The 72,089-nt window shown below is 37.4% G+C and overlaps 2 protein-coding genes across 2 annotated transcripts; one reads left to right on the forward strand and one right to left on the reverse strand.

The window, feature by feature from the left end:
• Positions 1–42,088: 42,088 nt before the first annotated feature.
• LOC129727048 (uncharacterized) lies at positions 42,089–56,671 on the forward strand. The gene is made up of 4 exons (XM_055684439.1): positions 42,089–42,194; positions 42,297–42,792; positions 55,941–56,061; positions 56,324–56,671. Exons 2-4 carry the CDS (start codon positions 42,529–42,531, stop codon positions 56,602–56,604), a joined length of 666 nt encoding a protein of 221 aa, XP_055540414.1. The 5' UTR covers positions 42,089–42,194; positions 42,297–42,528; the 3' UTR covers positions 56,605–56,671.
• LOC129727049 (multiple coagulation factor deficiency protein 2 homolog) lies at positions 56,666–57,480 on the reverse strand. The gene is made up of 3 exons (XM_055684441.1): positions 57,188–57,480; positions 56,902–57,125; positions 56,666–56,840 (listed from the first exon to the last, which is right to left on the reverse strand). The coding sequence occupies exons 1-3, from the start codon at positions 57,337–57,339 to the stop codon at positions 56,698–56,700; spliced, it is 519 nt and encodes a 172-aa protein (XP_055540416.1). The 5' UTR covers positions 57,340–57,480; the 3' UTR covers positions 56,666–56,697.
• Positions 57,481–72,089: the final 14,609 nt, after the last annotated feature.

Genomic DNA, 72,089 nt, shown 5'->3' on the forward strand with positions numbered 1-72,089 from the left:
CTAAAACTTGAGATATTATTCACAAAACTACGTGAAACATGCAAATTTATGACTTTTTATGCTGAACTTGCCTCTAAATCAAAATTTAAAGCGATGAAATGTGATTCTTTTTTAATTAAAATGTTGGTGAACGTTCAGGAGAGACATGTGAGGAAAAATTAAAAGTATATGATTACTAAAACTTGAGATATTATTCACAACACTACGTGAAACGTGCAAATTTATGACTTTTTATGCTGAATTTGCCTCTAAATCAAAATTTAAAGCGATGTGATTCGTTATCGATATTGTTTTTAGCACATTTTGCATGTTGTAGGATGAGTACAACGGTACACCGTGCCCCAGAGCTGAGTCGAAAAAAATTCCAGTTCGAAAAGATTCTCGACCTGATCGGGGATCGAACCCGATATCACAACCGTGTGGGAGACAATCGACATCGCTAACCACAGAGCCACGAGGACCATATACAGCATACAGAATACAGAAAAACACCTGAAAATACTTTTTTTTTTAAATTTATACGTATTATACGTATACATGCGAAATCTTGACTTTTTATGCGCAATCAAAATTCAATTAGGGTAGGTGAGCCAGTTATGGCAAGTGCTCCAGCTATAGCTATATCGCATAAGCGCAATGGTACCAGTTATGGCAACACCCCATTTAAACTCCATAGGCCATAACTGGTTCATGCCATAACTGGTACATTTTTTAGGTATTGCCATAACTCCTCCCCTATTTGTGTTTTTTTTTTCAATACAATGTTCGTTGTTCTTTCACCATTTACATTTTTTTTGCAGAATAATCCATGTCTCAAGCATAAACATTTTACATTTTTGATGTTTTCGTAGTTTTGTGAATAGTTACATATTACGGAATTCGATTTACTTTTGTACTTTTGAATTTGAATTTGATTTTTATTAGAGAGCTTTTAACCAGAAGGTCATTCAGCTCTTAACCTTAGGCTTCGTACACAAATTACGTAACGCTAATGATCTAGATTTCAGACTCCCTTCCCCCCTATGTAACGATAGGTAACGTTCGACATGACTCCCCCCTAAAATTACGCAACGCTGACCAAATTTTCAATTTCGAGCAACATCACAGTTACGTAACTGTCTCTACTACCCCCCGTCCCCCCTACGTAACAATAAGTAATGCAGACTCAACCCCCCTCCTCCCCTTCATGCGTTACGTAATTTGTGTAAGACGCCTTACTGTTTTACTTTTTCTACGTTAATCCAAACTAGAACTCTTGGGACATTTAGCTGGAGGAAAGGTTAAGATTCTTTGGTTTGAATATCGATAAAGAGGCAGCTTAAGCATTAAAAATCTTTTATTTTCTTATTTCCTACGAAGTTTTGTGGATTAAAAAAAGGCGACTTCCGGTTTCAGGAAAATAACCTAAAGTGATTTTTGGCCAACAATTCCAATACTTCCGAAAGTGGAACTCCATACGTCGTTTTATAGCGATGACACGTGTTTTTTTTTCATTATAATGTTTGTTAACGTTCAGAAAAGAGATTTGAAGAAAAATAACAAGTATCTGATTACTAAATTTGAGATATTATTCACAAAACTACGTGAAACATGCAAATTTATGACTTCTAAAATGATATTTGGCCAACAATTTCAATACTTTCGATAGTTGAACTCCATACGTCATTTTTAAATCCAAAATGGTGACTTCCAGTTTCTGTAAATCAGCCCAAAATCACAAAAAAAACAATCCAATACGGGTATTTCCGTTCTGTGCGTTCTCAGAATATTGAAGTACTTAAAGTTATGATGGAAGTATAAGATGTAAATTATATTTTTGAAGTGAGTTGAGCTAATGCAGCAATGAAATATAAAAAAAAACTATCTTTGACACCTTTGATCCCGGGCATCGCCGGGAACGTTCAACTAGTCCCAAATAATTAACAATTAGATAATATCATAGGCACACAATCGTATGCACACCTGCATAAGCATGATTGAACGCATTGCATTAGATTTGACACATCCACGCTTCCCCGGTGCCAACACAAGAAATCCAAAGCAACCGTATTTAAATCCACTTTGGATTTCCGAACAATTTACATTTAAAAGCACTTACTTACACGCTTGCTCTCCTCGCTGAAAGGCGGACGACGCGGTGCCGCGCACAAACACATTCGAGCAGCAAAACGTCGCCCTCCGCTGCCCGCCAATCCACCACCAGCTTCCAATGCAGCAGTGTCACCATCAATAAACGCCTGAAATACGAGAAACATGCTGAGAACGTTAAGAGAGTGCAGTAATTGCTATTGAAAAAAGTCTAATTTAGATTATGAACGACATGTTACACACTTGGCTTTTCTGCCCCCTTCCTGAATATACTCCGGCAAAGTGAAAACTGAGCAATTTCACATCTATACGCACCTCGTTGTTCCTTCTCCCTTGTTTCCCAAAGCACGGGTGGGGTAGGAAAAAGTGTGGGTGGTTTTTCGATACTTGGATGGATGGATGGATGGATAGGCACAGCTTACTAGTTGGATTCGTTGAATTTTCGAAAAGATGACTATCATCATCAAGAAAGCAATAGTAGACACAAGAGCATCCATCACTCGAACCCCATAATTATCGCGCCTGTTGACGAGAGAGAAACTCTAGTCGATCATGAGGGTATTCATATTTAAAAGAACCGCACTCGGAATAACAAAGTATTGTTCGGTCATTCGGCAGTATATATGCCAACATAAGGTGGCCAAGAATTGCTGCTGAGCAAAACCAGAGAACAAGTGCGCTCCCTATCTGTTCTGTGCCGGAATAAAGTCCCGATAAATTCTGTGGCTCTAAATAGTGCAGAGGGTAACTCCGGTATGACTCCGCCCCCTGATGAGTACCCTCGGGGTACGCATATGTCGAATTGAAATGAGATTCAATTTCTATTTCCATTGTGCTGATGCTTCGGTTGAGGTTCGGAATTCTCCCATGTGCCGGGTTGTAGGTTAGACTTTGGCAATAGCAGCTCAGCACTTTCTGCGATGCACAGATTCTGCAGATCCAGCGATGGTATCCTATTAAAATTAATAACAATCGAAACAACAAACGGTAATTATGTTCGAATTATACGCTTCAGCAGTGGAGACTCGTTTGAAGTTGCTTTGGGTTTGTAGAATCGGAACTGAGCAGCGATGAAATGCTGGTTGCAAATAGGATGCATTCTGCGCTGCATTAGAATTTAAAAATCGAGCTGCGTTTGACTGAAGTTTGAATGAGAAGTTAATTGATTAATTTCGATTAATTCAGAAAATTAGAGTAATCACTCTAAACAATAAAGTTTTTCTAAGTAACAAACAATAATAATATCAAAATAATTTCAAACTTTGCACGAAAAAATGTGTTTGGGTTTGTAAATAAAAAAATCACAAGAAGGTTGTATGCAAAGCCACGACCGCAAGGTTGAAGTAGAATACTTTTACAAGAAAGATAACCTGGCTGCTTGCGTGTCAGTCATTTTTTTTCTAGTAAATAAACGTTGACCGTTCATTGGCAGTATTGTAATTTCTTTTTGTCTGATATTTTGAGTGAAGTTCATTGGATTTTTTAAAATTTTATGCAAATGAGAAGTTGAAGTGCTGCCGAATTGTAATATGCACATTTAATACGACATCATTAAACGGGAACGGAACAAAGGCTAGGGTTATGCAGAACGCGAATGCCGGCGCGATGCGGTTCGCCTTACCGTGGTGAAATGTACAGCTCTTTTTAAGGCGAAGTAGAGCTATACATTTCAACAGATTTCGTCTTGCCGAATCGCATCGCGCCGTTATTTGCGTTCTGCATGACCGTAGCCAAACACTAAGCGACGCAAACACGTAATAATAGTCAGAGTATGCATGTAGATGAAGATAATTAACTTTTGATTATAGCGCAAAACGAGAAAATATTAACTCTTCAAATAATCATTTGTGTTCTTCAAATTTCAGTTGTTCAAATGTTTATTATCTGATGAAGCTCTTATATAGGCCAAATGATGCATTTCCAATTTACTAGGTCCATAACTCTGCCGACCGTGCTTGGGAAAGCGCGGTATAACGACCAATCAGAGGTCGAATTTTGTGTTTTGACAAGGCTTAAGAGTTTACAACAGTACAATATTTGGAATGATAAAGTTGCAATTTCATGCATTTAGTAGGAATCTTAGAAGATTTTCTAATCGATTGCTGCAAAAACGAAGGAAATCCATCGAAAACTAACCGATTTATTAGCATTTGAAATTTTTCTCACTTTTTTCAGTTTTAGATTTTCATTTTACATCCCTATGTAGCCGAACTTCCTGAGAGAAGTATTCTAATTCAAAATTAAATCTTCATTAGTTCATTTGTTGTCCTTATAAGGACAATTGTTCAATTTATCATTGATAGTGAGGACTAAGACGCACGGTCAACACAATGAGAAAGGTGTTTTCACATTGAAAACTAGACACGGCTTTACTGGAGTAAGTGTTGGCAAATGCATCTACCGCTAATACCACCGCTATCATACGAAAGCGCGTCGTTCCATGTGGGGAATATCAACAACGAAAAATGACGCGCGTCTAAGCATAACCCAAACTGTTTCGCCGTGCTGCTCCCATTTACCTTTACATCGGCCTCAGGGAAGTACCGGCTGCATCTGCATCTACCGCTGAGGCTGTCACTATACTGCTATTGGTACCAAAAGCTATTAACTCTTCAAATAAGTGTGTTATTTGTTCTCAAAAGAACAATTGTTCAATTCAAAATCGGATTTACGCAATCGCATCTCTGTAATATTACCGACAATAATATTCTTCTGAACAAACTGATACAACTTTCCCATTAGGCCTCTGCCATAATAGACGCGAAAAGCGACGCGAACCGATTCACTCAGCTGTAGGTTAATGTACAGCCATCAGTAGAGCTGTACATCAACCTACGGCCGAGCGAATCGGTTCGCGCCGCTTTTCGCGTCTACTATGGCAGAGGCCTTAGAGAAAGTTGCTGGCTGATGTATTCACTTCATGCAAGCCTGCTGCTGATGCTTCCCGCTACCACACTGAAACAGCATTTTAGTGAAGGGAGTGTCATTTCATCAGCTGACCCTGCTACTATCGATGCTGATATACCCGCTGCAACAGCTACGCTATGCATAGCCATGCCACAGTTGTGGCCGCTATACGCTGGCCCAACTGCTGAGCAACTGCAACGCTATCCGTAGCCATGCCACAGTTGTGGCCGCCATTGGTATCCGCTGTACCTGCATCTGCTGGCCCTGCTGCTATCGATGGTGAGATCCGCTGAAACTGCTACGCTTATTCGCAGCCATGCCACAGTTGTGGCCGCTATCCGCTATCGATGGTACCCACTGCTCGCTCCCGCAGCTGCTAAGGGAGGACTGCTGTCGTCGCTGTTCAGAACTACTATGAGCGGCTTCGACTAAAACAGGCTCTTATATAGGGATGAAAATAGGAATGAATTATTTTTCGTACGTGGTGGAATGATATAACTTGAAAATATGTGTGACTTCATTCTGGTTCAGAGCGATCATTTGATAAGCTCCACCTCTTTTTTCAGTATCTAAAGTTTTTCCTCAGTTTCGTAGCACGGATGCACAAAAATGATTTCTTGTGAACATTCTGTCGAGCCGGACCGATAGCACTCTCATTGAAGCAACAAAATAACATGTTTTGTGTCGTGCTGTGCAGCTTGGTTGAAGAAAATGATCCCGTCCCCATGTCGCATGTAAGCAGATTATTGCGTTCAGTAGACAGAAGATAGTGTATCCAGCGAATAAACACCGATGGTGCTCTCACACACGCAACGGTTTTAACCCGTATTTTATTGCGGTTTGTAACATCAAGAGATTTCGTTTGCTCGCTGTTGCGTGTTGCATCATGTTGCAACTTGGCAGCTGTGAGACGACGAAATTCTGTTTATGCTGATTGATAGAATCGTCTTCATATAAGCTCTGCATAGTCGAACTGGATGCTTTTGTGAATGCGTTCTAACAGGGCAGTTTATTATTCAATGTCGGTTATGCTGATCGCAGCGTTTGCGCTGCCCCTACAGTGGGGAGTTTACTAAATAAAGTAAAAATTAGACAACTACAACAGAATTTGATTGCATCCCGCACAGAATGTCTGCTTGTGTTGATGCCAGAAAATTATTAACCTTTGCCTTGAAAAAGGCATTTTGCGGTTCAAAATCGGTTGCTGATCACAACCTTTGAGCTGCCCTAACAGTGGGGGAATTAAGATACACAGACAACATGCACTGTGGAATCTATTTCACATTCAGTAAATTAGACGGGTGCGACAAATTTAAATTGTTAGGATGCAACACAGAATGCTTGCTTGCGTTGACAAAAATTTTTTACTTTCAATGACTTGTTTATTTGCCTTCAAGAAGGCATTTTGATTTCCAAAATTGGATTTCCTGATGGCAATCTTCATGCTGCCCCAACACGGGGGGAATAATGGCTGTCTGGCGACACACGCTGAGAAAAACCGCCCTGCTCCTGAGACGTGGTGACCAATCACAGGGCTAGTGCTGCTGCTAAGGAAGGACGACTGCTGTTGTCGCTGTCTAGAACTATTATGAGCGGCTCCGGCTGAAACAGGCTCTTCTATAGGCCAAATAGCATGTTTTCAATTGCAAGGTATATGATCCTGTCGACCGTGCTTGGGAAGCAAGCATATAACGACCAATTAGAGGTCGAATTTTTCGTTTTGACTAGGCTTGACTATTTTCAATAGTACAATAGTGTAAATAATAAAATTACAATTATGTTATTTTGGGAAGAATCTTAGAAGATTTTCCAATCTATCGCTGCAAGAACGAAGGAAATCCATCGAATACTAACCGATTTATTAGCATTTGAAATTGGACATGTTTTTCCCTTTTTTCGGTTTTAGATTTTCATTTCACATCCCTATGTAGCCGAACTTCCTGAGAGAAGTATTCTACTTCAAAATCATGAATCAACGTCGTTTTACTTCTACCGAGTATTCGTGAATCATGACTCAAGCATCACTCCTATTTTTGCAATTTGAGTATCTTTTCATTTAACTATTTTTTTTTATTCTCACTTATTTTCCGTCGGTCTATTTCCGCCACTGTTGTGGCCAATCACCGACGCCCAGGGAGGCGACTCCACACCCAGGACCCTAACTCACGACCCGTTTTTTATTAACGGACCGGCGCCAACGGCTTTACTTCCTCATGCGATGGAAGGCGTGATCCCAGAGATTTTTCGCCTCAGAAAATCTCCCGGTGTCGGCTGGGATTGAATCTAGACCAGTTGGGTTGGTTGTGAGTGGATCACGCCACCTCACAACCATCGACACCTATGTCGGCGGTGGGATTCGAACCCAGGCGTCGAGCGTGGTTGGCGGAGACGTTACCAACCACACTAGGCCCCCGCTTTAACTATTTATATGTCCATGTTTTGTTCAAACTAAATCATTGATTTTCCTTTTTGTGTCAGGGTTTTCCGTATCCCGCACTTCTATTATTAGCAATACCGCTTATTACTATTTTACCCGTGCTTATAATTTTATTCTACCCTTACATTTGCACGCTTACTGCTCTACTACCGTGCTGGATCGAAACCCGTACAGTATCGAAATCCGTACACCTTGATGTTTTTCTTCAATTTTTGGCATTATAAAAATGAAAATTCATAAGATAGTTACATGTACATGTCCGTTGAACTGTTGGCCTTCTGTTAAATTAAACTATGCGCCAGTAGGCCATGAAATAAAAATATTAAAAATAAAAAATCTATCGTGTATCGGTTTCAGTTGTCATTTCGTGGCATTGTTAGAGAATTTACTAAGGAAACATTCTTCAGATAAAAACCTTTTTTCAAGTGGGATATAACTGTTTTACTCCATAAATCTTTTTGAATTCGATTGAAAAGGTAAGTTTTTGTCAATTTCCAGTTGCATATTGTCTGGTGTATAGTGTAAATTGTATTTATTCATCAAAAACTGTGCCGTACGGATTTTGATTCTTGTTAATCGCTTGAATCAAAATCCGTACAGTGTGTGTATCATAATATTGTTGAACTTTTACTCTTGTTTTCAGCATATTATGGAAGAAAACCATCATAAATATACAACAAACAATTTCGAAGAGCTGTGACTAAGGTGCGGGAAGTCGTATCGGGAAGCTTCGAGAGGTTCCGGCGTTCTGGTGACTACGATAAGGGATGCCGTAACGAATCGCTACGAATCTCAATCAAAGACAGCTCCACCAACCTTCACTCCTGGAGAGGAAGATAGGATCATAAAGTGGGTACTACGCATGGGCATAGCAATCGGGGGCCCGGGATATTTAACCCCCCCCCCCCTTAAATCTTGGCCTGGAAGAAGGCGCCATGTTGCTGGTTGTTGAGAAAAATTGTATGTTTTCTTTGGTCGAATCATTCACTTGGGATCTAAAGCTATACCAGTTTTTATATATCATTTTAAAAAGCCGCATTTTCTGAGCAAAACGTGGTTTTCAAAAAAGTTTATCGTTTTTCTTCGATTCTTAAACGAAGAATAAAAAACTGATCGAAATGTCTTAGATGGCAGTTCGCCCATGTAAATCATATTTTGCATAGAAAATTTCACTATTTCAGCTGATATGAAAAATTATAAAACCGTGTGAAACTTTCGGAAACTTTTAGTCTATATAGCGTGCGTGCGGATTTCGATTCAAAAGCGTACGGATTTCGATTCAGACGAAAAACTGCGTACGGATTTCGATTCGAAACAAGTTCTATTCAAACATGATTTTTTCGAGTTTCTGAGTGATTTGAATCATTTTGTTTGAAAATAGTGATAAAATATAAGTAGACCTATAAGTAAACATGTAAGTTTAAAGCAATATGTGATTTCTTGATTTTATATTGACCGTCGAAGAATATCATGTGCTTAGGTGTACGGATTTCGATCCAACACGGTATACCGAGCATCGTTCTTCCTGCCAAATATCGTCAATTATGATTCTCTGGAGAAGTTTTGTTGGGCGTCTTTCTGGTCAGTTTTATCATAAGAGTAATTTATTTTTGTTAGGAGAAAGGCACAAAAGGGTATTTTGGAATTCAGCGTAAAGGAAGGGTGAGTGGTAGGGGTCTGAAAATAAACCCATGCTTAAAGTTCTTTTTGACATCAAATGACCTGATTCTACAAAGATTCAAACTCATGACCATCCGCTGACAAAGCGGACTCTCTAACCTTGCGGCTACGCAGCTCACAAAGGGGCCATCGAGATAGCGAGATATCGAGCAAAAATGTCACCCAGTGTACTAGATTAGATCGTGCAGAAGATCTAATGTAGGTCGCAACGCATGATGCTTACTAGTGTAACAGTAAAATAATATTATCATATAGGTGATCAAGGAGTGAGTGGGCCACTTCATGTGCAAGTCATGCTGTGTGCATCATTCATATCATGTCTCATATCTTCAAAGCATCTGATTACACAGTACAACAAGGTTTTTGCCTTTGCTTCTGTGTATGATTTTTTGATGAATATTGATGTAAAATAAATTTCCTCGAGCTTGAACATATTTCAACTTAAGGAATAATATCTACACCCAACGCAAACGGGGAACATTTTATTATTTTAGGGCAATTTTTTATTACTTATTGTGTCTTATGACTGCGCATTATACACAAATAGTAATAACCGAAAAGTAACAAAAATTATGACGGGCACAGGCTTGTATGTGTTTCTGCAGGAGAACATACAGCCAAGCACCGTAGTGCATGTGTTAGCAAGACTTCACTCGCTGCATTTGTATTGATGCAACGATCAGATTCATTTTAGCTCCCTTCATCCACACATAATGAGAATCTCACCCGTCAACCTCAAATGTCTAATTAGAAACACTTTCGTTTCGTCCCCCAGTGTTTACTTGAAATGAAAATATGTTATACTGTTTGAACAGAGTTGCCGAAGTTGCGAATATTGTTCTGGATGGGCACGAGTTTTGTATTTTCAAACAGGTGCAAATGAGTTTCCATGAACCACTTAGTATGTGTTTTGGATAGCTTGCAAGAAAGCGAATGTTTTTGTTTTTCTCTAACGCAGTTTACAGATCGTGATGTCATTTCAAGACGCATTTCAAGTCTTTGAAATCATCAACGTTTGCATACTCTATGACGGAGAAAATGCTGCTTGGCAGCTCTTGTCTTATTCTTCCTCTCCGTATGCATACAACGAGCGAACTAATACACGCTCACCGGATGAATTGGAGATTGAAGAAACTTGTTACATGTGCAACATATGCGACGGTGTGTGATTCTTTTGAAGTAGAATACTTCTCTCAGGAAGTTCGGCTACATAGGGATGGAAATGAAAATCTAAAACCGAAAAAAGTGAGAAATATGTCCAATTTCAAAAGCTAATAAATCGATAAATTTTCGATGGATTTCCTTCGTGTTTGCAGCAATCGATTGAAAAATCTTCTAAGATTCCTACCAAATGCAGGAAATTGCAATTTTATTATTCGAACTATTATACTATTGAAAATTGTCAAGCCTTGTCAAAACGCAAAATTCGACCTTTGATTGGTCATTATACGATTGCTTTCCCAAACATTTCATCAGATATTAAATTGAACAACTGAAATTTGAAGAACACATATGAATATTTGAAGAGTTAACATTTTCTCGTTTTGCGCTATAATCCAAAATTAATTATCTTCATCTACATGCTGATACTCTGACTATTTTTACGTGTTTGCGCCGCTTAGTGATTGGTTGCAGTTATGCAGAACGAAAATGACGGCGCGATACGGTTCGGCAAGATAAAATGTGTTGAAATGTATAGCCCTACTTCGCCGTAAAAAGAGCTGTACATTTCACCACGGTAAGGCGAATCGCATCGCGCCGTCATTTGCGTTCTGCATAACTGTAGCCTTCGTTCCGTTCCTGTTTAATGACGTCGTATTAATATAAATTACAATACTGCCAATGAACGGTCAACGTTTATTTACTAGAAAAAATGACTGCCACGCAAGCAGCCGGGTTATCTTTCTTGTAAAAGTATTCTACTTCAACCTTGCGGTCGTGGCTTTGCATACAACCCTCCTGTGATTTTTTTACTTGAGATGGAAAGGGAGCAGTTTTTGACAGAAAAAAATTTGCATGTGGTTGAAACGACCATTATTAGATAGTCGTACTCCCATAATACGTGCTAAATATATGACAGTATGTGTGTTACTTGACTGGGGAAGAATTTTATTGCCTTTTTAGTAATAGGTTTGTTACCGAAAAGGCAATTTTGCGCTATTGCTTCTAAGGTAATAAGGAAAAGTTTTGCGTGTACCAAATGCTCAAAAAACAAGGTTTTTTTGAGATGTAAAGTATATAAATAATATATCATTGGGTTAAGCAACTCTTGCAGAGTAGAAAAATTTTTTTTTGCTATTCTTGTTACAAAATGCGGCTGTGCAGCGATTGCCGTGAACCGCTTTTATTTTAAAGTTGTTCCGCGGCGAGCAGTAGAAGACGTGCCCAACTCTACCTATCACCAAAACAGTTTTTTTTTCATTATCTACATAAGTGTCGCTAGTGAATTGTTGTTAATCAATCGCCAAAATCGTGTGCACTTTACTAGATAATCTAATGAAGAAGCTACAGTTAACATTTCAAGTCAATCGGATGTAAACTTTTTCAGTTCTACTGCTCGCCGATTTTGAAAACATGGTTTTGAGAAAAACGCGTTTGAAGTTTCAAACTTTTTTTGTCGGATGTAAGGCTGCGCCTAGACTCTTTTACGATATCGGCCATGCAATGCTCAGTGACTTTGACGCGGTTGGCGTCTGATTCCACGTAAAACTCGTACATGTTCGGTCCAACAGTTGACCCAAGAGCATTATTATGTATTGGAAGGACAGTTAAAAATATCGGCATCACCGCAGTTCGAACACACAAGACACACGCAGTTCGAAGACACAAGAATCTCGAAGCCTAGTCCACGCTTGCCCGTCTGTGAAAGCCGCACATCTCTATTACATTTTTTACACACTCTCAGTTCAGAAAGGGCAGTAAATACAACGAAAAATGTATGAAACAGTAGCCGAAATCCCTATCAACATCGCGATCGCGGTTTGAATAGGAAGTTTTTAATTTTTTCGCCGAGGTACCAACGTACTCCGAATCGCGGTTAGGCGGGTGTCGGTTACTAATTTCACTCCGGGCTGTTCTGGTACTTCTTCTTTTACTGCCTTTGTGGCCTCTGTACACCTTGTCACTCATATTAAAGCACTTTTGAATATGAATATGACTAGTTAAAAAGTATAGGGGGAGCGCACCAGTTATGGCACCAGTTTGCGCGATGTTACAGTGTTTTGAATATTTCGGTTGTAAAAATTTGGATATTTTTTTGTATAGGGTGTTCATCGTAAGGTAATAACAATTGTTATTCATAATATAATTAGAAACTGAAAATTTCAATATAGTTTAATGATGAAATGCCGCAGAAAAAACTCTTACACCGAGTCCCAGTTATGGCCATAATGTTCTTTTGTTCGCCATAGAAATGTACCAGTTATAGTCATATCGAAAAAAAAAAAACATTAAATTGAGTTTCTATTTCCGTCACGTACAATTTTACCAGATAATGATCTGCAAAAATTGATCATACTCAAAGGGGTGGCTTATAAACCACGATAGTTGTTTAAAAAAAAACACGAACCGTCGACCTCTCGTATGCCAGATGTATTGCTATATCAAATGGGCGGCGAGCGACCAGACCGAACCAAGCGCCATTTTTTTAAAAATTGAGTTTTTAACACTAGTGGATGTTAAAACTGATAATCTATCCTTCATAAAAACGAAATCATTTGAAGGGTTCATAAAGGTACTATAACCCAATTTCTCTGCAGCAGCTTGCAGGAAGCATATGGGGAGGTTAAACTTTGATCACCGAATACTCGAAATATTGTTTTTGGCGCTTGGTTCGGTCTGGTCGCACGCCGACCAAATTGAAACAATGAAACATGAACTTTGGTCTGACTTCTCAACTCATTAGAAGTGTAAGTTCTTTTGAATGCCCCCTAAAAGTTATGTTTATACTAAGCCGCCAATCAATTTGGTCCCAAACAAGAAACCACAGGAAATCACAATCCCGACGAAGCTGACACTCAAGGATTAAAATTTATTGATACATATCGAAAGTTATACAAAATCTAATAACAAGTATTGATTACAAAACTCTGGGTTAAGTTTTTCGTTTTGATTTTGAAGCTTGCTGTTTTTCTGCTTTCTTACGTTCACGTTCTTCTGCTTTGGCCTTTTTCATTTCCTCGCGTTTCAATTTCATAGCCACGCGCTCTTGAACTTTTTGTTTTCTTCGATCTCCTATAACCTTCTTCTCATTCTCCTTTTCCCGTATTTCGTCAAGTCTTTCTTCTGCTGTGAGAACAGGGAAAAATCGCTTTGAATAGTTACGGTGCTTTGCGACGCGGCGCGGAGTTGGTGGCAGTTTTAAAAAATTTGACAATCGTCGAGCATGCCCCAGCTTTGGCTTGCTGCCTGCTTCTTTTAGAATGCTGTCGGCTGGATTCGAAAGCAAAGTTTCAAGAACTGCGGTGGGTTCGCAGATTGGTGGAATTTCTTGTACAATTCTTAAAGAAGTTGTTGTTCTCGAATCTGTAAAATTTATAATTTTGTCGTCTGAAATGGGAATGGGAGTAGGTCATGGAAAAAGAAAACTTTAAGTGAATAACTAGGTAACTAACTCACATGGTATACTTTTCCCGTCTTCTACTGACATACTTGTTTCGGGATCAAACTGGGTAGAGTTGTTGATTACATTGAACATCAAATGATCGCTTTTTTTCTATTTCAGCTGGAACTTCAATTAACAGACCACCATTATCTGCAAGCAAATTATTTTTTTTTTGTAATATGTATTGGCATACGAAAATATTTGTAATCATGATACCGGAAGTATTTTCAATCGGCAGATCGTTTACAACCGCAGATTCTGTAATGAGTGGACAACAGAGAACATTGTCCGAGTTTTCCGTTTCAGGTAGAGTACTATCAGTCAGTTCAATAATAATTGGATTTTCACGACATTGGCTCTTTTTCTCAACTGCTACTGTTTCATTCTCGTAACGCCGTGATTCAGAGATCGATGAACTAAATATACTATCATCAGTTGCTGTAAGTTTTTCGCACAAATATATGGAGGACTCTCTAGGATCTTTGTCTGTTTCTTGATCACTAGCCTGTATCTCTTCGTTGTCAATGGTTACATAAGGCTGGACGAATTCCCGATAGAAGAAACGAATGGTTCGCTCTTCTCGTGAGAGGAATCTGACGTCTCCATGAATTTTTTTCAAAGTTTGGGTACCAATCATATCAATAGCTTGTATGATTTTCTCAATATGAATTGGAACATACTTCTTCTCTGTTCGTACAGAGACAACTGGAGACCTACATAGAGCTCCAGAACGTACAGTTTCGGATACAAAAGCTGGATACCGTGCGGGTGACAAAGCTACTGGTTCACCGGTTTCGCCAACTGACGCATCGACAACTGTTTCCGAATTACAAGCTTCAACATGAGAGAAATCTGAAGGTATACAATCTTGAAAATGTTTACGTTTTTTTGCCAAACATTTACTGTAGTCAACGTTGTCCGGATTGAACGGAAACAATCCACATCTTTCAAAGCCGTGTATGATGCTATCGATTTTGATACCTCTCTCCACTGTTACAGCCAACACTGGTCCAAAATGAGTTAGTGTAAACATTTCCCCACAGTGCTCAGATCGCCAATTCTCCACCACTTTTTTCCATTCGTCCTTCAAAGGTTTAAAAACCGCGACATCCGCCGGTTGGGTTATTAGACTGGGACACAGTTGTATGGAAAAAAAGCGTTGGTGTAATTTTTTCGCTCCAATGCACTTTTCGTGTTCCTTATGGGTCCTGTAACAACTGTGTAACTTTTCAGATCGATCGGTGGAACCCCTGATTTGCGCCCGATTTTTAAAGTTTCCGTACGATTTTATATGAGAAAATCCACTTTTTCAAAACTCATCCTCTAGAAATTTCCAGTTGGCTCCTAAAAATATACCAATACATGATATTTGTAGGAAATTTTCCTGGAAATAATTCTTCTGAAGACTGTAAGACGTTACAAAATTTGTAGAAAAAGTTATTCACCTTAAACTGATCGAATGTCTGACGAACGGCTCAACATTGAATTTTTCCAGCAACACTGCTGCAGCATGCTGCTGTTGCAAACTCAACAACGTGATGAGAAACGGTTTCGCGTAGAATTAAGCTTGAAAGCGTGATTTTTCGCTCATAGTATATATATTTTGATAGTATTCGTTGTGTGATTCATACCCCTAAAAGTGAGAAATTAGCTTTCTAAACACCCCTACGTAGTGAAAAACATTTTCGTGTGGGATTAAGCTTGAAGGTATGATATTTTGCTCACGTTATCTTCATTATCGGAGAGCTTGCTTAAAATATTAATTATTAAGTTTTAATGTAGATTGATTACTCCCCCTAAAAGAGGGAAGTAAACTTTCTAAACACCCACGTCGTGTGACTCTGGTGTCTTTCAGAAAAGAGTTTGGTGGATACATAGCTACAATTTGCGCAGATACATGGCTAGCAGGTCACTACGAACCACGGTAAATGAAGTCTATTAAAAAAGAGAAAAAGAGAGTATTGATCTTTGGGCGGGATGTTGGTTGAGCGGGCACCAAGGTGGGCCGCTGAAAGATCCGAAACAACTGGAAAAGGGTAGGTTCTCAAAGTTTTTCTTTAGCTCCCCGTGTTGATTGCAAACCGCTGTCTGTTGAAAACGGAAACATCTTTGGCTCCAACTTAATTTTTTATTACTGATAATTATTGCAATTTATATTGATTAAAACTTATACAAAAATTCAACAAAAAAGGTTATCACCTTTCAATATTTCAGAGGCTTTTGTTGTCTGTGGGATTCGACAACTTGTAGCAAATAATTTTGTTGATCGGGATCTTTTGTTATTTTGTTGTTGTAGTCGCTGACAAGCTTCACGGCCCTTTCTGCAAAATCATTCACTACTGCAATTGCCTTCACGCGTTCTTGTGCTTCCAGATATTGTTTATTTGATTGCCATTTTTCAGGTTTTTCTTTAAGAAAGTCCGTTGAGATTTTCATGATTTCGAAAAATCGTTTCGTTGCCTTCGTTACAAAGTTAGAAAGTGTAGAGTTTTTCTGAATGTTATCAGCCTTTACTAAGACTTTAGCATTCTCAAGTTGTTTTGCCTTCTTAAGTTTTTTTTTGCTTCTGTTTACCTTTTTTCGCTACTAGAACAGACGAATGTCTTCTTCTTCCTCACCTGTGTATACCTCATTGGTTTGTAATGACCTGCTGGCCATGTATCTGCGCAAATTGTAGCTATGTATCTACCAAACCCCTTTCTGAAAGACACCAGGGTATGATCTATTGAATTGGCACCAGAACCCAAGTTGTCACACGAGGTGGGTGTTTAGAAAGTTTACTTCCCTCTTTTAGGGGGAGTAATCAATCTACATTAAAACTTAATGATTAATATTTGAAGCAAGCTCTCCGATAATGAAGATAACGTGAGCAAAATATCATACCTTCAAGCTTAATCCCACACGAAAATGTTTTTCACTACGTAGGGGTGTTTAGAAAGCTGATTTCTCACTTTTAGGGGTATGAATCACACAACGAATACTATCAAAATATAGGGATTGATATTCTAAGCATTTTCTCCGAAGATACTGAGAGCAAAAAATCACGCTTTCAAGCTTAATTCCACGCGAAACTGTTTCTCATCACGTTGTTGAGTTTGCAACAGCAGCATGCTGCAGCAGTGTTGCTGGAAAAATTCAATGTTGAGCCGTTCGTCAGACATTCGATCAGTTTAAGTTGAATAACTTTTTCTACAAATTTTGTAGCGCCTTACAGTCTTCAGAAGAATTATTTCCAGGAAAATTTCCTACAAATATCATGTATTGGTATATTTTTAGGAGCCAACGGGAAATTTCTAGAGGATAAGTTTTGAAAAAGTGGATTTTCCCATATAAAATCGTATGGAAACTTTAAAAATCGGGCGCAAATCAGGGGTTTCACCGATCGATCTGAAAAGTTACACAGTTGTTACAGGACCCATAAGGAACACGAAAAGTGCATTGGAGCTAGTACTTATTTTTTGTCCCACCCTATTGGGTTATATGCGTTGTGTCCGGGTACAACGAAATGAGTACTATTCCTAGCGACTGACAAAGGTCCGCTACTTCAATAGATTTATTGGAAGCATGACCGTTCACAAACATAATGACGGGAAATTCTACATCTTGTTTCACCAGGTAGGGATGGAAGATCTTTTCAATGTACTGCCGAAAATTATTTACAGCCATCCATCCTCGCTCGCTCTGTCCTACACCCCAGTCGCTAGGGAATCCTTTTACCACTTCTTTCCGGATTCTTTGACCTGGCAAGATCACATGAGGAGGAACTACCGCTCCAGCAGTACTAAAAGTAAACATCACCGTTACGTTTTGCTTTCCTGGTGCTTGTTCAACCTTGTAGACGTTGCGAGAACCGGTCCGTGCTATGACCTCCTTGGACTTGGGATGTAGGTAAAAGGATGTCTCATCTCCATTCCATACTCTATTAGGAAAGCTCAATATATGGAGCAAATCATTTTTCGTGAGAAAGCTTCTGGTAGAACCAAACCAACCACGAAGATCCTCCTCGGACACTCGCGCGCTTGCTGATGTTATAGCCTCCGGTGTGCGCAATGAAAAACCTGGATTTCGGCGCATGAATGACGCGAACCATTTACGTCCTTAACACAACATAAATTTATTTTCGGTGTCGGTAAAATCGGTACAATGTTACTCACCAGGGCAATTGTTTTTGAATGGCGTGCCTCGTGGGTTTTCCGTCAAAAAATCTGTTACTTTAAAAATCAGTGTCCTTCGTGAAACTGGGAATCCGCGTTCTTGCATGGCAATGAGCCAGTCAGCTATTTGCTGCTCCTCCTTACCGGTAAACACTGATCGAGGCCCCGTAGCTTTTTTCCTTTGCTACCGATCACTCATTCGGTATCGAACCGTGGACATTGGAATCTTAAACATTTTGCAAGCCGCATAAACAGTCTTTTTTCCGCTTTTTATAAATTGTATGCATGTCTCAAGCATTTCTTCAGAATATTGACCAACTTGGTATGCAATATTCTCACGCTGCTTTGACGCCATTCTGAAAAATCAAACGCTTATTGCAGCTTTTACAACTAATATTTTAGGTAGTTACTAACCTGGAATGATAATACCACAGACTAACAGACGTAACACTGGATCCTAGCTCCATCGCCACAAAAAACGTTCATTTCGTATTTTCAATCGAATAACAGTCAACGCGCGAAAACGTCGTCTGGGGCGCTGTCATGCAATCTCGTACATATTTTGTAGTTCCCCATTTGACACATGCAGTAACGCTGGCGCTGATGTCGATATACATGACGCAGCGCGAACACGACAGCAGATGGTGCTAGTGTTACTAACGTAATGAACTGGAATCCTCCAAACGATGATTTTATTGAAAATTTGTTCGAAGTGTTATGTCTGTTAGTCTGTGATAATACTATCGCTAAATCAAGCAGAAATCACTAAGAATACTCCGAAAAAACGTTTGCTGATGGTTTGTTTATTTTCGTTTTGATATGGCGATAACTGGTGTTTCCCACGCGTGCTATGATCCATTCGCATGTTGCCAAATGGGGAACTTCAAATTATTTCGTACCGATTATGGCAATACTGATAAAATGTGTAGTTCGATAAAAAAGACAACAATTCAATTGTTTATATGGGCGGATAATTCAATTTTAATGCCAAATACGTTATTTTAAAACTTATATTGTTATCAACCTGTTCCTAACAGCGATTTCAAATTAGCATGTCCACTAGTAAAATGATAAGAACTCGTATGAAATGGAAGTAGGTCTTAAAAACCTTAATTTTCTTGCTAAATAATTATGAATATTTATGATTAATGATTGGTTATCATAAATATTATAGCATTGTTCATGTTTCGTAATTTTTTTCTATATTAAATATTCAATGTCTTCCAATTTTCAATTTTTTGAGCAGTATAGCCATAACTGGTGCTATTACTATAACTGGCGCTCCTACCCTAGAAAGAAGAAAAAAAGTTTACTAGGATTGCAGTTCTCAGCGAGAGCTGACAATCGTTATAAATTAACTTACATACATTTGAGGGAAATCCTTGTATCCTACTATTTTATGTCCATTAGAGTCAGTATGGTTTATATAGGGTGTGGAAGAAGTATACGTGAGATTGTGTTGGCGAGTCAAAAAATATCATCAACGCTCGTGTGAACAGTAGTGACGTCATAACACAAATGGGTTTACGTGCTCTTATGGAGATTGTTTTTCGATTTGTATGTTCATGTTTATTTCACAAATAATTGATATGAAAACATATTCTAGATACACCGGGGAAGTGTACTGATCATGCACCACTTTTTTTGCTGTTCTATATCAAAATCAACTTATTTTTGCAATGATATATTAGTACCAAATTCGAAAACGTTCACTGGTATTATTATGAAATTGTCAACATAATCCAATATGCATGCCAATTCGATTATAACATCTCCCGCACTACTTTCAAAAATTACTGCTAATTTTGAACTGAGAACAAAATAATTTTATTTATATCGATAGAAGGTTAAATAAAACTTTCGGATATGAGTAATGTCTGATACGATGATCGAAGAAAATATTAGCCTTTTATCATATTTATTCGGTTCATGATATGCATAATATTTTGTCATTTATCTTAGCTATTGCTATTTTGAGGCTATTTCCTCTGAAATTTATATTTATGTATTGTTATCTCTTGGATATTTTTTTGCATATCGATGAGATCGCGACTACGTTGTACAAAATAATCTTGCTGGTTTGTTCCTTCAGAAATTCATACCTCGTGAATTTTCTGGCACAGTATTCCAATGTTATTCGTGTTTAAATCTGCAAAGGCCAACGCTCTGCAACTCACCACCGGTTATTTTACTGAAAATGGTAGAGATTCCTGCGTGATATTTGAATCCGAATTCATTATGAATAAATATAGGACTGTCCTGGCGCCATTCCAGTTGTTCCTCTCGGTCAGATTTTTTTATGTGACGGCACTCGAACGGATTAAACAGCTAGAACTACGAGAACGTTTTGAGCACACGTGTCCGTATCCATTTTAATCTCCAGGCTTTTTCCTCCGGAAAGCAGTATTAACTAGTCTTTTTTCATGACTATAGTCAGTAATACACTACAAGGAGACAGCACACTTAAACAATAATCAATCGCCATAGTTTTCGCGGACAACTAGCAGAATTTCTAAAACAATGCCATCACTTTACACTAAAACACTGCAGGAAGACGAAACCAAAACACTGGTATGACGTAGCACTCCTTCTTAGCAACGGTAGCGTAAATAACATCATAGCAGTTTTGCACATGATATTAAAAAGTGATGTAGGGCACCAATACAACTGCAATACCATTGCCACACCCTATATTTACCATACAATTTGTATTTGATACAATTTTGTATTTTTCCATATAATTTTGATAACAAAAATGAATCTGAATAATAATAAAACAAAAAAGTCTAACTCATTTTTTGTTTTTATCAAAACCTGTTGTTTCTAACAATGTTTGATATTATATTGTTCTATATGCTATCTTATTTTGTTAGAAAGCTGATACATTAGCAACGGATATTGATATGTGTTTGATACTAGTAGAATCATTTCTGTTATAATTTCTGTTATTTTGACATCTAACGGGATCAAATTGAAAACACAGCTTGTTAGGTTTTTCCCGTAACAAACTGACAGCTTCTGTTACATTTTTGTTTTTTCTTTCTGATCGGGAAGCCATAAAAATTTGAAGTTAATCCAAGGTCATTTAATGGACCCGCAAAACGCTTATATTTGAAAAAAATGATTCTCATAAAAAATGCTGGTTTTTTACCACTTTTAACAGTTTTTGGCTAAGAAACGCAATTTTGCATGGGGGCCTCCGGCAGTCGAACGCTTCGTTGAATACCTCCCTCTTCTGAGTACGTTACGTGATAAATGATGATCTCTTATCTACGTTAGAGGGTTCGAAGCTGCCATTCAGTGATTATACCCTAAATCGTACTTCATTGCTGCAAATCCGTGGAGTGAATCGTTAAAATGGTGAAGCAAATTCCGACTGCATTGGCAATGTAGTATTCTGGAAATTATTATTTGGAACTTTTCGTTTAAATTCAGTGTTAGTTTTAGTATTACTATTATTTTTTATGAAATAGTTCAGCACTAAAGATCTAGTTCATTAGGACGGTAAAATTGGAACAAATATAGTCGGTAGGCCTTATGTTGTTCGAATTGCAATTCTTGTAAGTTACGATGGAACAGCAAAGTTCTTGGACGCGCTTAATTCAAGCTCCGGCAAAAATACCGCCAAAAAAGTTCATAACACGCTAGTGGGTTGGAGTATTTTGGACAAGTTTGTATTGAAGTTTTCTTTCAGGTGATTTGCTCGGTTGAAAGCTAACCAATCTTACTCGTCTTCTTCATATCAATGAACTTTCATGCAATAATATAATATATGGCAAAAGCAGCAACTCTTGAACACTTGTCTTCAACCGTTTTACAAAAGCATCAAACGAAACCAATTCATTCATAGCCAATCAATGATCCAATAGTTCGCTTCAACCGGCTCAAACGCAATCTAGTTCGCGAGTTAAACACTTGGGTGTTGTTCGGAGTTTTTAAAAAAGCTACTGAAACATTTCACTGCTCAATTAAGACTAACTTTATTAATTCTAACGATTACATTTGTGCCCGCCGTTCGATTCACGTTGGTCGGAATATGAACCGCTGACTCCGCATCGCTCGGTGGTGGCTCCGATCGTTCGATTGTCGTCAACCTGCTCGTCGATGGCATTGTCTGAATTGTCAGCAAATTCCTTTGGTAGCTCGGTTGTTAGCTCCTCCAGGCTGAGTGATGAGACTTCAGGGAAATCACATCCGCAATGGTCAATCTTCTAATTGGTTTTGCATCTGAGATCGTTGGAATGTCCTTTAATGGATCGTCATGTTGAATTTTGATTTTTGTGGATCTGCTTGATATGAAATTACAAAGGAGAACAATGCTGATGATTGTGGTTAGAGGGAAAGTAATTCCTCCGAAAATGGTTAACTTTGGTCAGTGAAAGCTGTTTGTTTGCAATTTGATATTTTCCAGTTCTTTTCTAGTCTCGAGATGTAGTTCATGGAGATGTTCGAGGCTCAAGTTAACAATGAGATGTCCTTGCTCCACAGAGATACCTTCTAGTGGTATCTGTAAGGGTGATTCTTCGAGATTATGAATATTGCTGCTAAAAGTGTTGTTGTCAATCGAAAGATTACAGTTTTCGAACGAGATGAAGAATGGACCGAATAGGTTTCTTTTAAAAATTCCACAGTTGCTTGTAAGTGAGAAATTTCTATCATAGTTGATGATCAGATTTTTGTCGTTAACGGTGATGATTTCTTCTTGTATGAGGTTGAGGGTAAAATTACAACTGGCTGGTTTTCCATTTAAGAGTTCCGAAATGCATGTTGAGTTTTCGGGTATTAGGTCTTCTATGTTGAATATCGTTGGATTCAAAGAAGGTACGGCATAGATCTCTTTGTGGTGTTTCAAATAATTTTGTCTCTCAAGATAAATTTGTCTTTGTTTATGACGAATCGGATAAATGTGAATTTTCCTGAATATTCTTTTGTCTAGTTTAGGAATTTTGATAAGCAGAGCTACCTCCTTGCTGTTGGTTGCCACTGATGATTCTGCATATGATAGTGCTTCGCTGATAGTGTTGGTTGTCACGTTCTCGTCGTGTAGTCTTCTTACTAATACTTGTATTTCTCCTGTACTTAGAATTTTGCTGTTTAAGATTCCTATCTTTGCTAAACTTATACTGCCTACAATTTGCTCTAATTTTTCATGTAAACACTTTAAGTTCAAAAATATATTAATGGAATGATTTTCTATGGATTTTGTATTGAACAATGATATGGCTTGAGTAGTTTTACGTACGAATTCCTTCATCTGTAGGTTTAATTCCCGGTTAATTTTTACCTGAGCATTATTATTCTGAATAAGATTATTGATAGAGGAGTTAATTATTTTTGAATCGTTAGCATCTGGACTACCTGCTATAAATCTCCATGCTGATCCTAGGCTATCCCAGCGTTTTGATCTGTTGGTTGTTCAGTATTTGATCGATTTGTTTAAATTTTTCTATAATTAATATGGAAAACTGATTGGTCGCTATTTCGTCAAACATGTCTCTAAGGTTTCGTACATGGTATTGATATGAACTTATGTTAAAATGATGGATATAAAAATATGAGTCCATTCTTACTGTGCTAGTTCCATGGTCGAATGCTAGGATTGGCTGGTTAGTTAGGTTCCGGAGTGATATAGTTTGTTCTGATGACCATCCTGAATGTAGGATTAAAAGTCCTAGTCTGTAATTGAAGTGCATTGAGTTAGATCTCTTGAATTTTAATGTCGTTTTTTTGAATTTTTCTTCCATCATCGATGGTTATTGTACTGTTATCAACTTTTGCTATTTTAACTTTTTGACGTAGGACTACGTCTAACCGCACTATATCGAGATACATTCCGCGAAAACTAAGACCAAGATGTAACGTCGGAATGAAAGATTTCAAACGGTTATACTGATGTAACCACATGATGGATCACAATAATCAATATGTCGTTGAATTGATAAAATGATGAACAATTTCGTGATTCTTCAATTTTCATTATCACTTCATTGTTAAATAGTGAAAATTGAATAAAAGTTTCAAGGTCGAATTTTCACCAACAATTTACCAATCATATGCGATCGATGAAGCCTGTGAAGCACACCCCGTATTTCCTGGGGAAAATACGGCGGTTTTTAAGTGCTTTAACAGATAAAAATTACCAGGTTACCTTAGCGTGGGTCCCTTCTCATTGCTTGATTCCGGGTAATGAAAAGGCTGACTCTTTAGCTAAAGTGGGTGCTATTGATGGCGATATTTATGAAAGACCAATTGCTTATGATGAATTTTATAGCATTTTGCGTCAGAGAACACTCAACAGTTGGCAATCATCATGGAACTCAGATGAACTGGGACGGTGGCTACATTCCATTTTTCCTAAGGTATCGACGAAAGCATGGTTCAAGGGGTTGGATGTAGGTCGGGACTTCATTCGCGTGATGTCCAGACTTATGTCCAATCACTATACGTTAAACACGCATCTCTTTCGTATAGGGCTTGTAGACAGTAATCACTGCGTTTGTGGCGATGGCTACCATGACATCGAGCATGTTGTTTGGTCGTGTACCGAATACTGTGGTGTTAGGTCTGAGCTTATAGATTCCCTTCGGGCCCGAGGAAAACAACCGAACGTACCCGTTAGAGACATTCTGGGAAGCGGTGATCTCCAGTACATGGCACAGCTGTACGTGTTCATAAAACACGCTGGTATTAAAATATGAAACTCTTCTATCTATTTGTTAGATTACCATTCCCGCTACACGCTGAAAGAAGATGATACACTAAACTGGAGACACTCAAACGAAGACTCGGCATCTTTATGTTCACGTAGACACCTCAGTCCAAACTGCTTAAATAGAACATCACTGCTTAGCCATGTACAAATAAATAAATCGTATAACTCAATATAGTTAAAATCAAAATTGTAACTCCCCTCCTCTCACCTTAAATCCCCACTAGCTCGTAGTCGGCAGCGAGATATAAAAAATGTGCCTCCCTCTTTTCCCTGCTAATTTAGAATTTAAAAAAAAAAATGTACTTGGCTCAGTTAAACATAAATTGTATCGTGCCGTGTCAAATAAACTATTTTAAAAAAAATAACTTCCCATTCTAACCGGTAGCTAGCTCCAGAATGTATGATTCTTACGTATGGAAAAACCCATACCGTTGTTACGGCAATGGTTGTGAGAGAAGCTAAAAAGCAGCAGCGCAGCCTGCGTTTAACGTTGCCGAACATATCAGTTGTTATTAATGTTTATCCGAAATGAGAAAAACGTTTTTCCCTTTATATTTATTGGAAATACATTTAAATGCTTTTATGGAAAAAATATAACCTCGAGAGCGAAGCGACCGAACGACCGACCGTCGTCCTGACATGTGTAGGCGAGGGGGCCATGATTGGGAGGCTGCCGTTGCTGCTCGCCGTCGTAGGTATGAGGCTACTCGGTATCTCGGAATATTGGATAGAGCCTTTCTGGGCATGGTTGGATGACGATGATGATGATGATGCGAATGCGAAGAGTATGCAAGCGGTATCAACCGATATACGCTGCTGGCTGGTTGGCTGGCGGGAAAAATGAGCGAGGGGCGAATGAAAGAACCTCGAAACGAACGACTCCATCGCACATTTAAGGATCGTCGCGAGTCGTGAGTGGGAGCGCTGCTCTGGCTGGCTGGCAATATCAAACAACGGCCCCCGGGCGATAGATGCGAGATGTGGCGGCAGCCTGTGAGCTCCAGCAGTGCGGGCGATGAGTGAAGAATGGGTGGCTGGGATACATTAAGCTTTTTATGCTTTTCCAGATAAAAGGAATCATGTTTTTTTAATTAAGATCGTTTACTTTTTTTGCCCTCTGCTGCTCGCTCTGCGATCCGGCGAAAAACGTTTTAGTAACTGTCCGTAAAACGGTTTTCGGTAAATTGGCTAATGTATCCCGCATAAAATATACATCCAGCTGACGTGATCCGGAAACCTGGTAATGGCGAATTTCGAGAGTGTGCCGCTAGAAAGCAAGAGCGAATACGCGTTCACGGTGCGGCGGGTTAGTAGAAAATCACTAGATTAAGGAAGAGCTAATGCTCTTTTTTTGGTGCTATTATGAAACATCCACACCAATTACGCCGGGCCATGTTGTAATGATTGAAGTTATATTTGTGCTGTGGATGCATATGTAACCTTGTTAGGCTCCGCTATAATTGAAATGGTTTTGATGATTGAAGTTCATCCAAAAATAAACGATTTCTTCCTAATTTGGCAGGGAGCAAGTAAGGTAATTAGACACTGACCTTGTATCTTCATACCGGAGAAAAATGTTCGTGTCAGTAGGATCACAGCACTTAAGGATCGTGTCGTTTGTTTTGGTTATAAAATAGCATGAACACTAGAGTGGCCATTTTTGTAACATCATGCGATTTCGATGAGCGCCGGGCGAAAAAAGTTTCCTTTTTACTCCAAAAATAAGCCATAGAAATTTGAAGTTGATCCGAGTTCATTTAATGGACCCACAAAACGCTTATATTTAAAAAAATAGATTCTCATAAGAATTGCTTTTTTTCATCTCTTCATGAAGTTTTTTGGCTTAGTTTCTTGAAATAGTTGTATATTTTGTGTCGAATTACTCTTTAATCATTAAACCATATCATAAGGGAGATTCACATGTTACGTAACGCTAAATTTTAGCAATTTTGAATACCTTCTATTCCTGAATAACACAATTTTGCATGGGGGCCTCGCACAATGGAACTCTTCATTGAATATCTTCTTCTTCTGAGTACGTTACGTAATAAATGAATGACCTCTTGAATTTGTTAGAAGATTTGAAGCTGCCATTCAGTGATTATATCCCTAGTGAACTGTCACAATCGGATTGGTGAAGCAAAATTATTAAAGTTATTAACACTCTCCCGCTCACAAGGTTTATCATTAAAATTTATAGCTTCACGAGAAACTTCAAGCTGAATACTTTGTAGACTAACTAAAATTATTGTTAACTGTAGTATTTTGAAGCAAACGCCCAGTGATGCTCTGAGGCAGCATATAAAAGTTTATGGAACGTAAGCACAACAAACTATTTTATGTCATGATATGATGATTATAATTCTTGGTGCTCTAGAGTCACCATGAGCGGGAAAGGGTTAAGAGCTTTTTGTATTGATTTAATGTTAGTTTTAGTATTATTATTATTTTTTTTTCTATGGAACAGTTCAGCACTAGTTATCTAAATTCACCAGGACGGTGATTTTTTTTTTTTCAAATATAGTCGGTATATCTCATGTTAATCGAATTGCAATTCTTATGAGTTACGATTGAACAGCAAAATTCTTAGGCGCGCTTAAAATTTATTAAATCTCCGGCAAAAATATCGCCTAAGAAGTTCATAATACGCTAGTGGATTGGAATATTTCAGAAAAGTTTCGAAAACTAACCAATATTACTTGTCCTCTTCATATCTATGAACTTTTATGCAAAATATATTACATGGCAAAGCATCGGACCTTAAACACCTTTCTTCAACTATTTTACAAGAGCATCAAGCGAAATGATTCACAGCTTCAATGATCCAAAAGTTCGCTCGAAATGGAACGATGAAGATTGCAATCAAATCAAGCAATTTTATGCAATCAAGTTCGCGGCGATTATGAAGTGCTCTTGGAGTTAGCATTCACATTTCTTGGTTGTAAAGTGACCCTTTTCACTTATCACACGCTATATGGGTAAAAATAACATTTATTGCCTGAGAAAATATTTGCTCTGATCATTGACCATAAATCGCATTCGAGACATGTTCCTTTTTATAGTCAAACTTCACATTCAGGTGTTTTTCGGGTGTACGAATGCTATCCAATGTATGATTCAAGTTATGAATTTTTTACGTGATTCTTTCGCATATATCGAAATTGATAGTCGTTTCAGACGCTGTAACTAAAAAGATGAAGAATCACTTGTGGTATTCAAGCTTGAATTTAACCAAAAAATGAACAGGCGATTAAAAGCGAATGGTCCTTAAGGTGAAACGGTATTGAAGCCACTAACAGCCAATTTCGAGCCACCACTTCGTACTTTTAGAAGCACAGGACTCGGAAATAAATAATGCATTCCCTGTGAAAACGCTATTTTATGTTTGCTTCACCACAGCACAGATGACGCATTACCTGTTACCGAGTCTTGTGCCTTCGGAAATTCAAAGTGGTGGCTCGAAGTCGGCCATTTTTGGCTTCAATACCGTTTGGCCTTAAATAGCTGCTGTCGAATGTCGCAAGCAATAAAATGCTGAACAGTTACTAGTATGTAATTAATCCCATCTCGTTTTATACAATACCAATGCTTTCTTTTCGAGTTTTGAACCTCATGTTGATTTTTTCGACCGTGACCCAGCCGAGTAGAAAAATAATAGTTTATATTGCATGTTGTTGGTTCATACCGTAAAAATACCCACCTCATTCTAAATCCGAACTTTTTAACAAACACCAAAAGTTTTAGATTATTTTAAACTTAAATTAGGACAATAATATGATGGTTTTATAAAAATACAAGTGTGTTTGGATACGTTTATCAAGAGATATATGTTAAAAAAAGAATAAAACTCCGTACAATTTTCATGTAAATCGATTTCTTAAATATAAGCGCTTTGTGGGTCCATTAAATAAACTCCGATCAACTTCAAATTTTCGTGGCTTATTGTAGAGGTCAAAAGGAAACTATTTCAGCACGGCGCTCATTAAGATCGATAGTTTCAAAAACGGCCATTTAAAATATGGCCACTCTAATGAACACTTGCTTCCTGCTTCGCCAATCTACTATTTGTTTACGTTTTTCTTCTGAAAGCCCTCTCATTGTAGCACTGAAGTTAAAATTGTAAGTTGTTATGCGGTAATCCGACTACTTACTGTGTTTTTTGCACACCGATAAAAAGACAGACGTATAAATAACGGTACAGTCTTTATACGCTGCAAGAATTAATAACCAACACCAATTAAACAGTACAATATTTTTCACACAATATGATAAAGCAAATTATAATTTTCACTTTCTGACTCTAATCTAGCACAATACGTAAAAAGATGACGTTCGTCCTCGACCGATACCCGATGGTTGCTTTGATTTTAGCAAAAGCCAAAGCTAAAAGGTGGGCGGTGCGGCAGAAAAATGTTTGATTGTCCTGTGGCAGTGGCCCAAGTGCTAATGTTGCAATAATGTTGCGAGTAAAAAAAAAAACGTTTCCATCCCTTAACGTTCACACGCAATAAAAAACATCAATTAGATGGGCGGGAACCCGGGTGAAGTGTAGTCTGTCACGTGCACCGCTTGACTCGAGTGTCACAATATTTACTCTTTCACTTTTTCGCACCGCCAAATTTGCCATCAATTGTGTTCTAATTTGCGTTAATTGGTGAACGGCTGCTGCTGTTGGCAATTGAAGAGGGGATTCCCACCGAGAAAATAAGCTTTCTATTAAAATGATAGGCGTACAGAAGAAGCGACAACCGAGCACAAAGGTCACGTGAGTGGAACACACCTCGATTCGTTGAACCATATAATTATCCTGCCAGATTGTGTTTAAAAAAATTGCAACCTATTTTCCTGCTAAAAGTCCTTTTACAACCAGTGAATAGAAAAAAACCGTTAGAACGAAATGTCACATCTCGTAGGGTTACCAAGTAATGGTTTCAACTTAATGCACTAAGCCAAATCTAATTTCAGTACAGGACACGTGAAGAAATAAACGTAAGGAAACGTAGAAGCTAATCCCTGAAACCAACAACAGCTGCAGCACGGGCGGTAGCAATGAGGCCCCCTCCTACTCTATTCTCCCGGGCACGGATGGTACGTAGAAGTAGAATCAATTGCTAAACATAAAACAAAACCATCAAAAGTTTTATTTTCACAGCAGAAGAAAAAGTCTGTGGACAGAAGAAGAAAAAAAAAACACACACAATCTCGACGATGACATCAAAGGAAACAAAAACTTCGAAAGTGTATTTGGCGAACCGAACACACATTTAGCAACATACGTACCTACTGCAATGCTTTGCCATTTGAAGTTGAAGCATCGAGAGCGCAATGGGTGAGTTTTTCTTGTCCGCTTATCCCACCACATATGTAGAGGGGAGGGGGGGAGCTTACTTCTTGCTCCCATTAATAGCTGGCAGCACAGACTTTCGGAATGGAAGAGTTTCCCGGCCGCCGCCGCGTTGCTGCTGGTCGCGGTGAAAAAGTTTTCACTTAATTCCTTCTGCCTCGCACATCCCAGCAGACTGTGTGCCTGCTGTCAGTGCGTCTATCGCAGTAGGTTCTGCCAGGGTCCTGGTCGTGCATTGATCGATTCGCTTATTTTAAACTTTGACACTGTTAAGTTCTTTAACAAATCAAAGCAAGCCTCATGCTCCTGAGATTAAATAGGTGCGGAGTTAACATGAATTGTGTGGCCTCAATCTTCAATTTCAGTAGCTTAAGGTCAAGAAACTCTATTTGAAACTATGGCAAATAGTTGAAGAAACAATCCAGAATGAAACAGTTTGATAAGTTTTTTACATATATTTTTCAACTTTTACAATAAATCAATGCTCAATCACTTAGATTTGGTAAAAAGCATAAACACTTAAGGACTTTTACGAATCTCGGAATCTCGTAAAAAATACTAAATTGAATTGAAAAAATAACGTAGAGAATCTTTTCGAAACGTTTGAAATTTGACTGAATAGGATATGAAGTCTAAAGGCCAAATTGTAATATTATAAATTTCTAGGGTTTGTACCAAAAAATGTGATTTTTTTAAAAACTGGTATATGTTTTTTTTTGTCCGAAAACGGAAAACGTGATGGGAATGAAGTCAACATCTTGTAGGGGAGAATTGTACAAAACGCACCAGTTAAGAATTTACGCAATTTACAGTGCTTCTAATGTTTTTTAAGCACCGTTGAACGTGTAGGATGCTCGAAGGATCTTTATAATTTATGTTTAGGACTAAATTTCATTCTAAAATACTCGATATCAATGTTATTTTTGATAAAAAGTACCATTGCTTCAAAACCTACCATTGGGCAAAATGCCCAAAATCGTTGCCAATACGCACCACAACAAAAGGAAAGAACGAATCAAAACAAATGGGTAAAATGCACCCAATCATAAACAACAACCTTCAAATAAACATTAAGTCTGTTTATGTAAACAATTTTAGGACAAATCGAAGCAAACAGCATTTTTTATGCTAATAGAGACAAAGCAATCCACGCAACCACAGAACTTCAACCATATTTTCCTGAACATCATTATTCCCTAATAAAGATAGTTGGATCAAAATCCAATTCATAATTAATTTTCTCTGGTGACGAGTCAATTTAAAGTGTAAGAATTCATTGGCAATCAAAGATAATGAATCATTATTCGTTATTGAGTTGTACCAAGAGTTAATCCATGTAAGAGTAAAGGCCCGACTACTCAACGCCTTCCTGACGAAAATTGTCAGTACCTTCTTAAAACCTCCCAATGTGCCTTCTAGCTACTGCCTACTCCCACTCGTCTACTCAGAAAGGCACAATCGCACTTTCTTGAGCTCCGCTGTGTGCACACTTTCTTGTTGGCGTGCTTCCTAAATTATGTTTATTCATGTTTATTGGAGGAAAAATTAAAACAACAAACAATATCGCACGCTTAGCCTGGGGGCTAATAGCGGTCTCGATCAACTAGATTAGTTGAGAGAATTCGTTATCAATATTGCTTTCGGCACATTTTGCATGTGTAAGATAAGTACAACGATACACCGTGCCCCAGTGCTGAGTCGAGAAAATTTCCAGCTCGAAAAGATCCTAGACTCGATCGGGAATCGAACCCGACGTCACAACCATGTGGGAGGGCTAGCCGACCGACATCGCTAACCACAGAGCCACGGGGACCATTCCAAAATTATACAACATACTTCTTAAAACACCAGCAGGCGGAAAATGATACAACACGGCGTTGCTATCGCCTTCGCCAATTGAAAGCAGCGCAAGGCCGTGTGAAAGCACGTCGCGTTTGCACGGAAGGCAATCAAGTGCGCAGTAGAAGACGGCGGGCAACCATCCAGGCAAGCAAAGCATCCCAACGGAAGCCACGATTACGCTTTTTAATTCGTATGGAGAAGGTGTCATTACGCCGTGTGTCTACTCGGACCTTAAGTGTCTGAATTGAACTTATAGCTTCATCAATTTTTTTTTTCAATTTTAGCAAGATGTCTATGATTACGATCAAATTTCAAAACTAAACAAGTATCGAGAGTTATGTCATATCAAAATCAATTTATTCCATGAAAAAAAAAAAACAATATTTTATTTCTTAGCGAAGTAACATTTCATATTTCAGTAACATGTACTGTGTTTCAAGGTAACCTGATAGAACCAAGAATAGCAACGGAGGCATCTATTCCATCCATTGCCATTTCCAGATGAACTGAACAAATCTCCACAAGTGAAACAAAAAATATCATTAACAGCATCAGCTGTTTGTTTTACCAGAAAGTGCTCAAACTACAAACTACGGGTATTGGAGTTGCTCCAGCCGATGGGATGGCACATAAACAAGGAGTTCTCGGGGCTCCAATTTAGAAGTATTTGTTCATTCTGGCTCGAGCAAACACAAAACACAGATGAAATTCCCGCTATCTGATGCTTTTGTTTTCAGCGAACACTCTGACGGATTTGATTTGATTATGATTTATTTTTCATTTTTTTTGTATTAAACATACTGTGCTAAAGCCAGTTTCTTTTATATTACAAATTTTCTCCTAGATGTGAATCACAAAATCCTTTTCCTGGTTTTCGGTAAATACGGTTTTAAACCGGTCCATCTGACAGAGTTCCAGTCTCCCAATTTCTTTTGTTTGTCCAAATAGCGGAGCAACGTTCTTCTAGGTACAACATGCAGCTTAGCTGAAGCAGGGATTGATGCACCCAATTTGACTGCATTAATATCCGCTCTTAAGCTTGTTTTTGTCCACGACTGCCACGTAGTCTTCCGCACGTATCTCATTTTCAATTTTAATTAACTTCTTCTCAAACGAAAATAAATATATCACTGAGAAAAACAAAACCAACAGCTAGATGAAAGGAATGGGCAATACTCGTATCGATACTGATGGTCTCGATACTTTCGTTTGCAGCATCGATATTCGTTACGAGAGACTACCCAACAAACAATTTTGTTGATTTGCAGCTTAGTAAGCGCCTATTTAGTGAATTTCGGTGAACTATAGCCTAACAAGCCGATATCTAACAAAATTTATTTGTTGGGATGCCGCCAACCACCTCATATATTTAATCTAGGAAATAGAAAATTTTATTTCCATGAAAAATATTTCGGTTATATACGATATTAGTTGATATATATTGATCACATTGACATCACATCGACGGAAATGTGATGTCAAGAAGTTTTGATATAGATAGAGAGGTGTCAAAAATGTAACGATATTTATCGTAATATTGAATATTGGAAATATTTCAATTTATACCATCAGTGTCCTGCCCCTAGTATTAAATACTATTTTGCTGCATTTACTCAGTTTTCATGCTATTGTTTTGAACATTATTTACATCTTGAAATGAATATGCACATGAATGCGCATTATTCCGTGTTGAGTTCGTTTTGGCTTTGAATGTTGGTCACGCAATATTGAACATGTCGAATCTCACATCGCGTGGCATTGCACCAGGAACGAGAGCTGCTTTGTTATTTTTTACTAAAATTTGAAAAAAGTGCAAACCGAGTACCAATAGTATAACAAGTATCGAAACTCCATCAGTCGATACTTGGAATCGCTCATCCTTACCAGAGCAAGCTTTTTGGTTTCTGACATTTGCGTTTCTCGATTGTTTTTGTGTCTCGACTATATGACGAAGAGGGCGGAGGCATGAAAATTGAATATATTTTATATTGTATTTTATATTGGTTTATGTCATATTAGGGACCGGTTCATTAATTTGAGTTTCAGTTTTTGATAATCTTGTAATACAATAATTGTATCGTATTCTGACATGGAAATTTACGCGCAATATTGTTTCAAATATCAGCTGTGTAGAATTATGACTGCGCCTTTTTGAGTAAGTTGTCAAGCAATCGTTACAGCGCATCATAGTGCATTCTACCCCATTTTTAATTTTGACTAGTTTTAGGTAAATTTTATAAAAAATTAGTGAAATAGATTGAAACATTTATAGTTTTATAAACTCCATAATTGTTAGAGTTAGAGGAACCTCAGTTTCATTATATATTGCAGGTCAGTTAGTGGTAAAAGCTTAAATAAAAATCATGAATAATTACAGGTTAGGCAGTGCCCCACACGTTTCTACAATTGTTCCAGTATTTTAGTCATTATGGTGTACTTTTTCATATGAGAACTTTAGGAGAGCGGGGTTTATATGAAATAAACGAATAAATTCACCTTCTAAAGCCACATTTGTAAGTATGTTAGGGTTTCAATAGCATGGGCCATTTTACCCAACTGGTGCGTTTTGTACAGTTCTCCCCTACCGTTTTTGAGTTATTACAAAAAGCAACCCGCGTAGATCGAAGCAAGCTGTGATCAAGAACGGACGTGAAAATGTTTCGGTGTGAATTCCGAGTGTTTGATTTGAATCGCGATGAAGTGTTCCGAGGGTTGTCGAATATAGCGTAATCGTTATATTTTAAGTGCAAAGGGTGGAGTGAAAGGTAATACGAAATGTGGCGGTTTCGTATTATCGGTGAGAGTGACGTCAATGTTGAAATCCGTGAAAGATTCATGCAATTGTGTGGCTAATTTGTGAGAGCTGCATTTCTTTTTCGGTGGCGGAGCACGTTTCCCGCTAGCCCTTGCCTTATCATAAGTGTGTGTGAGTAAGTGCGAGGTGAACAAGGAAAAGTGAGAGAAGTGCGAGTGCAGGATGACCGTTGCTCTTGCGTGCGGCATTTTCTCGCACTAGCATGATCAGCGATGGAAGAAAATCGTTTCTAGCGATTTTTGAATACATATAAATCTCCTTTGTGATGCATTAACATCTCTGTCAGTGTGCGATATACATTTACTCTTCTCACATTTGCAAGCAGATCTATGTGTAAGACGAGTTACGAGGATTGCAAAGGAGCACCATGTATATAGTATCCCTGCTGGCGTATTCTCTTGCTCTTTCTTCGCACTATTCGCCTCTTGTCGTGACTGCTAACAACAACATCTGTATCTAAATGTGCACAGCTGAGTATATGGGGTTAGTCGCAATATGTACATATGATGAACAAAGATCATTCATGATCATTCAGCCAATGATTGAGATTTTTGTCGAAAAGAGAATGAAAAAAAGGTGTGTCTCCCATAATGAGATTGTTTTGGTGGTAGGTACAAGTTCCCAGTTGGTTTAGAGATCTTGCTTGTATAAAACGTGTGTCAGGATGGACAAAAAGGTAGAAAAAGTTAACATATCCGCAAAAAGTTCGGCAAGTTTTCGCAGTAGAGAATGGCGGTTTCAGATGCGGAAGGCGGAGTTCAAAATATTAAGAAATTATTTAATGAAATTGATCGCTAGTCTTTCGAAATAACCTGTATAATGATATACACTATAACTAGCATCGAAAACATTATGTTTCATTAGGGTGGTTCATTTATTTGACATAGAGTGGTTTATAATATTGTGTAAGAATGAGTATAAAAAGAAAAAAATCACTTTTCACTCAATACCAATAGAAAAATTCCTGAAAATATAATATTTGATACATCATTGTCGTTAGGGTGGCAATGTTGAATTGAAAAAAATACCATGTAAAATGGCAAGATATTTCAAAACAAATTTACAAAATGTTTCAAAAAACTACTCTGTGCAAAAAAATATAACTCAACCAAAATTAAAATTGTGTCTCGCGGAAAATGTTGAATGCTTCCATGTCATTTACAAAATCACACACGGGAGGTGCATGGAATTTGAATAATGTTTTCTATTCCAAGTGTCTTGAAAGTACATGAAACGGTGGATACTGATGGAATATGTTTTTTTTTATTTTGTTTGAAAAATATACTCTCTAGGACACTTGTACTTGTTTATGCGAATGCTGTACCAGACAATTTATTCGTTTTATTTGGGGGCCGTCCACATACCACGTGGACAGATTTTTAACGATATTGACCCCCCCCCCCCCCCGTGGACAAATGCCCATATGAATTATAAAATTGTTGTAAGGACCGTGGACATCACACGACCCCCCCCAAGCTGTCCACGTGGTATGTGGACAGCCCCTTACCACAATAATGTCCTTCGCCAGGGGTAGGGATCTCAATCAATGAGCAAAACAATTGACTCGTTGTTTCTGAGTTTGCGTCGTTTTGACAGTTCAACCATACATTTTCTGTCAAGTTTACATCATCAGAACGTGAACGTGCCCATTGGCTGAAACTTTGCATAGTCGTTTTCATAGGCAAAAAATGCCCTTTTGTGCTATAGGTTCAATTTTTTGAAACACAACTCATTTTGAAAAGCTATTGAAAAATGCTATTATGATGGTATTGATGATTACCAATACTTTTAGAGCCAACACGGTTCGTTTGAGCGGTGTGACGTCTTCGTCAAAGTTGTAACTTATAGTTTTGTCTTCCAAAAAAATATAGACTGTAAAACATATTATTGATTTTTTGAAAACAAATTAAAAGAAAATTAAAAATTAATTATCCAAAACAGCCCATTTGAAAAAAATCGATTTATTTTTATAAAAACTTCGAAAGATTACCTGAACAACGAAACCGGTCATGGAGGAATCAGAAAAAAAAGCTATTTTTTTCACGGGGTACATCTTTTTTGGAAGTACAAAGTTATTTTTACAACTTTGCCAGGTACTGACATACTGACTGACAATCAAATAAACCTTTTTGACCGTAAAAATATTCTTAATTCCTCATACAGTGGTCTATTGGAAATTAAAAATATGTCTACAGTCGAAACGGTTTGTTTGATTGACATAGTGTCTTCGGCAAAGTTGTAGATAATATTTTGTCCTTTCAAAAGAAAAATATTCCTTTTGAAAAAACGATTCAAACAATTTGTTTTTTCAAAAAAAAATTTTTTTTTTTTCAAAAAACGATAACTTTTTTTTCTTAACTTCTGAATGGTCGGACTGGTTTCATTGTTTTGGCAATCTTTTGTAGGTTTTATTAAAAAATCAGATTTTCAAAAAATGAGCTCATTTGAATACATAATTGTTTTTTAATTTTTCTTCTTATTTTATTTTTCAATAAATGATTTTTTTAAATGTATTTTTTTGGAAAGACAGAATTATTATCTACAACTTTGTCGAAGACGTCACACCAATCAAACGAACCGAAGTGCTTTTTCATTTTATACTCATTTTTCACTATATTATGAATTATGATGTATTCGATGCTACTTATAGTGTATATTGTATAGGCTATTTCGAGAGACTAGCAATCAATTTCATTAAATAAATTCTAAATGTTTTAAACTCCGCCTTCCACAATTGAAAAAATGATTAAGTCCCAGGGAGTCGATTTTTCAATTTTTTTTCAGATGACACCAATTCTCGACGTTTCATGCGTTTCTAAGTCATTTGGCATCAAAAACCATCGAAAACCGATATTTTTTTTGCTATGAATATACAGTTATCACCCGATTATATCAGTACCCGATTTTATCTGCCCCCGATTTTATCACCTTTTTCACCCAATTTTATCATCATATAACATTGTATGTCCACCATCTCCGAATCTCGCAATTATTTACAAGTGCCAGTTCCACTGTCAATTAAGATACAAACTTTCGTCTCTTAATGTCTGTAGACAGTATCCTCGATTAATTTTTATTTTTAAAATCATTGGTGTTGTTTCAACTACTTCATCGATTTTTTTCCCTCTCTAGTTTTGCTCAGGCCTATCGGTCCAAAAAGCCAGGGATTGTGACTGTTAGATACGTTACGTACGTCATCGATTTGTTTCTGCTTCTGGGTGAATGAAGAAAAAGTACAAAAAGTCTCAATTTTCATGTGTTTTGAAATGTATTGAAGAGATATTTTGTGAAAGGGCTATCAGTAAACCACATAAACACATTATGGGTCATTTCTGATCCCTCTTCCGTAACCTTAAAAAATAGCTGAAACTAATTTTTCGAGCTGCTTGAGATATGTATGACACTAAGAGAACAACTTCACAGCTTTATGCAAACACTAGTACCTAACCTACGAACTAGTAGTGAAATTTATGTTTTACTTATATGAGAGCCCTCCCTCTTCCAGAGGAGGGATGGGTGTCAAGTGACCATTGACATATTTCTTACTCCTAATAACCTCACCATGTCAAATTTGGTTCCATTTGCTTGATTAGTTTTTAAGTTACGTAGAAGTTTGTGTTATATTTGTATGGAAGCCCTCCCTTTAAGAAGAGGAAGGGGTCTCGAGCTACTCTAATAACCTTTTCCGGCCTCAAAAACCCCTACATAAAAATTTTCACGCCGATTAGTACAGTAGTTCCCACGTCTATAAGGATCAGAGAAGCAGACAGACGGATAGAACTGCTTTTTCATATGATTCGATTTCTTGTAGTAATCAAAATCGCTGATTTTACGTGTTAAATTATTGGTTTACCATCTTTTATAACAAAATAATAATAAAAAAAAAATCCCGATTTTATCACTTTCTCTATTTTATCACTCCAAACATCATCAAGGGGGTGATATAATCGGGTGATCACTGTATTTGCAATGGTCGACTAAATTGATTGCCCGGTTTTGTGATGGAATTTCTCTGATATGAAACATGATGGTGCAACATCGACGTGTTATATTACAAATTACGTAACGCTGAAAATCTAAATTTCAGACCCCCCCCCCTCCTATGTAACGATAGGTAGCGTTCGACATGACCCCCCCCCCCCTAAAATTACTTACCACTAATCAGTCTGACTCCTCTCCGAAATTTTCAATTTCGAGCAAACATGATAGTTACGTAACTGTCTCTACTACCCCCTCCCCTACCTCCCTCCCTCCCTCCCTCCTACGTAACAATAAGTAACGCAGTGATTCTTTGTAAAAAGTCAATCCGAAAGGAAACGATAAAAAATAAAATATTACACGTAGGTACCCTGAAACTTATTGTTGCTTGAAAAGAATTATTGTTATGTTTACTAAAAATCTTAGTTCAAAACGACTAAAAAGAATTTAGTTTTAAGAGATAGGTTCAAGCATTTGAATGTCTACTATCAATCACGCAAACTATGCCAAACTTGCGTTTTTTAAATTTATTTATATCAGGTAGCCACCTTCTCTCTCTCTCTCTCTCTCCTCTTAGCACTACCTCTGAAATTAATATGAGGAAAATGTTCCATTCACCAAACCATAACCAAAACGAGAGGTAGATAAATTCTTCGGCATAACCGCAAGCTTAACGTAGGATAATTCGGTTAATTGAATAATAGCAAAGTTTGGTACCTATTAATTTCTGTATTACCTGCTTAAGCAGCCTTTTTTTTAAATGAATAAAACAAAAAAATATTATATAATATCATGTTTCACACTACTCCAGCAGTTTTTCATTAATTGGTGTAGCAAACCTGCTGAAAACAATCGTTGCCCAAGTAGTCCGATAGCCTAAAATAACTCTCCCTCCCGCCGTCACCGTACCACATAATTGCTACTGCGTCACTGTGATGCGAAGGGGACAAGTCAAGTTTATTATTCTCTTTTGCTATCGTTTTTCCTCGTGCGACGAGCCACGTACGGAGAAAAAACACAACGAGTTGCGCGGATCTTTCTCTTCTTAGAGCTGTATATAGTTTAGTTATGTATTTATTATTTCCGAGTGAGCAATGCATCAACATTTTGTTACGTACTGAGAGGATTCAAGTTTATTCATTACTTGAACACATCGCAATCTGTACAGTTTGGGACAAAACGACAATCGGGTCATAATCGTTTCGTTTCCATCGCTGAGCATGATGGTTCAGAGAGGACGCGGGAATTAAAGGATAAGTATTAGTGTTAGTGACGTTTTGCCTGTGTTTTTTGTTTGATTTGCATGGCAAAAGGGAAGCAATGTTTTTTTTTGTTTTTTTTTCTCTGCTTTCATTTTGAGCAGTTTTGTGCCCTTGTTTTATGATTTTTCTAGCTTTTGAGTAAATACTGAAACACATAGACAATTTTTAATTTAATTAAGTAGAAATCTAGTCGGTCAGCATGGCAAATAAATTTTGATTGCGATTGTTTTGGCATTTTGTTGAATCTAATTAGTGCTCGGTCTTGTTAGATATGCATTTTTTAAATTTTCTAGCTATGAATGCATGGAACTTTGCCAGTTTTTCGTACTCAGTAGGTATCTTCGCTTCATTATTCAAGAAGTAAGTGGTAATCAACGCGAAATACCGTGTCTCCGCGTATGCGTCGGTAAGAGGGAATAGAGCGGTCGCGCAAAACTTTCCGGGGTAAACGTGTTTTCGGCCCAGGTGAGCTTTGCTCAACTATGGATTTTCGGTGTGTTGTGACTGCCGAGGTGTACCAAACCATTTATTCGCAGACTGTCCACCCGTAGGTTCTATTTCAGCACGCAGTGATTCGGAGTAGGTTCCGTTCGTTCGATAAATATCGTAAATAATTAATCGCGACAAAACATCGTAATTAATCGCCACCAAATATCGCAATTATTTGCAACTAATATCAGGATTATACGCGACTCGTCTGTCAACGCACACATCCTTCTTTTTTTTCTTTTTTCGTTCGTTTCAAACGGCGATGGCCAAGCAAATAGGCCGTTTTTGAAGTTCTCTTGCTGACCGCTTGCAGTATGTGTTGAGGGCCTATATATTTACTTTTTTCTTGTTTTCGGTTAATGCATATCTGGTTGCTTCGTAACATTGTGTAGTCAGCTGAGATAAATCAATGAGAGATAGTTTTCGGTAGTTGCATAATGACTTCATAAACAGATTTTCGAGTATTTGAGTCTGTCTTGATTAGGTTATAGGTCTGGTATCCTTGCGTGCGCATTATTTTTGCGGTGTTACATCATCAACCGGAATGAGTTCGGATCGCGTTATGATTTCCGTAAAAGATATAATGAACTCGTACGCGCGATATTTGGTATTATGAACCCGGTATTAGAACTCAGCGCATCGTTTACCAAAACGAAATCTGCTGCAAACCTTACCCTTTTCTTCAACATCCCAGTGATTTCTCGTGGAAGTGCAGAGGTGTTCTCGGCTTCCAATAAAGCGAGTATCACGTCAACATATTCCTATACACACTCCTTCTTTGACCTGCATTCGGATGCGGCCGGCGCTGGTATTGCCTAATATAAAGATTAAGGTCACCAGTTTTTACACATTGAGGATGAATGTTAATCCCAAGCATCATCTATTGGTTCTCTGTGTAATTACAGCTGATCTGGCAATAACGGAGTAGCAACCGCGGGCGGTCAATCATGCTCATGCTCATGCTCATGCTATTACAAAAAGCAACCCGCGTAAAAAAAACCTGACTCTATTTTATCCTATTTCTGACTATATTATTGTATTTATCTCTCTTATTCATCTTTTTCTCCTAAGGCGACATCCATAAATTACATAACGCTCATAGAGGGGACAGGGGTATCCTTGGGCGTACGATTTGTTACATAGGGGAGAGGAAAGCGTTACGTAACAAAAAATCTCTGGAGAGACTCTCCAAAAACGAGCATTTTTATCAAGCAATTTCTTCTACAGCGTTACGTAATTTTCATGGGTGGTAGGTGTTGGCGTTACGTTTCGTTACATATGGGGGGATGGGGGTACAAAAATGGGGGTTTTTGCGTTACGTAATTTATGGATGTCGCCCTATCACTTTGGGAGAATTTTTTTTATAATTTATTCATTGTTTAACGTAAAACTTTTCATTCTTCATAAATGAATTATTTACCCTATTTATTTTTGATATTCTATTTTGTAAAGATTTAATTTACATGTTATGCATACTTGTTCAGGCTTATTTATGTTTAAAATACTGTTTATACAAACATAAATTTAACCCAAAGCATAACAATTCACACAAAACTGCTCAATAAGAAATAATAAACGTTCCGACATAATTACATAATCAAATCATTCACTATCCTCAATGTTGTAGATCATCAACCCTTGGGAGATCATCATCATCCGAAGCGGTGGACGGGACAAACAAACACAGCAAAATTGTCAAATTTTCCGCTTGGCTTCTGTCTGCTTCGTGTCGTCGATTCAAAGTTAACACAAATCACGGAGTCGCATTTACGGAAACCGCGGACTGAGTGAAGTCATAATAGCACTGCTGCTGCTTCGCATTCTATTGTTTATGGGCAATCATAGGAAAAACGTCTCTTTCAGACTCTTGTCACTCACAACAGGTAGGAGGAAGAAAAAAGTTCCTCGCAGATTTTGGGTTGCCGGTTTGACTCCTTCCACCTTCGTGGTGGCTTTTTGTTTTCTCTCCCTCTTTTTTGTATCAGGTAAAACAGATGCAGGTGCAGCCTTTTATTGTTTAGGCACTGACTTAGGCTTCAGAATAGGCTCAGGTAGCAGCCGCATTCCACAGTCTAACGAAAGGGATATTCGGAATACGAAAACTTACTTATATTGCTTTGATTGCGAAAGCAAGAGTTTAGTTTTGTGTAGCCTTTCGAAAAAGCTGCAATCAATTCATATCGCAGAAGTGAGTGAAAACAACATCTCGCAGAAAGGATGCGACTCTTGAGGATCTCTTCGTTGGCCCTCGGTGCGCTGCTGTTGGCTTTGGTGATCGCCGAAATTAACGGTCAAGTGCGTGATTTCGAGGGAAACGATATCGATCGGCACGGTGGAAACGGTGCTCCGAACGGGCGCCCAGATACGACGGTAGGACGGGGTTTCGCCGAAACGGCACAGCAACTTATTGCAAGCCCTGCCGGACAGTTGGCGGTTTCGTTCGCGAAGGAAATGATCAGCCGATCCGCTGGGAATAGTCAGGTGGGTGGTTGTGATGAATGTTGTTACGTATCTCGTGTTTTTCAATGCTTTGTTTCAAGCTAAATTTACTCTGAATAACATTGAAATGCTCATCAAATAACAGAAATGAAAGTTAGAACAGATAAATCCATAGTTTGATAGTTTGAATGAGTTCGTGAGAGTGTAAGTTGAGGATTCTATTGTTCGTTATTTAAACCTGAAGGCCTATTTAACTGTTAACTTCAGAGATTTGTGTCCTTTGAGGATTGTCTGAAAACCGATTCCCGGATGATCGATTCAGATAACTGTGCCAAGTAAAAGACTAGTGTGTACTTTTTGAAGACGGCCTAATGTTACAGAAAGTTCAACTTTAATAGAAATTAGTGGCACCAAAAGTTGCTTTTTGTGATAGGGTTTTTGATCCTGGTTTGAACCATGTCAAAATTGATCCTGGTTCGAACTATTACGAAAAATCCCGAATAATCATATTAAATTCGGTTATTTTAGATAAGAAAGATTGCATAACATGCTGTCGATATCTGTCTTAACATAGGATTTTTTTTACATAATAAAAATTACAGCCTTAAGTTCAATTATTTACAATTAAAAAAGCATTGAATTTGGCTTTGGTTGTTCATATACGACCTGGTTTGTCGTCATTATTATATGGTATCCAAACCAATTATATTCAAGCAAGAACAGTTTCGAAACATTAAGACATGAATATTATTCCATTCCTGTAACATTGGTTCGGCATGGTTCGAACCAGGATCAAAAACCCTATACGGGTTTGTGAAAAATGCATTCACTAAAGCGAGACCCTTTTCAATGGTCTATAATTCAAGAATAGGTGATTGGTGATGAGTTAAGAATTAAATGGGAAACAGAAAAAAATATGCAGATCGTGCTAAAAACAGAACTCACCTCTAGTCTAATATCTAAATTTTGAATGTTGTCGTTGTCAATATAAATAAACATTGACTGTGTACTAGGATGTCCCAAAAATGATCGATGTTGAAAAAGTCAAGGTGCTCAGCCCTAAATTGAAAGATAATGTTATTTATAGCATTCTTGTAGAACATTTCGACTTTCTAAAAAATTGTTCTCAGGTTGCCCAAACGTGATTTATGAAAAAAAATGACTTTTTTAAGATACAAACCCACTCTTTTGCACTTTTTCCAAATCTGTTCGATTTCTACATTTTTCTTTTTTTTTTTATTTCTGTGGGGTTGTTTTTCAATATTTTGCATGGTTCAATTCAGCATTGCATTTTAGTTTTTTGACTCCCAGAGCCCATGAAACTTTACAGAATTTTTTTTTCAAATAATTTTTAGATAAAATCCTTCAAAACACAAATAAAAAAAATTTCACCCATCTTTCTACATTCAAGGATGCATTTTTGAATATCCCGAAACTTCTCCGAACATACCTTATGGCCATAATCAACATTTGAATCACTAGTTGAGAGATTATACATACAAACGGCGAAATAAAACACTGTGCAATGGAGATATTGAGCTTAAGTGGCATTTTTGACAAAATGCATAGTTTTCCGTCACATGTAAAAACGCCAATATCTCAGCCCCCCCGATAAGATATCAAGGATCTTTGTTCATGTAAATTTTCGTCTTAAATTCCGCTTAGCAGTAAAAATTTCAGTTCTTGATCAAAAAAGTTTTTATATGTGTTTTGAAGGGTTTTGTCTAAAAATTATGAGAAAAATTCTTTTTTTTGTGATGTGATGTTGTGACGTTGTGGCTCTGTGAGTCAAATAATTGGATGCGATGCTGAACCAAACCATGCAAAATATTCAAAAACAACCCCACAAAAATAAAAAAATATACGGAAAAATGTAGAAATCGAACAGATTTGAAAAAAGTGCAAAAGGGTGGTTCTGTAGCTCAAAAAAGTCATTTTTCCATGAATCACGTTTGGGCAACCTGAAAACGATTTTTTAGAAAGTCGAAATGTTCTACAAAAATGCTATAAATAACATTATTTTTCAATTTAGGGTGAGCACCTTGACTTATTTTAGCCGTGTCAAAAAAACGATTTTAAAACCTTGACTTTTTCAACATCGATTTTTTTTGGGACACCCTACTGTGTACCTATCTTTTTAGCTATGTTTCAGTGTTCAGTTTAGTTTTTTAATTACTTAATTTTTTGTTACGTTTACCAGTATAAAAGAAATTTTTTTTGACAAATTCCAATTTGAATAGTGAATCGTTTTAATTTACTAAAAAAAATAGTTCGAAACATGTCAGAACTTGATCCAGAAAAAAAGTTCATATAAAGAAATATTTTGGAATTTGGTAATATTTTGCCTGAAAATGTAAACTATTATTTTGCCTGAAACTGTAAACTGTGAGTTTTCAAAATTCTGCCAAAAATTAACAAACAAAAATCTAATCTCATCGCCAGATTTAAAAATTTGATCCAGGTACTAGAAACCTTATTTTGATTTATATCATAATTTTACCGAGCTTTTTCTTCTACTATATAACGTGTACTAATTGAAAACCGCCATTAATTTCTATTTTCGGCTTAATTGCGCAAAAATAGTTACGTTCTTATTTACCATTTGTACCGTGCTGGATCGAAACCCGTACAGTATCGAAATCCGTACACCTTGACGTTTTTCTTCAATTTTAAGCATTATAAAAATTAAAATTCATATGATAGTTACATGTACATGTCCGTTGAGCTGTTGGCCTTCTGTTAAATTAAACTATGCGTCAGTAGGCCATGAAACAAAAACAATAATAAAAATAAAAAATCGATCGTGTATCGGTTTCAGTTGTCATTTCGTTGTATCGTTAGAGAATCTACTAAGAAAACGTTCTTCAGATGAAAACGTTTTTCAAGTGGGATATACGTGTTTTACTCTGTGAATCTTCTTGAAATTGATGGAAAAGGTAAGTCTTCGTCATTTTCGAGCTGTATATTGTCTGGTGAATAGTGTAAATTGTACTTATTCAACAAAAACTGTGCCGTACGGATTTTGATCCTTGTTAATTGCTTGAATCGAAATCCGTACAGCGTGTGTATCATGCATATATTGTTGAACTTTCTTCTTGTTTTCAGCATATAATGGAAGAAAACAAGTATAAATATACGGCAAACAATTTTAAACGAGCTGTGACTGAGGTGCGCTAGGGAAAGTCGTACCGGGAAGCTTCGAAAGGTTCCGGCGTTCCGGTTGCTACAATAAGGGGTGCCGCAACGAAACGCTACGAAAATTGCACTATTTCAGCTGATATAAAAAATTAGAAAACCGTGTGAAACTTTAGGAACAAATTGATCCTCAAAATATATTTATTCGTAAATTTAAAGATAAATAATGAATAAAAGATGTTCATTTATGTACTTCTATATCCATACGAATTTCGATTTATTTCTGTATGGACTCTAATCCAGTCTATATCGCGTGTGTGCGGATTTCGATTCAAAAGTGTACGGGTTTTGATTCAGCCAAAAAACTGTGTACGGATTTCGATTCAAAACATGTTCTATTAAAACATGATTTTTTCGAGTTTCAGAGTGATTTTAATCATTTAGCTTGAAAATAGTGATAAAATATAAGTAGACTTATAAGTAAACATGTCAATATGTGATTTCTTGATTTTATATTGACCGTCGAAGATTATCATGTGCTTAGGTGTACGGATTTCGGTCCAGCACGGTATACTTATTTCGGATTGTTAAAGGAAAAAAAAATATGTCCTTGCGAGCGGCCTTCCGGCAGTTAACCGGAACATTCGTCATGGCGTACAAAAACATGTATGTTGGCATGTTTTTTGTGTTTTTTTCTTCGTTTCATCCAGGTTCCGTATCCAAGGCGAGATATAGGGGGAATAGGAGCATAATGTGCACCCTAACTTGGTTGCTGATTTAAGCATGGAAAACGACAAAAATTTTAAGCTGTCTTCAGTGTAAAATTTGAATTAACTATCTATAATTAAAGGTACACTATTCAGAACTTGAAACGTTTATCGTTAAGGGGTTATATACCTTTTTGGTCGAGAAAAATGAGGGAAGTTTGAATTTATTTTTGAGTGCATTGCACCATTTTCATTGCATCAAAGTGGTATTTTTCTGAAAGTACAGTTTATCAACAACAAGAAAATACGGTTGATTTTGAGATATATCAATTATTACTGGAGTAATGGTCGTTTACCCGAAACGCTATTTTTTGCAGAGGCTTGCGGTGATCCTGATAGAGACTCAGAGGATCAACCGAAATAAAAAAACTCATATTATTTCATTAGTTTAGAAGTGTGCCGGGTCCTTGAGCGATTGCTTTTATGAATATTTTGTTTGCAGTGCAAACGGGAACGATTTCCCCAAAAAATGCACGTTTTGAGCGCAAAAAACTGCATTAAAAATTTTGTGAAATATATTTCACCCTCACGCTCACTTTTTTTCACTTTTCACTTTTTCACTTTTTGAGACCTGTTCCCGATTCCACCTCAAGTGAGGTGACAAAATTGAGAATAGGACAAGTGAAATGTGGGAGTTTCCCAGCATCAAAAAATTTCTAAGTTCCGGGAAGTCGATTGAGCTGAAATTTTGCATGAGGACATTTTTCGACAAGAGGAAACTTTTGAGCCCTACCGCTAAACGAAATTTAAAGGTCAAATTTTCCCTTACGTTCCATTGGCTGCAGCTCAAAAATTTGTAAGTTCCAGAGAGCCGATTTTTTCAAAAAAAAAAAAAAAAAAGATTCGCCTTATTACTGGAAAATAAATCCCATATATATTTACACTTGATCACAAATCAATCGATTTTTAAACTTCCCTTTCTTCGTGAAAGCATTTCACCGTTCAAACTGGTCGTGAAATCATTCCACGCGAAACGCTTTTTTTGTTTTCACTTCACTCATATGACACTCATAATAACCTAGATTTCACGGCAGATGTCACTTTGTGACGTTTTTCTCACTAACGTGAGTCCAGTAATAGGACTTTATTCACTTCACTCTGATTTCATCGTGAAGTGACTCCCGTAATAAGCACCCGTATGTTTCACAAAGCGATCGTTCAAGGACCGGCGAATTTTATAACGAAAATTAAAAAAAAAGATGAAGGAAATCGGTTCAGTAGTTTTCCCGCAATCAGGATCACGGCAAAGGCATTTTCCGGAAAAAAAACTATTCCGAGATAGATCAATCAAAGAAATAGTTATCGGTTTCCGTTATACTCTACTAAACTTTTTGGAAATAAATATTGAAATTCAGTCCGCAAATATATATTTCGACTGTGACATACAGTCTTCCTCAGTGCTTATGTGGACTGGTCTGGACCAGACGCTCGTTATAGATTTTCTAGATATTCCGAGATAATCGCGTGTAAAGTTTAAAGTTTGGCTTATGCGGCCGTGGCGAGGCGCGTTGCAAATCGCTCTAACTTTCTTCCTATTGCTCAAATCTTTATGAAAATTTGTGGAAATGTTCTCAAGATGTTGTATATGAAGATAATGTAATAAAAATTTTTCCGGTTTTTTGAAAACTAAAAAGGTACATAACCCCTTAAATGGTGAAAAACACAAATTAGATTCATGCATCAAAAACTCGCAATCAGCCGATGTGTGGGGCACAATGAGCACCCCACTGGGGCATAATGAGCACCCACGGGGTATAATGAGCACTCTTATAGAACATATCTTGAAACTGCGTAGAAGTATAACTAATGGGCCAACGTTGGTCGCGGGATGCCGTGATACTTGGCGGCTTGTATCTTGAATGTCCCGTCGCGCCTTATGGTGGCCAATTCTGCCTGCAGTCCCTTTTTCTGACCGATTCGGTCTCAAAGATTTTCTAATATTCGTTCGCACCATCACTGTAAACAAACACTGACTATGGAAACAGACAAACTCACAAGTCTACTGAGATGAATTTCAGGTAAGTTTATGTGACAAGGTGTGCTCATTTCACCCCACCTAAAGGTGACCATTTCGCCCCTATCGAATTAGTTAAAGTTAACATGAGATTTTAATACTAATTATAGCTTAAAATCAAAACTTTATTGATGGTGAAATTTTGGGAACGACACATACGTCATATTGATGTGTCTACATACTACGACCGTAGAAGCTTATTTTGTAGTGCGCAATAATAATAATTTTTCCAACATCCGGGAACCAAATTGATTTTTTCAATATATTTCCATATTTTAAACAGCCAACCCATTTTTGTTCTACATAAAGAGATACTGTAGTAACTACGGAAGAGTTCCACATACCATATTGTATTGAAAAATGCGTAGTTTCACATAAAAGAAGGGTGCCCATTTCGCCCTGTGTGTGCTCATTATGCCCCTAATCCCCCTATATATTATATATTATTCAGCTGCGAGACCAGTGGACAGGACTGCCGCTTCCTGACATGTATGTCAATGTTTGCCAGGTACTTTTTCTCTGTTTGACCGATTAGAGTCATCCCAGTATTATGGGTCAACCCATAGGGCAAGTTTGAATTGTTGTTTAACGTATTTCAATAACTGTCAAATTGATGTTCGATGGACGTGAACAACATTTCTCTTTATGCCTTTTATGCGAAAACCCTGCACTAATGAGCTAAACTCGTGAGTTTTTCAGCTAATTTCGATAGATTCCCATTAGCTGATAATTTGTTGTTGTTTTCATCACAGTCGTAAAAATTCGGTCGTGGAAAATGAGGCTAGAATTCGTGAAAAGCATAGTTTTATTCAACAAAATGAATGAAAATATAAATAATTGGAATGTATTTATCAAAATATGGAATATCCGCTACGAATTTTGTATTTTTACTATTTTTATGCGCTGCTAAATATTGGTCCATTATGCTGGTAACGAAATTTGGTTTTCCCAGTATTATGGACCACCCAGTAATTTCGGCTAGGCTTTTTTTTTTTTGGATTTTAACGCATGTTTATGACTTTTGATAGTCAAATAGATGTTTAGTGCAAGTGAACAACATTCTGCATGTCTTTTATGCGAAAACCCTGCACCAATAAGCATAACTTTTGAATATGTTTATGCATCAGCATTTCAAGTGGTGTAGAAACTGGTACTAATGCTCGTTCATCCTGAATTTTTACGATCATGCTTTAAAGTCGATATTACCCCGTAAAACACTGATTTAATTACGCTTATGCTCTAAGGCAGCCGACCAAATTTCCAACCCGAAAAGACAGGTGACTGTACCGTAAATCGAACTCTTGCCTTCCAGCTTCGACTGCTGTACTCTTTCCGATGGAGTTTTAAGGCCTCTATTGTCAAAACACATGAGTCAAAGCATGAGAAAAACAAAAACATTGAATAATGTATTATCAAAATTGATTCAATGTCTCTATGATATTCTAACCTTCCCCTCGATGTCGCTCTCACTGTCGGAAATACTCTTTAAAATAATATCTCTGTCTTTGAAACAAAAAAATGTTCGTCTGGCTCTTAATACTGGGACTTACTACTTAATACTATAGAGTGATATAGTGGTCCATAATGTCGGGAGAGCATATAATTTTGTGAATTTCTGATTATATAAGTTGTGTAAGAACGGAAATATATTTTCAACATCGAACTTCAATGTCTTTTCCACAAGTTAGTGGAAAAACGAAGGTTTAATCTTATTTTTTCGATTTCTTATTTTGACAATTTTATTCAATCCCAGTTTATATTTGTGATGAATTTGTTTGTTTTAGTGTTAATATGGAAAAAACCACAGGAGGGTTGTGTGCAAAGCCACGACCGCAAGGATGAAGTAGAATACTTTCACAAGAAAGCCCGGCTGCTTGCGTGTCAATCATTTTTAAATCTGTTGTTCAATTCAATATCGGATAAGATACCGATCAGATCTTGGCGTTATCACTGACAGTGCGAATAAAGTATTCCTTGTGATAGAATAAACAGTGAAAAGCTGATTTAACACTCAAAACTAGACGGCTCATGTGTTGTCAAAATGAGTCAACTTTAGCAAGTAGCAAATTTAAAATGGCAAGGGGTATGATTCTGTCGACCGTTCTTGAGAAGCAATCATATTGAAGACTAATCAGATCATTCAAATTTCGCGCTTCAACAAGGATGGACCATTCTTAATGATATAGTTGCTTGTCATGTTTTGGACTTGATAATTTTTTAATTTTGATTATATGAAAAATTAATTTTTATGCTGATAGTGAAAGCTTTTCGGATATTGTGCTCATGACTGAAATAAATGATGATTCAGTACGTTCTGAGACACTGAGATGAAGCCATATATGTATATGTTCCAAATTTCTTGAAAGTGTAAAATGATTTAAGAGATAATATTAACTCTTCAATTAGGTTTTTATTTCATCCTGAAAAAGACAGTTTGATGTTTAATTCAATGTTCGATAAGATGCCGATCACATCTTTTCGTTATCACTGGCAGTGCGAATAAAGTATTCCTTGGGGGAAATAAACACTGAAAAGTTTTCCAGAACGTTCTTTTCATTGGATGCATTTGCTAGTGAGCCTGCTATCGCTCAGAGACAGCATTTCACCAAAATGCCACACTGCAACAGCTGGCCCTGCTTATATAGACGCTGAGACCCACGTCAACCGCTGCGCTATCCTCGTTACCACAGTAGTAGACGCTTCTGTTGTCCTTGGTATCCGCTGCCCTGCATCACCTGGTCCTGCTGCTATCGATGCTGAGACGCGCTCCGCTGTCCGTTGCCATACCACAGCTGTGGCCGTTGCCCGCTGCACTGTTACTGCTGCTATATCCACTGCTGCTGCTAAGGGAGGACTGCTGTTGTTGCAGCCTAGAATTATAATGAGCGGGTTCGGGTGAAACAGGCTCTTATATAGGCCAAATAGCATGTTTCAAATGGCAAGGTCTATGATTCTGTCGACTGTGCTTGGGAAGCAATCATATAACGACCAATCAGAGGCCGAAGTTTTCGTTTTTACAAGGCTTGACTATTTTCAATAGTACAATAGTATGAAAAATAAAATTACAATTATCTGCATTTGGGAAGAATCTTAGAAAATTTTCCAATCTATTGCTGCAAGAACGAAGGAAATCCATCGAATACTTACCGATTTATTAGCATTTGAAATTGGACATATTTTTCACTTTTTTCGGTTTTCGATTTACATTTTACATCCCTATGTAGCCGGATTTCCTGAGAGAAGTATTCTACTTCAAAAACACAAACCTCACAAAAACAGAGACTCTATAATCTGTGAGAACTTTCATGCGTCTTGCAGCTTTGACTATAAATCCAGCGCTGCCATCACTAAAGTGGTTAAAGTCGCAAGTTGCAGAAAGATGTCGTTAGCATTCCAAACGAGTAAGATTTTGAAATCTTACACGCGATTTCTGGAGTTTTTTGTTCTAGCTTGGATATCTGTTATCTGTGCTTCTACCGATAACATGGAAGAACACCGAGTGAGATTCGATGGTTATAGATCACCGCGTGGTTTAGTTTGCTTATAATAAATTCTCGGTAAAGATATGGAGAAGAATACGCTGTTCTATTAATAAAGAGAACACATGGTATGTCAGTGAAATTAGTATTTGGAGAATAAATGAAAGTTATTATATTCCATGATAACTACATTTTGATTTTGTTCTGGTATTTTGCAAACAAACTCTGAACTCTGTTTTGTTTCATATGCAAATTTGCATATGTTTTTAATTATCAGGGCTTTGGATGCATGAAACTTTGCCAATTTTTATATTTAATAGGCAAGATTCGCATCGATAATAAAAAAAGAATCGGCGTGAAATGTCGTGTCCCCGAGTACCTGCCTCGGTTGAAAAGAATAAAGCGATCGTGCACAGTGCTTCGGTGTAAACGCGTTTCCGGCCCGGAGAGTTTTGCTCAAATGAATGTTCCGGAATGTTTTGACTTCGCGAGGTGTACCCTGATATTTATTTACTGTAACCGTTTTGTCGAAGTTTTCGTGAAATAACGTGATTAAGGGAAACGCGAACCGCGAGAAACCGACATGCATTTGTTTCCTCGAAGGTATCCGGGTTTTGGTAATAGAGAAACAGCTGGATACTACGAGTGGTAGATGCTTTTTCACACGCATTGTAAGTGGAAGATCGCGTATTTTGCAAGAAAGATACTCATCGTTCGTTTTCGTAATGAGTGAACTCGCGCGCAACATTGTTCGATTCCGTCAATTATTACGGTGACCTAAAATGCTTCCGGTGGTGAAGTGTATTTGCGTGCGCTGCTCGTATAGTCCCGCGGGATCTTCACGCGCAACACTGTCCGACTCAGTCACTTACCACGGTGACACAACCCTTCCTTTCTGTCGCAGTCGTGGAGATGCAGAGGTAAACTCAGCCTTATAACATCCTTCCTAGCCCTAACGATCGTACTGACGAGGCCGGCGCCGTTATCGATCTATACAAAGCGGTCGTTACTGAATTGTTGTACACTGAAGATGACAACTTCACTAGCTCAGATCGATTAAATCAGATCGAATGCATCATTTGTCGTCAGTAGAGAGCATTCGTTTCACCTCCAACTCTGTATCCACAAGTTTTTTTTAAATGACACTTGAGCGGCTTGAATTGCGACATGTTCACACAACAAAAAAAAAAGGCAATTAAATATCAATAACTGTGATGATTTGCAGATGTTGAATCATGCCTTAGCTTACGATAAGATGTTTCTGATGTGACGCCAATGAACTTTTTCATTCACGGCTTTTTTGTTCAAATTTGTAAACCTGAAAGTTTTTTTGTCTAAAAATCCTTTTAATTTCCTGAAGCTTTTTTGTTTCAGTCAATTTGATCAGACGAGCAGATTTCAAATTATTTTTGAACAAAAAAAATGTATGCTCTCATTTGAGTTACTGATTGATAACATATATTCAACATATCAAACAAATTTCTTCGCATCGAAATAGGTTGAGATTATTATCTACGTAACTCTTGCAATGTAAGTTTGATCACATCAAAAGGTTTGATTATTGGTTAACATTTTCAAGACAACCTTAAACGGCCTTGTATTTTTAATGTATTCAATGATGAATCAGTTATCATTACTTTACAGAACGCTTGAAATAGAATTTCATGATACAGACCCCGTTTGATTCTAGCACGTTTCGTTTTTGGTGCGGTTCAATTCTAGCACATGTGCAAAAACGAAAAGTTTTTATTTCAAAGTGTCACGATTTTTTTTATGTCGATAGTCATTGGAAGAAATCTATTGTGGGGGCCCCCAAAGTGTTGGGCCCCGGGTGCGTGGTTTGGTGTAGCTTCCCAGATGAAATTGCATGCCTTTTACACTTACCATTTATATAGGTTCGTCATAGGTTCGAATCTTAGTAGAACCAAGCCATTCGTTGACAAAAAGGACTTTAAGTATGGGTTTATTCTCAGGCTCTTCCACACAAAATCTTTCCTCCAGACTTGTTGATGACCACTGGTTTAAAGCTTCGATTATATCATAGACACTATTGCACGTTATAGCAGGAGGACTTGATAGAGTCGATAAAGAAGGAAGTAGGGTATAACTGCCTTTAGTGGACCACTTAGTAGTGTAGCTGCATATTTTGCAAGAATAAGTGTGAATATCTCAACTGAATTAAGTATTTCATCATGTATAAACATGAAGTAACATGTTTTCTATCTTTCCTGCATGAAAAACAACAAGATAATACCTCTGTTTCCTTATAATGAAAGAAAAAAATCATCGCTGCAGTTTCCTCTAATGGGCCACGGTTTCCTAATTTGGACCACAACAATTTCCTAGTTTGGGCCAGGTCTACTTGAATAATTTTCTAATCCGCTGTGTAACAGGTAATTGTGAACAATTGCACCATGCCGCAGATTGCTTCGAATCATAAAGGACCATCCATAGATCGTGTGGCCATTTTTACTCGCTTCGTAGTCAATCCTCCAAAGTAATTCTTAATATTTCATACAAACCTTGAAAGACGAGGATTTTCTGAGATGAATCTTGCAACTGTAGACTACCGCTGCCGCTCTTTCGAAATGGGGAATCCTTTACAATGCAGCTGGTTTTCCTTTTCGTGGTTTTCCTGACCACTTCTTGCTTGCATGGAACATTACGGTGGATCGTGGAAGCACCATTTTTTATTATTAAACACCACTTTTTATTGCTTGGAGACACTCAGGAACAGCTGCTTCAGTATATTTTTCACCAATTTGTAACTTGTAACAATAACACGATCATGACACATGGTAACTATGATTCGCTGTGTTACTTCGATGTAAATAAAAGTCTATTCAGGTACTCAGCGAGACAGCGTGCTGATCGCTCCTGTTCGAAATGAAGCGTGTCGAAATAAGGAAAACAGTACTTTTTTACCATTAATTGGACCACTAGTTTTTTTCAAATTTTGAATGTTGTTCTAGTGAAATTGGTTGCTTATCTTTTAAAGACACTATTATTCTACCCGTTCATCAAAAATCTGGTAATTTTCGCTCGGAAAGTGTGATTTCAGTACAATTTTTGGTAAAGCCATTTCTTATGAAAACGTTAACGAACCATGGCAAATCAGGCAGCTGTTATTAAAAGATATTTTTCACAGCTTTTATTAAGAATATTATAGTAAACGTCTGTTGCAACATTTCAACATTTGCAACATTTGCAACATTCTCAATAAGTAACACTGCAAAATGGTACAAAATAAACAAAAATGTGCGAACAGCAAAAACGTCCGAACAATGCCACAAAAGATCGAAAAACTATACTGGTCGCAGTGGGGTCCATACAATAGAAAAAAAAATAGCTGAAGATTAATGATTTTGTTGTAATTCAACTTTACCATGTTCCAAAATAAATTTTTTGAGATATTCACCAGCCCTTCACTATCGGGTTCGTGTGTTACCATCAAATCAGGCCTAGTCTGATCAAATTATTTTCCACAGGTTTCCAATTTATTTCTGCCGAAAAAACCAACATAACCTTCAATACTAAGAGGACATGTTTGAAACCGAAATCAAAATCACTTAAGGCTCCAGAAGAAAACTCACTCAAACCAAAAACTTCGTTACTCAATGACAATGGCGCTCCTCTTCCTGTCCTTGAATTGCTCTTTTGTTTTAGGAAAAAAGCGTTACCCATTGCCAGCGCTAGGCGCTTCACGATCAACGTTTAAACCACAAAAAAAAAAAACATACATGAGAGTGTGTCATTTCTTATATTTAAGTAAAACTTCTGCTTTTCCCAACCCAGGTACTGAGCTTAAATCTTACCAATTTGCTGGTTCTGTTCCTGCTGAAGGCGCTAATCTTTTCCGCCGGACTAATCGGGGCCGGAAACTGGGGACACTTCGCTCGAGGCCGGAGTGAAGAGGGTAAGTGCCACACACGAAAATTGTGTCACCTTCAGGAAGAAGTCAATGCTCGCTGACGGCTCACAGTGGCAAGCTAAGCATGAGCATTGTCTTCGGGTTCCGCTTGGTGATCACAATAACCAGAAAAATTATCTAGGTAAATTGAGCGGCAGTGACTGAGACACTGCAGGTATGATACAATAGCAAAAGTCTAAATGATGCAATACATCAGGGTGCTGACATAATCGGGCAATTTCTCTTTCCGCCTGTTTCCATGATGTAGGATTGTTTTTCCAACCCGGCGAAGCTGGTCTCATGATTGGTTACCTAGCGGCGGAAGGTTCCGGCCAGGAGGGCTGCATGCTGCAATCCGCCTGCCGAGCACCGCGTACTGCCAGCGAGTATTCCAGGGCAGCCCACGCACTGGTACAGGGGGTGGAGATCTTCGATCCGGAAATTTCGAAAGATGAAAAATACAACCGACTGCTGTTGCAAATGGATCGGGCTGTAATGGAGGGACTGCAGGGTGCACCCTGCGAGATGATTTATCCTTGTCACATCTAGCGAAAAAGCGTCATACCAATCCGTTTCGTATCTGTAGATAATAAATTGTAAATGGCACAGCTTCACCACTTAATCCGGTTTTTATTTTCTGATTTAACTAGAATCCAGTGCCGAAGGTTCAGTCGTCTCGACTACTTTGCTCCAGTCATCCGTGTTGATTGCCTTCATGTATTCCGGATAAGTAAGCAATCCATTCTGGTCTAAGTCGGCGTAGGCTATGAAGTCATCGATGACATCTGTAAATGTTTGTTTTTATTTTTTCTTGTGTGTTACCAATCTAACCATAGAACAGTGAACCTATCACAGAGTTTTCCGACGCTTCGTTGTCGTTTTCCCGCTCCAGCTTGTGCACGTGACCGTCCGAGTGATGCGTGGCGGCATGCAAAATTTCCAACCCGTCCAAGTGGTCGTTGTTATCGGAATCGTGCAGTTTGAAGAAGTAAAAATTTTTCTCCTCGTCGGACATTTTCGCGAGATCTTCCTCGCCGAGGGACAAATGTTTCAGGTCCTGCTGAATGTGGCTGGAAAAAGGTTTGTATGTGTTTACTCATATAGAGAGTTTTCTTTGGAATCGTATACTCACTTATCCTTGGCGTGTAAATGCTCGTCCAGTTTCCGGCTCCGGGCCGAGTATTCTCCCCGCGGATGGTGCGGTCCTTTGGCTGTCGCGATTTGCAGTGTGCTGGCCGCGAATACGAGCGTGTTAACTACAATCAGTGCTAGGAGGGCCATCATGCTAGGGTAGATTTTGTTAACTATGGTTGTCGGTTGGAAGGAAAACTGTTTTTGTTTGAAGCGTAGCGTAAGACTTTTTCACATTGCAGATTGGATGGGCAGCAGCTGTGTGTTTTGGTCAGTAATCGATATTCGTCCTGACAGATAACGCGTATGCGCAGTAGGCGCGCCACTGCTAGGGCGCCTTTGTCAGAAGTAAGGTAAAGGGAGTTTTGTTGCAGCCATTGAAATCTTGTTTAACCATTATGTACTCGGCAATTTTAACACACGTAAGTACTCGGCAGGGTACCCGGGTACCCACCAAAATGAAATGCTTCTTACTTCTTTAATTCTTGACCGATTTTCAATCTTGACCCGTCAAAAGATTGGAAAATTTGTCTATTTCTAGTATACGGGACCTAAAGAGCCATTGGTCCCCATATGGTTCCTGCAAATCCGGATCTCCGGAGCCAGGTTCAAGATGCGAGACAAATTGTAACAATTGGCAATAAAACCAAACAATATTGGTATCGGAATCCATGAAATCACTCCAGAAGTTGACTTTTATAAATTCTGAGTCCATTTTCCGAGTTATCCTCGAAATGACCACTCTGGAGCAGATTCCCGTGGGGCCCTAAATGGCCACCAACATGAGTGGATAGAAACCCTAGCAATATGTATATCAAAATTCCTGAAATTACTCCAGGAATCGATTCATATCTATTTAGAGTCCAACTGATGGGTTGTCCTCGAAATGGTCGTACCGGAGCAGATTCCCATAGGGCCCTATGTGGCCACCAACATGAGTGGATAGAAACCCTAGCAATATGTATATCAAAATTCCTGAAATCACTCCAGGAATCTTTTTTGAGTTTATCTGTCAATTTGTCTCTAGAGGGCTATTTCAAAAACTTATTCGAAGTTTTTTCAGTTCAGAATGTAATGATAAAGGCTTTATATTTTTATTTAGAGTTTTCTGGCTCATTGCAAATCGTTTATTATTTCAAGTTTTTGCACGAATAACAAGTCGTTTTAAGTCTGAAACATAACAAATATAAAAAAACTTAGTAATATGAATAAAAAATCACAGGAGGGTTGTGTGCAAAGCCACGACCGCAAGGATGAAGTAGAATACTTTCACAAGAAAACCCGGCTGCTTGCGTGTCAATCATTTTTTAATCTGTTGTTCAATTCAATATCGGATAAGATACTGATCACATCTTGGCGTTATCACTGACAGTGCGAATAAAGTATTCCTTGTGATAAAATAAACAGTGAAAAGCTGATTTAACACTCAAAACTAGATGGCTCATGTATTGTCAAAATGAGTCAACTTTAGCAAGTAGCAAATTTAAAATGGCAAGGGGTATGATTCTGTCGACCGTGCTTGAGAAGCAATCATATTAACGACTAATCAGATCATTCAAATTTCGCGCTTCAACAAGGATGGACCATTCTTGATAATATAGTTGCTTGTCATGTTTTGGACTTGATAATTTTTTAATTTTGATTATATGAAAAATTAATTTTTATGCTGATAGTGAAAGCTTTTCGGATATTGTGCTCATGACTGAAAGAAATGATGATTCAGTACGTTCTGAGACACTGAGATGAAGCCATATATGTATATGTTCCAAATTTCTTGAAAGTGTAAAATGATTTAAGAGATAATATTAACTCTTCAATTAGGTTTTTATTTCATCCTGAGAAAGACAATTTGATGTTAAATTCAATGTTTGATAAGATGCCGATCACATCTTTTCGTTATCACTGGCAGTGCAAATAAAGTATTCCTTGGGGGAAATAAACACTGAAAAGTTTTCCAGAACGTTCTTTTCATTGGATGCATTTGCTAGTGTGCCTGCTATCGATCAGAGACAGCATTTCACCAAAATGCCACACTGCAACAGCTGGCCCTGCTTATATAAACGCTGAGACCCACGTCAACCGCTGCGCTATCCTCGTTACCACAGTAGTAGACGCTTCTGTTGTCTTTGGTATCCGCTGTCCTGCATCACCTGGTCCTGCTGCTATCGATGCTGAGACGCGCTCCGCTGTCCGTTGCCATACCACAGCTGTGGCCGTTGCCCGCTGCACTGTTACTGCTGCTATATCCACTGCTGCTGCTAAGGGAGGACTGCTGTTGTTGCAGCCTAGAATTATAATGAGCGGGTTCGGGTGAAACAGGCTCTTATATAGGCCAAATAGCACATTTCAAATGGCAAGGTCTATGATTCTGTCGACCGTGCTTGGGAAGCAATCATATAACGACCAATCAGAGGCCGAAGTTTTCGTTTTTACAAGGCTTGACTATTTTCAATAGTACAATAGTATGAAAAATAAAATTACAATTATCTGCATTTGGGAAGAATCTTAGAAAATTTTCCAATCTATTGCTGCAAGAACGAAGGAAATCCATCGAATACTCACCGATTTATTAGCATTTGAAATTGGACAAATTTTTCACTTTTTTCGGTTTTCGATTTTCATTTCACATCCCTATGTAGCCGGACTTCCTGAGAGAAGTATTCTACTTCAAAAAATAACAAATAACAAAATTAGCAATCGTTGCAAATGTCCTTGCTGTGCTCGTTGCATATTGGCTTGCAGCATGCTGTACACGTCTTCCTTGTATTTCTGCGTTTATTGAATTTTTGCAAATGTGGCAGACGCCAGCTTGTGGGACTCTTCCAGTTGAGTCTCGTTTGACCGAGGTAGATTTATCAGCTGCAGTTGTTGATCCGAGTTCTTTGCCAATAACTTGCCCATATGCATATTGCTAGGGTTTCTATACAATCATGTTGGTGGCCATATAGGGCCTCACGGAAATCTGCTCCGGTGCGACCATTTTGAGGACAACTCATCAGTTGGACTCTAAATAGATGTAAATCGATTCCTGGAGTGATTTCAAGAATTTTGATAACAATGTTGTTCGGTTTTATTGACAATTGTACTAATTTGTCTCACCGGAACATGCTCCCGTAGATCCGGATTTACAGGAACTAGATGTGGTTACAGGTTCTTGTCGATCCCAGATTCTGAGAATAGACAGATTTTCAAATCTTTTGATAGGCCAAGATCGAAAATCGGTCTAGAAATGAATAAGCAAGAAGCATTTCATTTTGTGGGTACCCGGGTACCCTGCCGAGTACTTATGTGGTAGAAAATTTCGAAGCCCCCCCCCCTTCGACCCCCCTTGTTTCTACAAACAGACTAATGATGGAAAATGGCTTATTTCCACTAGTTAGGAGCATTCCATAAGTTTCAGCTGTCTAAGTTGACGTTATCCTTGGTTTTTAAAGCAATAAAGACTGAAAAGGTACCCTGCCGAGTACATAACGGTTAAACTTTTAGAAAAATCACAGGAAGGTTGTATGCAAAGCCACGACCGCAAGGTTGAAGTAGAATACTTTTGCAAGAAAGATAACCTCGTTACTTGCGTGTCAGTCATTTTTTCTAGTAAATAAACGTTGACCGTTCATTGGCAGTATTGTAATTTCTCTTTGTTTGATATTTTGAATGAAGTTTATTGAATATTTTTAAAATTTTGCGCAAATGAGAAGTTGAAGTGCTGCCAAATTTCCATATGCACATTTAATACGACATCATTAAACGGGAACGGAACAAAAGCTACAGTTATGCAGAACGCTAATGGCGGCGCGATTCGCCTTACCGTGATGAAATGTACAGCTCTTTTTACGACGAAGTAGAGCTATACATTTCAACACATTTCGTCTTGCCGAATCACATCGCGCCGACATTTGCGTTCTGCATAACCGTAGCCAAACACTGAGCGACGCAAACACGTAATAATAATCAGAGTATGCATGTAGATGAAGATAATTAACTTTGGATTATAGCGCAAAACGAGAAAATATTAACTCTTCAAATATTCATTTGTGTTCTTCAAATTTCAGTTGTTCAATTTAATATCTGATGAAATCTTTGTTTAATATCTGATGAAGCCTCTTATATAGGCCAAATAATGGGAAAACAATCGTATAACGACCAATCAGAGGTCGAATTTTGTGTTTTGACAAGGCTTAAGAATTTTCAATAGTACAATAGTACGAATAATAAAATTGCAATTTCCCGCATTTGGTAGGAATCTTAGAAGATTTTCTAATCGATTGCTGCAATAACGAAGGAAATCCATCGAAAACTAACCGATTTATTAGCATTTGAAATTGGACATATTTTTCACTTTTTTCGGTTTTAGATTTTCATTTCACATCCCTATGTAGCCGAACTTCCTGAGAGAAGTATTCTACTTCAAAATGCACTCGTAGTCTCTTACCCGAGAATAATAAAACACTTCCAAGAAATGTTGCACTAGTAAAATGACAATTTCCACGTACAAAGCACATTACACTGGAGCACGAAATCTATGTCTGTGATAGGGAACCTTCACGTTCACGAGGCATGACTGGAGAAACGCGTCTAATAATGCGGTAAAATTTTTGATGTCTTTTTGTGCAAATTATTGTACTCAGACAAAAACCTGTTTTGAATTGGATGAATTTTTAGTTAATAAACGTAAACCGTTTGTTATTCAAAGTTGGTCATGCTGATCGCAGCCTTTACGCTGCCCCTACAGTGGGGGGTTTACTAAATAAAGTGAAAATTAGACAACTACAACAGAATTTGATTGCATCCAGCACAGAATGTCTGCTTGTGTTGATGCCAGAAAATTATTAACCTCCAATTATTTTTTTATTTGCCTTCAAAAAAGCATTTTGCTGTTCAAAATCGGTTGCTAATTACAACCTTTGAGCTGCTCTAACAGTGGGGGAATTAAGATACACGGACAACATGCATTGTGGAAGCTATTTCACTTTCAGTAAATTAGACGGGTGCGACAAATTTAAATTGCTAGGATGCAACACAGAATGCTTGCTTGCGTTGACAAAAATTATTAACTTTCAATGACTTGTTTATTTGCCTTGAAAAAGGCATTTTGATGTTCAAAATTGGATTTCCTGATGGCAATCTTCATGCTGCCCCAATACGGGGGGAATAATGGCAGTCTGGCGACACACGCTGAGAAAAACCGCGCTGCTCCTGAGACGTGGTGACCAACCACAGGGCTAGTGCTGCTGCTGAGGAAGGACGACTGCCGTTGTCGCTGTCTGATGCTACGCTATGCATAGCCATGCCACAGTTGTGGCCGCTATACGCTGGCCTAACTGCTGAGCAACTGCAACACTATCCGTAGCCATGCCACAGTTGTGGCCGCCATTGGTATCCACTGTAACTGCATCTGCTGGCCCTGCTGCTATCGATGGTGAGATCCGCTGGAACTGCTACGCCTATCCACAGCCATTCCACAGTTGTGGCCGCTTTCCGCTATCGATGGTACCCACTGCTCGCTCCCGCTGCTGCTAAAGGAGGACTGCTGTCGTCGCTGTTCAGAACTGTTATGAGCGGCTCCGGCTGAAACAGGCCAAATAGCATGTTTTCAATTGCAAGGTATATGATTCTGTCGACCGTGCTTGGGAAGCAAGCATATAACGACCAATCAGGGGTCGAAATTTTCGTTTTGACAAGGCTTGACTATTTTCAATAGTACAATAGTGTGAGTAATAAAATTACAATTATCTTATTTTGGGAAAAATCTTAGAAGATTTTCCAATCTATTGCTGCAAGAACGAAGGAAATCCATCGAATACTAACTGATTTATTAGCATTTGAAATTGGACATATTTTTCACTTTTTTCGGTTTTAGATTTTCATTTCACATCCCTATGTAGCCGAACTTCCTGAGAGAAGTATTCTACTTCAAAAGTGTTAGCAAAAATAATTTGTCATTAATATAGAAATATAAATCATTTGTTGACCGTATGTTTCGATTTAACTTGAGGACTCTTTTCGTATTGAAGTGTTTTGTCCTGCGTCAGGTTTATATGACATAAAAATAATGAAAATTTGGAAAATGTGGGACTTTAAAGAAAATTGTAACCAAATTGGAGCTCATTTTCGATTTAAATTCACAAAATGAAAAAACCAACAAATTTTATTGAAGAAATTATGACAAATTGAAGCTCGAATAACGTGCTCAGAGGTACATCACGCCCTAATTTTGTCTATTTTTTAAGCAACTTTATTATCGTAGCAAATTAAAATTTATTCATATCGCATATTACATCGTTCTTTGAGAGATACTTAAAAACTAATGATTGATTTACAATGGCACTGCCACACTGCCACCTCCGCATGAACAAGCAGTACTTACAAAGCTCCATAACTTTTTACATTTCGCACAGTACTTTGAGCGTCTAGCTGTTACAACGTTGGTAAAACCCTCTGGCATTCCTATGATCGACTCAATTACACAAATACGTAATAGGATACTTAGTTTCTCTGATTCTGATATTAAGTCAGTTTTCGAAAACACAGGTGATACGTCAGATGCCTTCAAGGATAACCAACGAATACGTTTCACGGCATCATGTATTACAGGCAACTTTTTCTGAGTAATAGGCTTAACCAACTTAGTAATTATGTTTTTTGGTTTTCCCTGATTTGCAATAACTGATTGTTGATCGTAATACATAGCATATCGTTCTAAAGCGCAGAAAAGGTCTAGCTCAGAATTTATAAACAATTGTTCTTGTTCAAATAGGGTGATTAGTGTACTTAAGGCACAGGAGAGGAATGATTTTTCTTTAAAGACATTGCATGTATATGATTGCATGAACTTCATGCACGATGCTGCGAGATCAGATTTTTCGTAGAAAATGGCAAACTCATATGCTCTTCAAACGTTTTCCGAATTGATTCCTGATGCCACGAACTCAATGCACTGTTTTGCTAAGCCACTTAGCATATACTTTTTAGCTCCATAATGCAGTAGAAATGCTTCGTCCACTGATGTCAGGCCATGCAAGTTGGTATAAATGCATCTAGTAAATAAAACAGTCAGTCCCAATTGTTTTTCAACGTAAAAAAACTACCTGAGAAGTTTTTCAAGCACTGGTGGATCCATATCCGGTACAGTAACTAATTTCTCTTCGCGTTCTGTAAAATTTCCTCCGAACATTACCTCGAAAACAGTGGAGGACATGGCAAGGACTAATTTATGCGCGGAGAATGTATCAGTGGCCTCCGGTTCTCGTCCGACCTTAAATTCCACATCTGTCCATAGTTTTTCCTTATACAGATACGTCAAACGGTCCGTACTGTCCGCTAATGATTAATGATGACTGCCAACCACAGCCAGATTCCGCGCTGGCTGTAGAGTTTATGGTGGTGTTGTTGCTGGACGTCTATCGATTTCCGATATAAAGTTAATGAACGCGATCAATTTAATTTAAGCTGATTTTAATAAAACAAAAAATAAAGAAAAGAAAAACAGTTAATCTCGGTTAGATTTTTATTTTGAATTTATTCACTTATGTTCGAGCGTCTTGATAGAAAAAATTTCACTACACTTTTCACTTTTTATTCACTTTCACTATTTAATTCTATCACTTTTCACGTTTCACTTGCAAATACGTATTTCGGCACTGACATAGTGCCTTCGTCAGTGCTTATTTGGACTGTGGAGAAAATAGCGAAACCCCAAGAATTTTATACCTAATTAGGAAAACGACTGGGGCAAATTTTAACTCAGAAAACGTAAACAACTTGAGTTAGGTAGAGAAATGTGCGGCCTGGTGATCCATGCCTTGTCGGGGAGTTTTCGGTAGAAATTTGAAAAGCCAAGAGAAATGATTACCCTGATCTCTGTTAAGGAGGGTAGCTGGGTTTTGTTTGAAAATTTCTAAACTTTCTGCGACATCTAATTTCCAAGGGGATGTTACTGATCGAACTAGACTAATGTTGTCGGTAGTCATAGCGTGATCTTCATGAAATATATGTTCGGCTATTTTGGATCTGAAATGTTGAGTTATTCCTTTTTCTGAGTCTTTCTTAGCCTTTACAAGTTCTGAAGTATGTTCCTTAAACCGGATGTCTAAATTTATTTTTGTTTGGCCAATGTAAACTTTATCACAATGTGGACATGCAACTTTATAAACACCCGCCCTATGTAATTTGTCAATAGTGTCTTTAGTAGACCCCAACTTTGTTTTCATTTGATTATTTCTACTACTGTAGATAATATCGATACCAAATTTTCTAATTTTTTTACGAAGTTGACGAGTGAAACTGACGTCATATTCAACCACTACTCTTATCCGATCTTCTGTTGGCGGAGTGAGTGTTGTGTGAGATTTTCTATGTTGGATTCGTTTCTTTTTGTCATAAATGGCTTGTATGGTTCTTTTGTTATATCCATTCTGCTCACCAATATCAAAAATATATTCCATTTCGTTTTTCTTACCTTCATTACTGAGAGGCAAAGATTCCATACGGTGGATCATATGGTGGAAAGAAGCCATTTTATGCTGGGAGGAGTGGTTAGAAGTGTTAGGTATTACCCGCTTAGTATGTGTGGGTTTCCTAAAGATTTCGAATTCAAAGTGGTTGGAGTTTTTAACAACGACTACATCTAAAAATGGAAGCCTGTTGTTTTGTTCAATTTCCAAAGTGAACTGGATATTTTTATGAAGACCATTCAAAATTCCCAAAAAAACTTTCCAAGTCCCCCTGTTGTAAAATACAAAAAATATCATCAACATACCTCCACCAACGATCTGGTAAGCAGTCTTTTTCATTTAGTTTATTTTCCAAATGTGCCTTAAAAAGCTCACATAAGAAAGGTGAAAGAGGATTCCCCATCGGTGCTCCTTTTGTTTGTTTGTAAAATTTCCCACGAAATGAAAAATAATTGTCTTCCATGCAAAGTCGAGTTAACTTCAAGTAACTGCGTACTTTAGTTTTCCAAGAGTTGTCACATTGTTGGGAAAGAAGCCAATCTTCCAAAAGATTTATAGCTTCTTTCACTGGATAACTCGGAAAAAGTGCTGTGACATCAAAAGAAACCATTATCTTGCCAGTGTTGATGCCCCCCGATGATTTTAAATTTTCAACAAAAACTCCTGTGCTCTTAACAGATCGACTAGGAAATTTTTTCGGCATTGATTGAAATTCCTTGACTAACCATTTTGCCGTTTACCTAATTAGGTATAAAATTCTTGGGGTTTCGCTATTTTCTCCACAGTCCAAATAAGCACTGACGAAGGCACTATGTCAGTGCCGAAATACGTATTTGCAAGTGAAAAGTGAAAAGTGATAGAATTAAATAGTGAAAGTTTTTATTTTGGACTCTGAAAAAACTTTGCGCTGAGCGTTTAACGTATTCTTTGAAGTCAATTTGAAACTAGAGTTAGTTGCCTCAAAAACACCGATATCCATATTTTGACGTGGGACACGTCTTTGTTTACTATACTGGGATGCATTCTGTAAAATTGCAAATGAAACGGGCAAATGTTGCGTCAGATTTCAAACGTTAATAACAGCATAACCACATGATCTACTATATAAAAATGGAATTCCGTAACGCTTGATCTTATTGTTATTATTCCCTCAGTCTCTTAGGTGTACATACATTTTGAATCGTTCTAAATCAAAAATAATAAGCGGTGACATGTAGGTTTTTTAACATGAAAATGTTCGCCGATGTTCAGGAAAGACATTTGAGGAAAAATAATAGGTATCTAATTACTAGAACTTGAGATATTATTCACAAAACAACATAAAACATGCAAAATTATGAATTTCTGTGCTAAATTTGCCTCTAAATCAAAATTCAAAGCGATGACATATGATTCTTTTTTCACTAAAATGTTTGTTAATGTTCAGGAAAGACATTTGAGGAAACATAATTAGTATCTGATCACAAAAACTTGAGATATTATTCACAAAACTATGTAAAACATGCAAAATAATGACTTTTTATACTTAATTCGTCTCCAAATCAAAACTCAAAGCGATGACATGTGATTCTTTTATCATTAAAATATTGGTTGATGTTTAAGAAAGACATTTGAGAAAAATTACAAAACTACATGGAACATGCAAAATCTTGAATTTTATGCTGAAATCGCCTCTAATTCAAAACTCGAAGCAGTGATGTGATTTTTACTATAATAAAATGTTCTTTGTGTTTAGGAAAGATATTCGAGGCAAAAATAATATGTATCTGATTATTTGAAATTTAAATATTTTCCACAAATCCACATGAAAAATGCAAAACCATAATATTTTAGGCTCAATTTGTCTCTAAATCGAAATTCAAAGCAATGACATGTGATTTTTTTTCAATAAAATGTTCGTTGTTATTCAGGAACTACATTCGAGAAGAAATAATAGTTATCTGATAACTGAAAATAGAGATATTATTCACAAAACTAAGTAAAACATGCAATTTCATGAATATTTTGGCTCAATTTGTCTCTAAATCCAAATTTAAAGCTATGCTGTATGATTTTTTCTACTGAAACGTTTGTTTATGTTCAGGAATGACTTTTGAGTAAAAATAACAGATTTGATTACTGAAAATTGAGATATTATTCACAACACTTCGTTAAACAAGCAAAATAATGAATATTTGAACCCAATTTGCCTCTAAATCGAAATTCAAAGCTATGATATGTAATTGTTCTTCATTGAAATGTTTGTTAATGTTCAGGAAAGACATTTGAGGAAAAATAATGGGTATCTTATTGCTAAAAGTTGAGATATTACTTAGAAAACTACGTATGTTTGAAGATGATTTTCTGCATACAGAAAAACACATTAAAATACTCTTTTTGAAATTTTTTTTTATACATATGATGCATGCAAAATTTTGTCATTTTGAGCATGAGCTCAATTCACGTGTAAATTAAATTTTTTTTTCTAATAAAATGTTCGTTGTTCCTTTCAACATCTACAAATATGTTCGAGCAGAAGAATTTATGTTTTAATTTGGTGCGAGTCGAGCAGAAAAAATTACATTTCTGATGTTTTCGTAGTTTTGTGAATAGTAACACATTACGGGATTCGAAATACTTTTTTACTTTTATCAAAACTAGATCTTGGGACATTTGGCTGGAGAAAAGGCCGCATTTCATTGGTTTTAACTTTTTTTTTTTAATTTCTACGTAGTTTTGTGGATTAATACGTTAACTTCTTCTCAGACGTGTTCCTTGGACACCAACAAACATTTTCGTTATAAAAATTTACATGTTATCTCTTTGGATATGATTATGGAGGTGAACTAAGCATGAATGGTCACGCTAAATTCTTCTTACTTTGATTTCTTTCTTCTAAAAGTTACATAAAAAGAGGTTTTACTGTGAACGATTGACGAATATCCGGTTATCACCCGAATGTGGTATATTCGGAACTGGGATGACCCCACATAACATTTTCCAAAATAACCACTTCTGGTTTCAGGAAAATAATCTAAAGTGGTATTTGGCCAACCATTTCAATACTTCCGAAATCCAAACGTCATTTTGAAATCCGAAATGGCGACTTCCAGTTTCTGAAAAACATCCCCAAAAAACAAAATGCAATCCAATATGGGTATTTCCGTTCTGTGCGTTCTCAGAATGTTAAAGTACTTAAAGTGATGATGGACGTATAAGATGTGAAATATTTTTGAAGTGAGTTGTGCTAATAATGCAATGAGTTATAAAAATTTATTCCTAATTTTGAAACTTTTGATCCCGAGCATCGCCGGGAACGTTCAGCTAGTGGATAATAATAACCAATATGTTGTTGGATAGATAAAATGTATAACAATTTTGTAATATGTTAATTATCACTCTAATTTCATTGCTAAGCGGTAAAATTAATACAAAATTGCAATAACAAATTTACGCGAATAATGAACCAATTACATGCGAGCATTCCTAGCACAGACGAAGTGAATGGACACCATCCGTTCCCTGTGATATTCCCTGTATCAATTTCGAAATAAAAATTGACAGAGTTTCCTCGTCCCAATAGGTCAATTTATTTTTGCTTCCATGAGCTTAGATTAATATGATGTCTCGAAGGTAAAAGTTTTCCTAAAAGTTTGAAACAATACCCATCCTTGAACAATTTCTAAACCTGCATGTTAGGTACTAAAGAACCTAATAAAAACTGATGTCTTGAAAGAAAACATGCCGGTAAAAGCAACAGTACCAGTGGAGTATAGAACCGCAGGTCTCTTGTCGTCTATGATTGCAGTGGTACTCCTCTATTCGTACATTTCAGCGGTACACTTCTATTCGTACTGCAGCGGTACTATTCGTATTGCAGTGGTACACTTTTGTTCGTACATTTCTATTCGTATGCAATTGAGGAAAAACTGCAATGCTGCTGTTGATTTATCTCAAGAATATGATTACCATAAATTACTTAACAAAAATTGAAAATTTTATCCTCGATATTCACTAAATAATCGTGACCAGATAGTATCGAAAGAGTAAATTCCTAAATATATACATTTATAGAAGAGTAAGAGCCTGCGAATGCTTGTGATTTTTTTGTTTATTTAGTAAGATTCGTACAGAGTCTCTTTTTAGATTTCAAAATTGTTAGATGATATATTATTATTCTAAGCTTTACCATAATAAACGTATATTTCCTGTCTTCGTAATACAGTGAATGTAGTTGTAGGCAAATGAAAAAATTGTCAAGCAAAAATAAAAATGTAATTGTGGATTGCTACGATTTTTTACTGGAACTTGTTAATAATTTCGTTTAAAATATTTTCTTATGTTTGCCAATTGATGAACCTTTGTAAGGGCTTCCATATTATTTTGAAAGTAAGATCCATACTATAAATTTGATTTAGTTAGAGTTAAATAAGAGAAAACCATTCATTATTATAACGTATTATTGGATTTGGTTTTTGAGGATAGAGAGTTAATTCTCACTTTGACGCATTACGAGAAATTCTTGGTGCTTCTTCAACAAGCACGATATGCTTGTGCATTGTCATATACATGTTGTTTGCACAAAAAAATACTACAGGCACAATATCGCCAAATATAAAGGTTATTCTTTCGAGTGTTGTTGAATATATTTCAAAAGTGGATTTCCGGGGGAGGCTGAAAATAAAAATACGTACAGTCGCTGAGCAAACACATTGATTCTGTCTGCAGACTCTGTATATTTTGTAACAAAAAATCCCCTTATTACAGTGTTCAGTCCCACGTCACCATTTCATACAACCCTAGGGCTGTATACCTTGTAGTATTTCAAATAATATTCAAACTGACATTAAGTTACCGGAAAAGAAGGCGGATAAAATAAAACGAGGCGATACGCTCCACATTCGAGAAAAGACTGACTGTTTATCTTCAGCTTCTCTCATTACGAGCAGAGTCTATGTTTATAATGAGAGTCCCGCAAAGATGAAACCAAAGGAACCAAATCAGTGGCAATGTAAATAAACAAGGTGATAATGTAAGGAGTGGATGAAAAGTGTTGTAGTTGAGCGTAATAGAGAATATGTGCATTTCCGAAGTTTTACTTACACATTTTAATCCAACATTAAACCTGTACACTGGTTCACTTGAATTTAACAAAACATCACCGGTGTTATCTTTCAAAACTGTGTACCTTGTGAAGAGTTTCAAAAAATGATATTCGCTTATGCATGGTGAAAAACAGAACTGTATAGTTCTTGGCAACAAACGGCACAAAAACTGTGTTGCATGTTTTGTGCTGACGAGTTATTTTCGTTGGCGACCAACGCTCGATTACACCAACGCACCGCACCTATCGCTCCCACATCATAATGTTTTTTGTTATGTTTCTCGGAAGTTATAGAATTTGTTTAACGTAAGAGGCACGAATAATTCAATATGCAGCCAGCTGGGAGGGTGCGTCAAAAGGCTGCAAAACAATTGCTAGCCGGACTCGTCGCTTCTACTTCGGTTACGGAAAAACTTCATTTAAGTCTTTGAAAACTTTCCCACTAAAATTCATAGAAATTGTTAAAAAGCTATAATGTTCCATTTTTTCCAGTTTGAGTTCCTGGGGAATTTTCTTTCACTGTAATTATCAATCATATTCTCTCTGCAGATTTTCATTCCTGTCTATTTCTTATCTTAACTCATTTGGCATTTTTTTTTTAGGGGGATTTGTTAGTAGCTTAAGTATTTATGATAAATATTAGTAAATAATGAGTATGTGTGTCCAATCACAAATGGTGACTTCTCAACACTGTTAGAAATTTGTAATTTTAATTGTTAGGATTTGTTTGCTTTCGCAATTAGGACTTATCATTCGTAGGGATTTAAACCTACTTGTCAGAAAAGGGGAAGTAAACTTACAACTAACTTAATTGCTAACTTATTGGCTATAAAGAGAGCTTATCGTAGCAATTGAGGATTGCAACGATTTTTGTCGAAAATTGTTAATAATTTTATTTGACATAGCTTCCAATGGTTCAACACCAGTAAGTCTATGTAATTCGAGTGTACCAAACCAAGGAGGACGCTTCAAAATCATTTTTAGAATTTTATTCTGAATCCTTTGGAGCGTTTTCTTCCTTGTTGAACAGCAACTTGACCAGATCGGTACAGCATAAAGCATTGCTGGTCAAAAAATTTGTTTGTAAATCAAAAGTTTGTTCTTTAAACAAAGTTTAGAATTCCTGTTAATGAGAGGATATAAACATTTCGTATATTTGATGCACTTGGCTTGTATACTCTCAATGTGCTCTTCGAAAATAAGTTTTTTTTCATAAATTAGTCCCAAGTACTTAACCTTGTCGGACCAACTTAAAATAACCCCATTCATCTTGACAACGTGATTATTGTTTGGCTTGAGGAAAGAAGCCCTAGGCTTATGCGGAAAAATTATCATTTGAGTTTTAGAAGCATTGGGAGAGATTTTCCACT

The sequence above is a fragment of the Wyeomyia smithii genome, chromosome 3 (assembly GCF_029784165.1).
Source record: "Wyeomyia smithii strain HCP4-BCI-WySm-NY-G18 chromosome 3, ASM2978416v1, whole genome shotgun sequence".
Taxonomy (NCBI): Eukaryota; Metazoa; Arthropoda; class Insecta; order Diptera; family Culicidae; genus Wyeomyia; species Wyeomyia smithii.

Bases quoted from the DNA above. Each gene is read 5' to 3' on its own strand.
- LOC129727048 (XM_055684439.1), top strand. From the start codon at position 42,529: ATGCGACTCTTGAGGATCTCTTCGTTGGCCCTCGGTGCGCTGCTGTTG. The intron at 42,793-55,940 runs GTGGGTGGTTGT...TTCCCAACCCAG, and splicing joins GATCCGCTGGGAATAGTCAG to GTACTGAGCTTAAATCTTAC. The intron at 56,062-56,323 runs GTAAGTGCCACA...TCCATGATGTAG, and splicing joins TCGAGGCCGGAGTGAAGAGG to GATTGTTTTTCCAACCCGGC.
- LOC129727049 (XM_055684441.1), bottom strand. From the start codon at position 57,339: ATGATGGCCCTCCTAGCACTGATTGTAGTTAACACGCTCGTATTCGCG. The intron at 57,126-57,187 runs GTGAGTATACGA...ACCTTTTTCCAG, and splicing joins CATTTACACGCCAAGGATAA to CCACATTCAGCAGGACCTGA. The intron at 56,841-56,901 runs GTTCACTGTTCT...AAACATTTACAG, and splicing joins GTCGGAAAACTCTGTGATAG to ATGTCATCGATGACTTCATA.